We start from the raw sequence: 72,089 nt of genomic DNA on the forward strand, positions 1-72,089 counted from the left end.
TAAAACATCGTATTTCTTTTCTGAAAACATTCGCGAACACATTCTTAGAAACCAGGGTCTTACCGAGCGATATCTCATATCCAGCACCGCCCTGTTTCTGATCACAAACATAACCAATTCCTCTTAAGGCAATTGGTACACAATTCAAACGGATAAAACACCATCTTTATAAACAACTTATTTATAAAACTATATCAGAGTTTATTTTTCCAATACCGTTTGGAATTAAATCATAAATCTTATACTGACACCTATTGACTACTGCAGCTCTATAAAACTCATACTTTGTGTAAGCCAAAAGGCTGCCGACACAAAGGAGATGGTCTGTCTGATCCGACTCCGGTCACCTGAAATAAAACACTGTGAGGGAGTCAGTATTTTGGGAAATACTGAGTGAGTTGACATTTACTAACAGTATTATAAAAATATAACATCGCATCTTAAGAGAACAATATTATAAAACATATAAACATGTATTTGATCCGTACGAAACTAATATCCTAGCATGTGACACATCTCTCGAATAATCATATATCATTCAACCCAATCGTAAATATCAATTGCGAGTCCAACTCGCTGGTGGCCCAGCCACTAGATACGGGGACTTCCAGGCTACACCGTAGCCGAGTTCACTCTGCGTATCTAAATCATAACCCAATCGTAAATATCATATTCATCATCAGCTTCCAGCTGAGTTATATCAATTCATCACTCATATGCAAACATACTAGACCGACTCGGTACTGGTGATCACACAGCCTATTGACACCCAATAGGTAGCTAGTTTCTTCGGATCGCATACTAGTTCTCGTATACAGAAATTAAGTAAACATATAACATTTCAATCAATTATAGGTAATGCGATGCGTATAAACAATATACGTATATATATGAAGATAACTTTTATACTAATAATACGCGAAAGTAAATTGCCACTCACAGTGACCGCTATCCAAAACTGCATTATAATCCCGCAAGCGTAAGCTCCATGCGTTGTCCAATCACGTATCTACTCCCGCTAACTGGCTTGATAGCTTGTCGGTACGTCAGTTACTTAGTCGAGTTACCTATACGTTTAATCCATAAACGTTGACTTAGTATCAAAATCCTAAGTTATAAACTTAGGTTAACATAATCGTATTTCAAATACGATTCTTAACTTTGATAATCTCTTAATCACACTTCTCTTTTAAACGTCCTAGTTTACGTTTTGATATTCAATCGAATCACGATTGATTACACGACTTGAAATTGTTTGAAATCGAGTTTCCGCGTCGCGTCAGGGCCCAGAAAGCCCAAATCAGGAATCCTCACTCGGCGAAGGACTGCACGTTCGTGCAGCAGGGTACTGCACGTTCGTGCAGTACGCTGCACGTTCGTGTGCTCCACGTTCGTGTAGTGTCCTACACGAACGTGTGCTGCACGTTCGTGCAGTCTGCTACACGAACGTGTACTGCACGTTCGTGCAGTCTGCTACACGAACGTGTACTGCACGTTCGTGCAGCAAACGGCTGCCGATGTGCAGCTCCGGGGTTCATTCCCCGGGCCAATTCCGACGTGCTTAAACGTCCAAAATCGATTCTAGCACGATTTCCATTAATAACCATCTCAAATATCATCAAAAACGCCAATAGAAACGCGATTACGATTCGTTTAATTCGTTAAAACGAAATAACCCTTATTTATCAATTCTCATAATAAAAACGTCAAGCTTACCTCGATTTGAAGCTTAGCGATGATAGAGAATCGAATTCTGAACGAATCGATATAAAGAACTCGCGATTTGGACGAGAAACGGCGAAACGGCGACGGATCGTAATCGATCGTCGAAAGCTTCTGTAACTTTCGCTTCCTCTGATCATCACTTCCTTTCCTTACTCTTAAGGAAAGTTATTATATATATTTTGGCTAATTGTCCATTTTGATCCTTCATTTCTTTAACTTAAACCATTTCTCTTTTAAACTTTCTAATTTAACCAAATGGTTAAATTATTCTTTTAACTCGATTGCTTTCGTATTATTTATATTCATATAAATAATACTAACTCAAAATTATTATTTTCCGTCAATAATCTTTTAATTACTATTCTCGAGACTTAATTGGCTAATTTACACTTTAGCCCTTAAATTTCTCAAAAGTGACAATTTAGCCCAAAACGCATCCGCGTCAAAATTTTAAAAGGTCTCCGATTGACCCAAAACTTTTACCACATATTCTATAAAACATTTCGCGGACCTTGGCGAAATAATATCCCTTCGGGTTTTATATGGTTAAATTACCATTTTAGTCCCTCTACTTTGTTTTGCAACTTTCTTAGTATTTTTTTCTTTTCCAATTCTAATTCCAACTTTTAGAACTGAAATATAATATTAAATCTTTCACAATAATCCTTTCGAGTCCGTCCTGCTAAAATTTAATATTTATCCTAATTTCTCGGAAATCTTTCTGATATCGCCATTCTAGCGACTTAACACTGGACACGTGGTCCAATTAAATACTTAAATATTTTGGGGTATTACAGCAATAAAACTTAAAGAAATAGTAATAAAATCACAGAAATTAATTTCCTAAAATGTTATGAGCTGAAAATTAGACTTTGATTTGTTGATTTGTTATTAAAAAAAAATAAACTGAAAAAGATGAAGAAAAAAAGGAGAAAAAAAGAAGAAGAAGAAGACATTGAAAACAAGTAGAGTGAGTTTTAGGTATAAAAACAAATGAACAAAAGGTCAACGTGCCCCCTGAACTTATGACACGGGGTCATCTAACTCAATTTATACTTTTTTGAGCAATTAACCCAAAAATTCTTCATTTTTGGGTCAAATAACACAGTAATTTATATTTTTATTTCAAAAAATAGATTTAGGATAATTATATCATAGCAATTAGGGAAGTATCTAGTTATTTTTTTACATTCCTCACCTCAAATTTGCATTTTACGCGTTTTAAAAATACAATTATCGGGTTATTTGATCCAAAAATGAAGAGTTTTGGGATTAGTTGCTCATAAAAGTATAAATTGGATTAGATGACCACGTATTACAAGTTTAGGGGCGCGTTGAATCTTTGTTCAAAAACATAGAGGACATGATATAAAAATAAGAGGAAATTACACCATTTATCAAAAAAATAAAAATAATTACAAAACTACATGTTGACTTCTTTCATTTACAAATTCCTAAAAATATTTACAAAAATATCAAAAAATGAAAAAGAATTACAAACATACGGTGTATAATATTGATATGATATCAGTATACTAATAAACTAACATTATATCAGCATTATACCAACATTATACTAACATTATACATATTGAGATTTTATTATTATTAAATAAAAATTTATCGAAATTACATGTTCAAGGTCCAATATTTTAAAAATTAAATTCATAATATATCAAAAATATACCAACAGTATATTAAGAGTATACACATCAAAAATTACACCAACACTACACCACATCGTATACTAAAATTATACAAACAATATACAAATTCTCTAGTTTATTACCAACTATAGTGAAAAATACATATAAAAAAATGTATGTTATCAACTAAAAAATATATAAAAAAAATTATTATCAATATATTGAAAATATACTGAAACTATACCAATAATAAACCAAATATTTTAAAGTCTCCCATTTATAGTTTTAATATACCGAAATCATACCATAATTATACCGACATTATACACATCGTACTTTTGTAAATAATTTTTATTTTTTGGTAGTTTTGTAATTAATTTAAAATCATTCGATATTTTTGTAAATATTTTTAAAATTTTAGGTACTTTTATCTTCAGCCCTAAAAATAATTGGCTGACACGGTTAGATAAGTAAGTCAAGTTCAAAAACTGAAGTAGATAATTGTAAATTTTTTTCTTTTTTTTCTGTAAAAATTGACCCAGGTGGCATGGCTATGCGAACACAGATGTCATGGGTTGAGCCACGCATACGTATGAGTACTTTACTGAGTGATGATTTCAAAAGAGAGCTTCTTTTGAGCTCTTTTTATTGTCTCATTGAACCTGCATCTCCTCTCCTTTCACTTCTTTTTATTTGAACTTGAATCAAATTGTGTAATGCTTTATTTAAGAAGGTCAAATGTTGTAAAAAGACTAAATCTTTTACAAAAATTTCACAAAAGTCATGATTATTTAATTTTATCGATTTTCGCCAAAAACTGATTATTTGGTTTCACAAAAGTCCTGACTTTTTAGTTTTGTCGATTTTAGCCAAAAATGAATTATTTGGTTTCACAAAAGTCCTGATCTTTTAATATTTGGCATGTCACATAGGCGCCATATAGGCGTCACGTAGGCAAACTGAAATCAAATTAAGAGTTGGCCACAATTGAAATCAAATAATTTGTTTTTGGTCAAAATCGATAAAATTGAAAGGCCAGAATTTTTGTGAAATTTTCTGAAAGGTTTGACCTTTTTACGATATTTAATGAGTCTTCGATGTTAGTGAGAGATGAGAAAGGTTCTAAGGGCGGTTGGCTTCTGCTCTCTGTTGATTTCATTATCTCAAGGACATATATCTGGAGATTTTTGACACTCTCAGTGGGAATTGAACCCACGACCTCACTCACTGAACATAGCATTTGAGCTATAGTTCCATTTGGTAATAGGTATGCTCGGCTTAATTCCCTCTTAAATGTTTATAATTGTTGCTTTGGTAAACTTTGAGAAATGGTTTTTCATTTGCTAACATTCATCTGCACTTGTTAGAGATTGGACAAGCGTCTTAAGGATCGCTGACTCCCACTCTCTGATTCTGTATATTGGAGAGATTGGCTTTTCTCTTGAGATTGTTATGTCTAACACTTTTTAGACAAGGTAAAGTTACTTGACTGATTTTGAATATAATGCTTCTCATTGTTTTGGCACCGTCCCTCGGTTTATATCTTGAAAGTTGAAACCCGATAAATGTAAAGAGGCTGTGATGATATGTATTCATTTGTTTTCAGAGTGCACAAATCAGATGTTGAAATTAATGCTTTTGCTTTTTTTCGCAGGAGCTTCCTTCTTGAGTGCCTTTTGTGTTCTTTTTATTGTCTGATTGAGCTGCATTTGATTTTATTTCAATTTGTTTGCGGCGAGAGGGAGAGATTTTGATGAAATTGTCTAATGCTTTAAGAATGAGGCTTTGCTCTCAGAGAGACATGGGAAGGGTTCTAAGGGTGGTTGACTTCTTCTCTCTGATAGATAGCGAAGCTGATGATTTCATTTTATGTCATAAGTTTCCAACAACCCTGTCAAACAAAAACAAACAAAAACAAAAATGCTGTAGATGACATTACAAAACTAAATCTCTCCCTTAGCAAGGCTATGATGATCTGCTGTTTGTTGCTTCAAAAGAAATCTATTGTTATTGTAGCTTGCTAATCCATTTCTCGGCCTTCCTCAAAAGTACTGCAGCTGTGATTGCAGTGTTTCTTTTTGAAGTCTCATATGCAAAGCCAAATCTGAGTCTCCTTCCCATTTCATCAAAGTAGCCGAGAAAAAATATTTATGCCTTCATACTAAAGGCACCAATTGATATTTAGGGAAGTTGTATCATTAGTTTAAGTATGAGGCTTTGCTCTTAGTTGGGATCGGTTTCTAGGGGTGGTTGACTCCCAATTTCTGATAGTTAGTGAAGCTGATGATTTCATTTCTCCTATTCATTTTACCAACAACCTTTTTATAGAACAAACAAATAAATAAATAAATTTTAGATTGCATCAGCAGTTAGTGATTTAGCACTCTGTTTGGTAAAACAGAAAGAGGCTTTGCTCTCAGAGAAGGGAATGGGTGTTCTTGTAGAGTGGTTGCCTCCCTTCTCTGCATTGTCGCCGGAGCCGATGATTTCATAACATCCGCTTATCTTTTCAAATAATTAAACCACTCTGTGTTTGTATCTTTATGAGACTGAGGGACTATCTTAAAATCTGAGTTGCATGAGCAATAAGGTATTCAGCACTCTGTTTGGTTAAATAGAAAGAGGTTTTGTTCTTAGAGAAGTTGATGGGTGTTCTTGTAGAGTGGTTTCCTTGCTTCTCTCAACTGTTGCCAGATTTTTTAAAAGAAGAAACCACTCTACTTGTGAAAATGTTCAAAAATGACGTTAATGTTTACGTTGCATTCTTGTAAGACCTTCATGATTTTTAAGTTGTTTATTATGAAGAGGCTGTGATGATATGTATTCGTTGCTTTTTAGGGTGCACAAATCAGATGTTAAAAATAATACTTTTGGTTGTTTTGGCAGGGTAGTCTTGAGCTTCTCTCTTGCAGAGAGCTTTTTGATTGCAGCCACGGCCTTTTGTGTTTTTTTTTTGTTTTCATATCTGATTATTTAAGACGGATTTAATCTGAGCCTCCTTCATTTTCTTTCTTGTTTCTGAGGGTTTACAGTTATCGGTGCTTTATTGGTGGTGGTGGTGGTGGTGATTGTTTGCGGCAAGAGGGAGAGTTTTGGATAAAAATATTGTCATTGATTTAAATATGAGGCTTTGCTCTCAGAGAGATGAGAAGGGTTCTAAGGGTGGTTGACGTCTCCTCTCTGATAGATAGCGAAGCTGTTGATTTCATTATCTCAAGGAGATATCTGACATGTTTCCAACAACCCTTTGAAAGAAGAAAGAAAAGAAGAACAAGAAAATGAAAAATCTTATATATGACATTAATCTCTCCCTCATCAAGGCTATGATGATATGCTGTTTGTTACTTGACGAGAAATCCATTGTTATTATGGCTTGCTAATCTTTTCGTGGCCATGGAGATGGTCGCCTGGCGATCAGTTTCCTGGCCATCGAAAGGATTTCAGCTGTGATAACATAGTTTCTTTTCCAAGTCTCATATGCAAAGGCAAATCTGAGTCTCCTTAATTTTATAAAATAACACACAGACAAAGGTTCCAATTGAGGATGTGATGATTCTATCTCCTTTTTTTTGTTCATTCAATAATAGCAATAATAATAATAATGGCGATGATGATAAGTTGTGTTTGGATATTAGATTTGAAGGAAATAGATTGTCATCATGGCATGGTAATTCTTTTTTCAAAGAATTGCAGCCTGATTATACAGTTTTCCTTCTTCTCTAATATACAAGGCTAAATCTGAGCCTCCTGAATTCTGTCAACAAAAAATTCCTTAAAGTAAAAGAATGAGGCTTTGCTCTCAGGGAAGTGGACGGGTTTTCTGGTAGGGTGATTGTCCACCTTCTCTGAATAGCTGCAGAGCTTATGATTTCAAGATCCTCCTGCTCCTGAGATTTTTGACACTCTCAGTAGGAATTGAACCCACGACCTTACTCAGTAAACATAGCATTTGATAATAGGTATGCTCGACTTAATTCCATCTTAAATGTTTATAACTGTTGCTTTGATAAACAGAGATAAATGCTTTGAAAAATGGTTTTTCATTTGCTAACATTCATGATGCCCTGTGTGCTCCTTTTCATTTATAAATGTACTATCTGCACATGTTAGAATGAAACAACCTGAGGCTACAGTTTTTTTTTCTCTTTTTGGCGAGACTGATCGAATTGGTTGCGTTTCCACTTGATGCTTATTCTTTTTATTTTCTGCTTAATTGTTTCTACAATTTTGGTTCATGTGGATTTTGGATTCTCTATATTGGAGAAACTCCTTAAATTTGGCCATTCATTTGAGACTGGCGCCTCTGAGGCGCTCCTTGGACAATGCATATATGTATGTTTGCTGGTTATATAATTAAGGTGATAATAATAAAGATTCATTATATTTCCATTTTATCAGCTGCTTTACTCTTCCAGAAAGCAAATCAGTGATGGAAGGGATAAATTGGCTAATGTATCTCCTGCCAAATGTGAAAGTGGACCACGTCGCAATACCCTTCCTTAATTTTGGACATAGTTCAAAATACATTTTCAATACATCTTTGTTACCACTTACAGGTGCTCACAATCCAGTGGAACGGGTACTTCAACAGAGAACCACTCTTCATGATCTCTGTGAGGAGGGGTAGAGTCCATGGTAATTACTTGCTGTTTTATGCACAAAAATCTAAGCTGTCTTTTGCTCGGTGGGTGGCGGGCAATAACAGCTGAGGGATTTAAATGAGCTGAAATATACAGGCTGTGGGTGTTTGTGTTTGTTTTAGTTGAAAATGACTTTTTCGATAGTGTGCCAAGTTGAGGGGGTGAATTGATCCTTTGTTCATATATAAAGCATTCCTCAGACTGGGAGATTCTGGCATCTCATTAGTTTAAGTATGAGGCTTTGCTCTCAGAAAGATTGGATAAGGGTCTTAAGGATTGCTGACCCCCACTCTCTGATTGCTAGCGGAGCCTATGATCCAACCCAAAGAAAAAGTAATTTTTTTACTATAATAGGGGCTATGATGATGCATCAAGTGTCTCAAAATCAAGCATGAAAAGGAACTACCGGTATCATGGCGGCAGGGCAATCTGTTAGCGGCAGGTACAGTCAGATGGTTGATTTTTGCTCTTCTGATTTTCTGGCCAGCATCCTTGACGATTTGCAGCTGCCTGATATGGTAATGTTTCTTCTTGCCTGGTTTTCATGACAATATTTCTGAGCCTTCTATGTTCAAATCTATCTATCTATCTATGTTCAAATCCATAATAATAATGGTGATGCGATGACGATGATGATAATACCGGAGCTGCAGTGGGAGAAAGAGAGAGATTAAGAAGTGAGGCTTTGCTCTCAGAGGGAGATGAGAAGGGTTTTAAGGGCGGTTGGCTTCCTTCTCTTTGATTTGCAGCGAAGCTGATGATTTTCATTATCTTCGAAAAAGATAGGTAGGTTAATCAACAGCCCTTTCTGTAGAAAGAAAACATTGAAAGCAAAATTATAAATTTCCATACATAATACTGTCAAAACCTATCTCACTCTCTCTCTTTATCTCTGGTAGGGCTATGATGATGATAAGTTGTGTTTGGATATTAGATTTGAAGGAAATAGATTGTTATCATGGCGTGGTATTCTTTTTCCAAAGGATTGCAGCCTGATTATACAGTTTTCTTTCTAGTCTAATATACAAGACTAAATCTGAGCCTCCTCAATTCAGTCAACAAACAAAAATTTCTCAAAGCAAAAGAATGAGGCTTTGCTCTCAGAGAAGTGGAATGGTTTTCCGGTAGGGTGGTTGCCGATCAACTGAGTTCATTAATATTCGGTATCCTTTACTTACTTCCATCTCCTATTTTCATACTTGTTTCTCTTGAATACAGAGTGATACAAGCAAAAATGGTTTTTCATTTGCTGACATTCATGATGTCCTGTGTGTTCCTTTTCATTCATAAACATATTATCTGGACTTGTTTGAATGAAACAACCTGAGGCTATAGTTGTTTGGTGAAACTAATCAAATTGGTTGTGATTCCACTTGATGGTTATTATTTTCATTTTCTGCTTAATTTTTTCTGCAATTTAGATCATGTGGATTTTGGATTCTCCATTTTGGACTTGAAACTTGGCTTTTCATTTGACACTGTGATGTTTAAATATATCTTTTTTAGGCTTTTTAGACAAGGTAAATTTGTTTGACTGGTGGTTGGTGGTGGTGATAGTCTACTGCACAAGGGAGAAATATTGGAGAAAATTTTGCGAAAATGGAGTAGTTGTGTACAAATGCTGGGTTTGCTTTTGGAGATTTTGATGTTATTTAATCAAAGCAAAGGGTATGAGCTGTATTGATTTCTTTATAATCTCCATTGGTGTATCAGTTATGCTTAGTAGCTAATTGTTCTTGCAATTAAAATACAAGTGTTCTATGCATTTTCTTGCTTGCTCACTTTAACCATTTATCACACATCATGATTCAGGCAGTTAGTATCGATGTTTTGCTCTGCCCACTTTATCCAGTTAATATCGATAACCTTCAAAATATTGCACTGTAATGTTTGGTCTTAGTTTCTTGATTTACTTTTTTCTGGTTGTAATATTCTACAGAAGTTTAGTATGAGCACGACTTGCTGGAAAAACTCTCATCATATATTATTGAAGCTGCCCACGAAGCATTTGCTAGGGCTCTTAGACGAGCAACACAATATATGACCCGTCGTCTTGGGACTGTACCTGGTTGGCAAGGTTTGATATCTTCTTTTGAGCAGCTATGATGCTGATATTTGTTTCTCATTTTATAGACTAGGAATTATTAGTGCCATGTGCTTTGAGTTTGATTAAATTAGGCAATTATAAATTCTTAGTGTTATATGATTAAGACTATAAAAGTGTGCATGGTTTTGATTTGCAGCTCAAAGGGTTAACTTCCAAAAAGGAAGGAGAAAGATACAGATACAGTAACTCTCTGGATGTAAGAAATTAAAATAAAGAAAAGCAAATATGGACTAGCTTTCTTGATTTTAATTTCTTACATCTAGAGAGTTAAAAGGTTATGCAAATATGTTATATCTTCATTTGTGTGCCTTTGTTTTGGAACCAAAATTTGACTTGCAACGGATCTAGAGCTAATTCACGGCTTAGCTCTTTCCTTTGCTTACCATCTGGGTGTGTACACTCTTTCAATAAACTATTACAGAGTAGAAAAACAAGAAGAGAGATTATAATTTTATATATATATATAATTGTCCACAGGTTATATGATTAAGGTGATAAATGATAATAATGAAGATTACTTACATTTTCATTTTATCAGCTGCTTTGTTCTTCTAGATAACAAATCAGTGATAGAAGGGATAAATTTGCTTATCTATTACCTGCCAAATGTGAAGATGAACCAAGCTGTGCCCCGTGATGCCCTTCTTTTATTCTAGACATAGTTCAAAATACATTTTAATACATCTTTGTTACAGGTGCTCACGGTCCAGCGTAAATGGTAGTTCAACAAGGGAACCATTCTTCATGGTCTCTATGAGGAGGGGTAGAGTCCATGCTGATTTCCTGCTGTTTTTATGCACAAAAATGTAAGTTGCCTTTTGCTCGGTGCATGGTGGGCAAATTACAGCTGAGCGATTTAAATTAGCTGAAATATACTCAAGTTGTGGGTGTTTGTGTCTGTTTTCGTTGAAATTTTCCTTGCCAAGTTGAAGGGGTGAATTGGTCATTTGTTCACAAATAAATAGTTACACAGACTGAGATTCTGACATCTCATTAGTTTAAGTACGAGGCTTTGCTCTCAAAGAGATAGGATAAGGGCTTTAAGGATTGCTGACTCCCACTCTCTGATTGCTAACAGAGCCTATGGTTCAACCCAAAGAAAACGTAAAAGGATTTACTATGATAGGGGCTATGATGATGTGTCAAGTCTCTCAAAATCAAGCTTGAAAACGAACTACCGTCATCATGTCGGCGGCGGGGGCAATCTTTTGGTTGCAGGTACAGTGAGATGGATGATTTTTGCTCTTCTGATTTCCTCGCCAGCAGCATTGCAGATTTGCAGCCGCTTGACACGGTATTATGTCCTTTTTTGGTTTTCAGGACAGTAGTATCTCTGAGCCTTCTATGTCCAGATCCATCTACCTATGGAAGAATACTTCTATTTGCTTGACTTTTTTTGGGTGGGGTGGGGTGTGTCAAACCAAAGCTGTAGTTCAACACAATGGAGACTCTTGTAATTGGCTCTCCCCCTCAAAATATTAACTTAATATCTTGTGGATCAATGATCCATATATCGGATATTAAACTGATAAGAACAGATACTATACTTGATCTTAGCCAAAAGGCCGAGAAAGGTATTATTCAACTTCTTTAAATATGATTGAAATTGAGGCTAAACAAAGATGAAGGTTTTGAATGACTTAAATTATGGGGTTTGCTGTCAGATACAGCTGAGAAAAATATTTTTTATCTTCACTACCAAGTTGAGGGGGTGAACTGATAGGGCTATGATGATAAGTTTTGTTTGGATATTTGATATGAAAGAAATATGTGGTTATCATGGCGTGGTATTCTTTTTCGAAAGAATTGCAGCTTGATAACAGAGTTTTCTTTAATATACAAGAATAAATCTGAGCCTCCATTCTGTCGAAATACATTTCCCAAAGTAAAAGACTGAGGCTTTGCGCTCGGAGAAGTTGATGAGTTCTCTTGTAGGGTGGTTAAGTACCATTATATGATTGGCTATGGAGCTGATGACTTCAAAATTGCCCCGTCCTTTCAATGAACCGATTCATCAATAAATGGGTACGCTCGACTTAGTTTCATTTCGTATCTTCATATGTTAATACTTGTTGCTCTGCAAAATTAAGTGATAAACAAAATGGTTTTTCAATCATTAACATTCATGATGCCCTGTTTTTCTTTTTTTCATATTCGAATCTCGTAAACATTCAATGTGCACTTGCTAGCATGAAATAATCAGAGGCTGTAGTTTTATCGTGAAACTGATCGAATTGGCTGGAATTGCACTGGATGCTTGTTCCTTTTATTTTCTACTTAATTGTTTGTGCAGTTTAGATCATGTGGTTTTGGAAAAGTGCTTTAAATTTTGCTTTCCATTTGACATTGTTATATTTAATATCTTAATATAGGCACTTTAGTGATGGATGGTGGTGGTGATGCTGAAGAGAATTTTACCTCATTGTGTTGAGAAAGAGGCTTCGATTTTATAGAGAGTAACTAAAAATCTGGAGAGTCGAGAAATCAGAAAACGCACCTGAGCATTTTAACTAGCTTGAAACCCTCTTAGCATGTGCTTCGGCTTTATAGAGAGATGGAAAGGGTTCTTGCTGGAAAGTTAAAGGGTCAAATTGATATTTAACCCTTCATAAATTTGAAGGCTCTCTCTGTTCTTTAGCCATATTTCTTATTTTTAAGTTTTTTTTATTTATTTATCAAGTCTATTTCTATGAGAAAATGAATTAGTCATCCAAGCTTTTATTTGGGCAAGTATGTTTCTATTTATCATTGTCTAATGACTTAATGTATTAAAAAATCCCGATCTTATAGTCCATTTTTGATCCTACTCTAACGTTGAAAACTTGTCAATTTTACTCTATTTTATATTTTATCGTTTCAATTGACAATAAAGTTATTAGTATTTCTTGTGAATGTTTTGAATTCTAAATTGACAATAAAGTTATTAGTATTTCTTGTGAATGTTCAAATTTAACCATGAAATAACATATTTAATGAAAAAAATAACATACTATATTAAAATTAGTATGATATAGATAATATATTTAACCATGAAATAAAATTTATTAGTTCACAAAAAATAATTTTTAAATATTAAAATAAAATATTTTGAATAGTAAATTTTATGGAGTAGTTGATTTTTTTGATATGGTATAGGTATTTTATTTTTAACGGCTTTTTATAAACGGGCTAATTGCATATAAAACCACTACCTTTACATGTTTTTTCCATTTTAATCACGTTTTTAAAAAAATATCAAATAAAATCACCACCTTTTATTTTTTTGCAAATCTATCATCGATGTAAAATTTGATGTCTTTTTCCTCTCAAATAAATATTTTAATCTGACTAATGCTCTATTAACACATAAAATACATTTTTCTTACTCTTTTCTTGTTAATTTCGGTTGTCGAGTCAATAAAGATACACCGAATTCACATTCGTGATAGATTTGCAAAAAATAAAATAAAAAGTGGTGATTTTATTTGACACTTTTTAAAGAATGTGATTAAAATGAAAACACGTGTAAAGGTCGAAATTTTATATGAAATTAACCCTTTATAAAATTATCCAACATTTTTATTCTAAAAAAACTTGAGTCGTAGAGTGGAAATTTTTTCTTTATATTAATTGGAGTTCTCTTTTTTTTCTTTTTCAAAAAGGTAAATAAGTAATTATTACATCGATTATATTAAGTTTATTCACACTAAGAGACTCGATTGATCTCAAATTAACATAAATACATTAGAAAAGAAAGTCAAAATTAACCTTTCTTGTCGAGGGGAATGCAAGGTTAATTTAATCTATACTATATATAAAAGCACGGAGGGGGGGGGAGACAGACAAATTTACTGAATAATCCTTTTCAGTTTACTACTAAATAAAGGTTTTATAGTCATTAACTAATTAGTTATTTAATTAATTACTATTGTAATTAAAGTCCTAAATAGAATAGGTAGCTTAATTATCTCCAATTTAATTTTTAGTATGTAAACAATAGCTAAATTGTCTCCAAATTAGTAGGAATACCTATCTTTTAGTTTGATTGAACTACAAAATTAAAATACTGTATTTGGTGAATATATTATTATTTAAATTTCTATCTATTATTTTTAAAGATATTATTAATAAAATTAAGTTAATTATTTAATTATGGTTATTATAAAATCAAAAGAAGAATAAATTCAGTATGAAAAAAAAAATTTAATAACTGAATATATTATATTTACTTTTACAAAAATTCTTAACTAATTTAATATTAATTATAAATAAAAAAATTGATATAATTATAATAAATTTACTAATATGTTCATTGAATAGTTACGTTACGAGCCACGTACATAGCACGTAATGCGAAACTAGTTAATTTAAAATTACAAAATAGTAAAAACTTAATTAGAACTATTCTTATAAAAAAAATCAAACGTTTGGAACCATCAACCTAAATCTGAACTCCCAAGTACTTTTAAGATTTTACTCAGTTCAAAATCCCATTCAAGTAAAACGATGAGACAGCAGCACCTTCACATGATAAGGAAACTCCATAACAGAGGCAGTAATAAGTACAAATAGATATACAAGCTTCTTTTCAACGGCTCTCATCACCTACCGGTAAGGACCGAAATCCCTTGCTTCCGATCAACTTTGATGCACACAGCCTACAGTCTCTTTCCCTGTCATCTCATGTTCCTCGCATGAGTTTAAATGGATGTCGATTTGTTAGCACATCAACTCTGAATTAATCCATTCAACATCATCAATTTACCACCATCCTATAGAAAATAACAAATCCGAAATTCTATCTGCACTCCTACGCGAGTACAACCATAGCTAGCGATACTTCTCAACATGTCATTCAACATACGTACACACAGAGATGAAAGATAGGGGTGTGTGTATTCGGTTTAAATCAAATGGAACCAAGTTTGTCAGTTGGATTTGGTTACTCAATTTGGTTCCACCTTTGCACAACCTTAAAGGATAGACAACATCAAGAAAGACTAAGTTTGTCAATCAAGTCATACATCTTCGAGCAACACCAATTTCATGTAATTTGACCAAGCTATCACAACACTAGCAACAGCGCAATCCAAAGGTCTTCACATACATTAAGATAGCCAAAACACCAAAGTGAAACCGAAATGCATTTTTGTTCAGATTTACTGTAGTTCATTGCGGCACTTTGGTTTCGCCTGGTAATCTAGAAATCATTATAAATATATATAGTCAAAGAGCATCCACACCTAAAACCTAAATCCAGTGAGAGAGCCGACTTGAAAGGGTCCATACGTTGCATGGTGCCACATCTGTTTCAAGTGAAGTTTCTCTCTATAATCGAAGCAATTTTGTGTCATGATACAGTCTACACAAATTCAAAGTTCAGCGATCCACTTTATAAAAAGTTATTAAAGTGAAATCACACTCAGCATTGGTGCATTTTACCAGGAAAAGTACAGTATAACTATTGGCTAGGAGCTATGGATCAATAATTCTCAACATTCAACATTCAACAATCAATCTGTGAAGATGAATCCAATGACAAGAAACAAAAATCTCCAAAAACATGAAGTCACACAAGCTGCATTAAAGAATGTGCATACCGTTGGGACAAAGCAGAAAGTTCCGGAAAAAACAGAGAAAAAGGTTTCTGAGTAATATGGACCAGGGCTGCCTGGCAAAGGGAAAAAAATGATCAAGCAGCATCCAATAAATTCTACATATTAGCAAGTTGATGAGGCAATTAGTTTAATTGTGGCTTGAACAATCTTTTGCAACAAATCACCAAAAAGAGAAATATTGGCAGCAGAAAGAATGCAAGTTAACAACTGGTTACAAATCACACAATTGCCAAGAAAAAAATTATATTGAGACACTGAAAATTTTGACAAGGTGCGAGACCAAAAAGAGAAATATTGCCAGCAGAAAGAATGCAAGTTAACAACTGGTTACAAATCACACACAATTGCCAAGAAAAAAATTATATTGAGACACTGAAAAATTTAACAAGGTGCGAGTACGATCCATTCCCCAACAACACAACCCGGTCCTACCACCTAGCCATCCATAATTGATAAGATTGAGTGTAATTGTGCAAGTTACCGCGCACCATGAAGCAGACTGATGTAGATATCTAAAGACAAGAACAATAATAGATGACATGTCAAGCTATAATACAGAGAAACAAACAAACAGCAAGATGATAGTCAATCAACCAATTTTGTTAGCTTTAATAAATAGAATACCATGACTTGGTTGCAGAGTTCAATTATGACAGCCACACACATGCCATACTCGATTGCAGAGTTTCAACTCCAACAGCTCATCAACATGCCTTCTCTTTTTTTCAAATATCAAATAATGATGAATTTTACACATCACTGACCAAACAAAATGAAGATTGTCATGGCATGTTGCTCTGATACAGCAAGGATATCATGCAACGATATCCAGACACATGTGCATGCACTAAAAAGTAGGAACATTGTATTTTAGCATCCTTAATTATATGTTCATATTCAGCCAACTTCAAGTCTCCACCAGACCTGTATCCCTCTCTAATGAAGTTGCTTTTTGGCAAAGAATTTTCATAATAAACACTTGATGATATCATTTTATACATCCATATCATAAAGAATTAAAAGTGTTATGAATATACACATTCACATCATAAAAGAATTAAAAGTGTTGTGAATAAACTTGGAAGAAGAGCAAAAGTAGATAACAAAAGCCACCAGGCACTAATTTTTTTTTTTTTGGATAATTAAGTCACCAGGCACTAATTGATGAAGACTATTATACAAAGCATGTGAAAATAACATCATCCTCCGCCCCTTAACAAGCATAGCACAGATTTTAACTGGTATATACTTTCTCAACACATTCTCGGAAGACAATCAGACAAGATAAGCACCGGAGCATAGAAAAAAATTGGCACAAAATTAGGTGAATGTATATTGAGCCAGCAGGTAGTTGCAAATAATTTTTAATGTTATATTTCATTTATAACACTAGCAAAACACGATCATACAATCTCTGAACAAAAATAGCAATAAGTGCATTATATATACTCTCACCAAAAGTGAAACAAAATTTTAGCTACAACTATCTGCTATTTCACCAGAAAGTTCCATATGCAAAGTTATACACCAACAAGATAGTGGCTTTTCATGCAGACATAAACAACAATGGATATAAATACTTAAACTTATCACTGGAAAATGCAAAAACAAACATCAGAACCACTCACAAGCAATAAGATACAGCATAATGCTAACTCAAATGATAAAACTATATTAATACTAAAATCTCAACTAGAATAGCATGGGTACAAATTTTGGGCTAGCTCGGTCATTTAACAACAGAAATTCAGAAGGGAGCCACACTCTAAAGGTGCAGATGAAGTGAAGTATCCGTAAAAGCAAAGCTAATACATTCATCAAACCAGAGATCATACAGTCTGCAATCACGAAATCACGAGTACCACAACAAGCATCTGCGCCCAACAAGCTGTCATACACCTGAATCAAACATCCATTCACAGCTCAATTCATCATTTTACATCTATCATGCAAAACAAATTTCATGATAAACAAAGTAAAATAAACAACCCAAATGATAATACCATTCATAGCGAACATCAGGAAACACAGCCCAGAAAACACATAACCATGACAGATGTAGTGCAACTGAAGAGAATTTTTTTGAGAAACAAAGTAACACAAGCACACCAACTATGAAGAGTTTGTATAAACATACAAAAACCCTGGAATGATAAGATAACAACATAGAAAAACCAGTGCATGAATATTAAAAGTTATGGAACTACAATCTTTTTTCAAAAACACAGGAATAAAAAAAAAACATGAAAACAGAAGTGAGAATTACAAATATCAAAGAGTTAAACCTCATGCAATTAGAATTATAGCACATAAATATACTGGAACAGACAAATCAAGTCTCATAAAGAGTAGGACAAAGACTACAAGGAGTAAAAGATAAGCAAATAAACAGATAATGAATCTCTATTGCACATCTTAAAAGTAAGGAAGACACGGAAAACCGTTATGGAAGATTTCACAGCAGCACATAAATGACTAGTTAAGGGGAAACTAATATAAGAGATGTTATAAACCAAGAAAATCATTCCACAAATCCATGTGAACACTATTGCAAACACTACTTGGATGCCTGATCCTTATAATAATGAACACAAGAATGGTTCAATATTCTAATCAATTGTCACATTTCCCTTTAAAATGTGTGCTCATAATACCAGCAAGAACAGTAGCATCAAACACCAAGTTAAACTTCAGAGTCAAATTCAAAAGTTAAATCACATTTAGGGCAAAAGCAGTGAAAGGAAGTTGTGGAACAAATAAAGTAACATTTAACAGGAGATAAACACCACACAAGGTGACATATATTTGAACAAATTGACATCTAGCCAGACTTCAGTCACATGTGAGCATCCTTTCACGGCTATGGAAGGTAAAACACAAGAAATTAAAGCATATGAACTAACCACAGAGATTGCTTTAAAAATGAAAGGGCAAACAAACTCTCACAGCAAGTCACACATGATTATGCAATAATAATACTATAATGTATAATAGAAGTTGACAAACAAACATTCATAGGAAAAAGGCCATACAGCTGCATGCACATGAAACACTCAAACAATGCAACATAAAATCAAGCTAGTAAGCTACTCTACCGATCATCATGAAAGAAAATTAGAGCCAAAGAAAAAGATAAACAGATCAAGTATGTAAATCAATGAAGGAAGACTACCTCAGTAGTATGGAGGCAAATTTGAGTACATTCCCCCAGGTGGAACCCTTGGTGCTGGTGAAGTCCCCTGATGCTGGCCTGGAAATGAAGCATTATAATGCCCAGCATCTGGATACCCACCAGAAGGCATACCAACCGAACTAGGTGGCATTCTGTACATTGAAGAAGCATTACCAACACAAGAACCACCGCCAACACCAGTTCCACCACCTAAACCACCATAACCTGTAGACCCTGGTCCCCCATATCCACCATATGGTCCACCGAGTCCAGCACTACCACCACCATATCCACCACTACCAGCGGTCAAAGAACCTGGAGCCTGAGAAGGCATCCCTGGATGATGAGGAGGAACCTGCATCCCACCAGAATATCCGCTATATGAACCAAGGCCACCTGGACCACTCGGACCACCATATGGACCTTGAGAAGCCATACCCATCCCCATACCCATTCCATCTCCGTGCACATTCCCACCCTGTCCCTGTCCTCCTTCCGCCTGACCCGGGCCACCAGGTTTCCCCTTCTTCCCATCATTTGCCAACTTACAATTCAACTGTCTACCCTCAATCATCTTCACTGGTTCACTCAACGCAGACTGCGCTCCCTCAGCAGTCTTATACACAAACAAAGCAAACCCTCTAGACTTCCCAGTCTGCTTATCAAATCCCAACGGCCCCTCCTCAATTTCGCCATACTGCGCAAATTGCGCCAGCAACCTATCCGCGGGCATTTCATAAGGAACATTCGCCACATAAATCTTCCTCATCGCCACATCATTACCACCGCCACCGCCACCACCACTATTACTATTACTATTCCCCCCACCCGAGTTCCCAGCCGCAGCTAACTGAGTCACAGTCACGCGGCCATCGATTTTCTTACTGGGCTCCTTCAAAGCCAATATAGCACCATCAACATGTTTATATATAACAAAACCATACCCTTTAGATTTTCCTGTATTCTTATCAAGAATCACAACAGCTTCTTCTAATTCCCCATAAGAAGAAAACAGATTTCTTAAATTTTCCGTGGAGGTTTCCCAGCCGAGACCTCGGATAAAGAGCTTACGCTGAGTTGGGTCGGAATCTGCGACGGTTCGTACGGCGTCGAGGACATCTGGGTGGCGGGTAATGGCGGCTTGGAGGATGTCAATGAGCTGATCTTGTGAGAATCTTTCGATCATTTTGCGGGCGTCTTGTTGGGTAAGTTTAGAAATGGAATCAGCGGTGTCTATGGATGATATATTGCCGTTTTCTTCGAGCTTTCGTTTCTTTGCTAGATCCATTGAGTTTGATTGATATGATTGAGATAGAGTAGTGATGTTATGAAAAACCCTAACAATGGGGGAGAAAGGGGGCAATGTTATGTTATGTTTATGGAATGAAGATCAATTCACCCCTCAACTTGTCAAAAAAATATCAAAAAAGTTATTTTTTAAGGGCCTAATTACTTAAAAAAAACCCACCTTGAAACAATTTTTCGTTTATATCCTGACCTAGTAAAAAGTCCATTTGTACCCTTTTTTTGATTTTTCGTTTTCAATTGTACCCCAAAATTTTATTTTTTGACAATTTAATTAATTATAGGATGAAAATATTAAAAATAATTAAATAGAAGGGTTATATCATCTTTTTTCTATTTGAAAAAATACAAATAAGTTAAAAAATGAAGGATTATTTTAAGTTTTTTCTAGATAAAAAAAGTTCAATTTAGTGCTTTAGGGTAGAGTTGAAAACAAAAAAATCCAAAAAAGGGTATAAATGAATTTTTTTCTAGGTCATGGTATAAACGAAAAAATATTATAAGGTGGAGGTTTTTTAAGTAATTAAGCCTTTTCTAAGAATCAAAGGCTTAATATATAAACGTGTCCCTGTACTTTTAACTTTTTTCACATAAAGTCTCTGCACTTCATTATCCCTATTATAAAGCCCTACACTTCTTAAATCAGTAGCCCGTAGTCCCTCAGTGCAAGCGAGTGTTAACACCGTTAGAGATTCCATCCAATCTGTTTACACGTCAAATACATCTCCAATGTGGCATTTGATTTGACAGATTTCAGAATAAATATCCATTTGAATTTTAAATTTAACTTCTTCTTCTTCTTGTCAACATTTTCTTGTATGGAGTGCTTATCTTAACTAACAATATTTTTTGTCTAATTATAAGGTCAAGGTAGTAACTTGCAGTGTATAAAATTTGCAGGAAACAATCGACACAAATTGCACCAAGATCAAGTGCTGGTTATTGCTGAAAATTATGCAATACTATATAAGGTTAATGAACGGTGGCCTGGGCATGCTGTGCTGATTCCTCCGGCTCCCGATTCTCAAACCGCTCATAAATTCGGTTCTCAAGGGTTCCTTAATTTCACATCGAGGAGACCACGACACTTGCTGCATCTTTTAGAGCTTGGGTATAATGTCATGTAAAATGATGTCGATATGGTTTGCTTGGGAGCTCCCTTGCAGGGAAAGCATGAAGTGTACTTCACTAATGATATGCCAGCCGTGAAGCCTGTAGATCATTCCCATGATTTGCCGCCTCCTGGAAAAAAGGGGCAAACTTATATCTGTAGCTGTATAATTTTCCTACGCCCTACTGATGGAGCAAAACTAATGAAAAAGTGAATTGAGGAACTTCAAGTTCAGACTGCTTTTAACTGGGCATTAATGAAAACTTTTGGATGGGTGGACCTCTACCTGCTGCCATAAAGCATTATTCCTAACAAGAGGACTATACTTCAAGAACTCGACATGAGTGCAGGAAATAAAAGGAAAACATGTTATCATTCACAACAAATACATCACAGGTTTTGACAAGAAGATAAAGCGCTTTATGGCCTCTGGTTGGTCGATGATTATATATGCTCAACAGTCGCCATTTGGAAATTTATGAGTCGAAGACCTTACAAGTTATTGCTATTGTTAAAATGAGTTTGTACATTTAAAGAATGTGATTTTGTCAATTCTTTTTATGTCTACTGCTAAGTCTTAAATCTATAAAATCAAGGTGGTATTTAACCCTTTCCTTTTCCTACTTGGAGTCTACCTTCCTATGAGAATTCACCACTAGCAGCTGTGGTTATTTTGCAAATCTTCATGGGCCTTTTTTCTAAGATTAAGGTCAAGAATAGTATCGTTTTATGATTAAAATGAACAAAACTGGGACAAATAATAGACCTGATGCATATCCTATGTGGCATATGAGCTACATATTCAAAATTAGAAGGAAATGATTATGACGTATTCATGCACTCTACTGCATGTTAGTGATCTATATTTCCATGCAAATCAAGTTACTACTTTGTTATCATAAATTAGAAATAGTAACAAAAACAATTTGACTTTTGACCAAACACACAAATACTCACATTATAATTGCACTTTGACTGGGCGGTGGCGCTTTCATGTCTAACGGTCCTGGTAATTTTTCCGTCATTGGTAAATTCATTACATAAGGGAGCTGCAAAAGTGTTATTGTTGTTGTTAAAATGAGTTAGATAACTATTATTTTTCTGTTCTAGAGATGAAATTAATGGAATGAGAAGTAGTTTTTTTTTGCAGGAATACAATTTGATGTACTGAATGAACAAAAAAAAAGATTGAAATTTGTCTCTGAAAATCAGTTGAATTATATTGTGAATTACTCTTATAGAAAAGAGCAGGTTTTTATAAAATTTATGTATTTTAACAGTTCTATAGTGTTCTTAGTTGTCTAATTTGTGTTTTTGAATTTTTGATTTGCAGGCGCAAAGAGGGAACCTTTATGTATGGTATTATGTGGCTGTCAAGTGGTCATAGATGCATAAAATATGGTCATATATCCATGATTGAGTGTGCTTGAATTTTAAAAGAGAGCTGTGATGAACCAAATTTGCATGAGAAGTAGTGGAGAAGACGTAGTGTAGAAGAAAAAGATGAGGTGGCGTTTTTATTTGGCAAAAAAATAATGATGTGGACTGAAGCTTAAATTTATTAATCTCACTAATAAAATGTGAATTACACGCGCTAACAGAAGTTAACAGAAGGACATCGGGCTACTGATTTAAGAAGTGTAAGGCTTTATAATAAAGGTAATGAAATGCAGGGACCTTATGTGCAAAAAGTTAAAAGTGCAAAGACACGTCTATATATTAAGCCAGAATCAAACTAGCACAACTTTATTCTTTAACATCAAAAAGACCCTCTCCACTCTTACCCCTCTAGTGAGATACATTCTCTATACAAAAATAGAAAAAAAAATTAAAAAAATACTTCATTTTTTAAAAATTTTGTAAAAATATTTTTTTAGTAGATTATTGTTAATTTATTGGTAGATTAGAGGTATAAAGAGTATTTTTGCAAATCCAAAAAAGGAGGTATAAAAGATAATTTTTCAAATAGAAAAAAGTTTGGGAAAAGCCTATTTTAAGGTCTCTACACTTGGCGAGTTCTTTTATTTGCGTTCCTTATTGATGGATACCGAATCCTACACTAATTATAATGGAGCCGAGTCACAGGAGATCCATTCTCAAGCGATACCGAACTCCTAACGAGAGAACAAAATATATGATGAAGACGGTCGAATCCATAGGATCCGCCAACGTATCATTCAACAAGACGAAGACCAAATCCCTTAGGATCCGCCCAAAGAACGTCGATCTTGGGATCCGGATAGATCGCCAAATCTACTATAATATCTCGAAGTACTTTCCTATTTGGACACAATCTCCAACTTAAGAAGATAAGCTCTATCTTAGGAAGACGAGACTATTTAGGAAGACGTTCCTAAACAGGACTCATGTCTGAATAAGGTAGATCACGCCAAATCAGGGTCAATCCCTACAAAGTAGGATTCACTTACCTACTTCGACTCTTCAAGGTATGCAATCATCTACTATAAAAGAAGCATGAGGTATACCTGAAAACACAATTACATTGATATACTCAAAACGCTGCTCAAAGCTCTAAACTGACTTTAGCATCGGAGAGTTAATCGGACAACCACCGTCCAGTTAGCTTCTACCTTGTTTTGCAGGTCTCATTCACTGGTTCAGAAGGCAGACTCCATCAATTGGCGCCGTTTGTGGGAAAAGCTTAACTCAACTTCAAACTCGAAGGAGCTTTTCTGAACTCAAACAAATTTCATTGAAGAAGATGACTTCTGAAAGAATGCACCTGAAAGACAATACAAGGAACGTATCGCAGGGGAGAAAAAGAAAATCAACAGAATCCTTCATTCCACCGCCGGTGACTTTCGACGAGTAGGACTTCGGGAGAATAGCAGAAGAACATAACGGGGCCCTAGTAGTGGCCATGATCATCGAACATTGGAATGTAGAAAGAATCTTAGTTGATGAAGGAAGCGCAATAAATTTAATAACAAGAAAGGCTTACGAGAGCCTAGGAAGGGATCTCGCAGAATTAAAGGAATGCTACGCCCGTAATGGGATTTGGGGGCTCCCCCATTAAGCCCAACGGAACGATTACACTTGACGTAAAGCTGGGAAGAACAAGGAAAAGCGAGGAATTGCCTACACAGTTTAGTGTCGTGGAAATCGATCTGCCGTATAACGTGATACTGGGAAGACCTTTCCTCCACGACTCGGTGGCTGTGACTAGTGTAAAAGCACTAACTATGAAGATACCAACAAAGCAAGGAATCATTACGGTACAAGGAAACCGAACCGTAGCAAAAGAATGCTATGATAAGTCAATAAAAGAGTCGTGCAAAGCAATGCCAATTCAAGAAATTCTCAACCACGATATTGAAGAAAAAGAAAGTACACCCGAAGGCGAAACGAAGAAATTAGAGCTCAGCGCGGAGAAAAAAGTAAACCTAGGAGCAAACATGAACCCTAAAGTGGAAGAAGACATCACAACGATATTGAAAAACAACATCGGAACGTTCGCCGCCAAGGCCTCGGAGATCGTCGTAATAGACCCTCAAGTCATTACTCATGACCTAAATGTAGCAGAAATGGCGAACCCGGTCAGACAAAAAAAGAGAAAGTTTTCCGAAGAAAAACAAAAGATAATAGCAGAGGAAGTGGAAAAACTTGAAAAAGCCGGATTCATCCGAGAAGTCCATTACCCCAAGTGGGTAGCCAATGTCGTGATCGTGAAGAAAGCTAACGGGAAAAACAGGATGTGCGTAGACTACACCGATCTAAACAAGGCGTGTCCCAAAGATAGTTACCCACTCCCTGATATCGACCAACTCGCGGACTCTACCGCCGGACAGGCAATGTATAGCCTAGCAGGCGCTGCCCAAGGCTATCACCAGATACAAATGAAAGAACAAGATCAGGAGAAAACATCATTCATCACCGAGGGAGGAACCTACTGCTATACGGCGATGCCCTTCGGATTGAAAAACGCTGGAGCAACATATCAAAGACTCATGAATTTCATGTTCAAAGACGAAATAGGAAAGCGAGTCCAAGTATACATGGACGACTTGATCATTAAAAGCAAGAACGAAGAAACTCACGCAAAAGACCCGGAGGAGACATTCAAAATACTAAACGAATTTGGGATGAAGCTAAACCCAGACAAATGCACGTTTGGAGTACAAGGAGGAAAGTTCTTGGGATTCATGATATCCCAAAGAGGAATAGAAGCAAATCCAGAAAGATCAAAGCAATCATGGACATGAAGGCACCTCGAAACATAAACGAGGTTCAAAAAATCAATGGGCGAATCACAACACTCGGTAGATTTATGTCCTGCTCAGCAAAAAGATGCTTTCCATTCTTCAAAGCCCTTAAAGGAACACACAAATTCGAATGGAACAAAGACGGCGAGGAAGTATTTAAAGAACTGAAAAAATTCCCGGTCACCCCTCCATTACTCAGCAGACCGCTGTGGGGGGAAACACTCTACTTATACATCTGCACTAGGAAAGAAACCATTGGAACGGTACTGGTGAGAGAGGAAGACGGTGAGATGCAGCCAATTTACTACATCAGCCGAGTACTAAAAGGTGTGGAGACGAGATACCCCGAGATCGAGAAGATGGCACTCGCAGTAGTGACCACAGCCAAAAAGTTAAAATACTACTTCCAGAGCCACAATGTGGTAGTTATAACGAATCAACCATTACGAAAGGCGATCCAAAGACCCGAAACCTCCGGAAGACTTGTCCATTGGTCCATCCAACTCAACGAACATGATATCAGATACGAACCCCGTCCAACTCTCAAAGCGCAAGCCCTGGTGGACTTCGTAGCAGAAATAACCCCTGGAAAATCCGAACAGCCTAAACCAGAGTTAATATGGAAACTCCATGTAGATGGAGCTTCGAACGAGAAAGGAGCTGGAGCGGGAGTTATTCTCAAAGGACCCGGGAAAGTTAAAATCGAGTACGGAGTGAACATTCAATTCGCTGCCAGCAACAACGTGGCCGAATACAAAGCCTTGATCACTGGTCTCGGCCTAGCACTGGAGATAAGAACGAAGATTCTAAAAATCTAAAGAGACTCTCAACTAGTAGTAAATCAAGTTAAAGGAGAATATCAAGCCAAAGAAACTGGAATGATCGAATATCTGGAAAAATTCATAAAGCTACTTCGACAACTTGAAGCGCAAGGAGGACAGTGGGAGATCATTCAAATCCCAAGAGAAAAAAACACCGACGCTAACGCCATCGCCAAATCAGCGTCCGAACTAGGGGATATATTCATGAGGATGCGGCTAAAGGAAACCCTCGAGTCACCAAGCACCAAGGAAGAAGAAATCATGGCGATTAATGAAACTGACTCCTGGATGACCCCGCTAATCAAATACTTGGACCAAGGAGAACTAGCAATCGACAATGTCGAAGCCATCCGAATCATCCAAAAATCCGCCAATTACTCATATCATAACAGAGTTCTTTACCGAACCTCCTTAACTCATCCGTGGTCAAGATGTGTCTCGCCTAAAACTGGAGGCTCAATCCTGAAAGAAATCCACGAGGGAATATGCGGGGCAGACAAAGGAGCGATCACCATTGCAAGAAAAACAATGCTTCAGGGCAACCATCAAAGAGGACGCGAAAGTTCTAGTGAAGAAATGCGACAAATGCCAAAGATATGACAATGTTAACAGTAGGCCAACAGTACCGCAGGGATCGCTGGAAAGCCCCTGACCATTCACCACATGGGGAATCGACATAGTAGGGCCATTCGAAACAGGAAAAAATCAGATGAAATTGCTAATCGTCGCAGTCGGACACTTCACTAAATGGGTTGAGGTAGCGCCAGTCGTAACCATAACTGCAGCTAGAGTAGAGGAATTCTTCAAGAACGAAGTGATATGTCGGTTCGGCATACCTCACACAATAGTAGCGGATAATGGAAAACAATTCGACTGCAAACGATTCAAGAAATTCTGTGAAGACCTAATGATAAGCTTAAAGTTCACATCAGTGGCGCACCCCCCAAACAAATGGAATGACTGAAGTTACTAATCGAACTATAGCATAAGGAATAAAGAAGAGGTTAGCCCAGTATAAAGAAAACTGGGTCGACGAGCTTTACAGCGTTCTGTGGGCATACAGAACAACCGCAAGGAAAGGAACAGGCGAGACACCCTTCAGGCTCGCCTACAGAACTGAAGTTGTAATCCCTGTGGAAATTGGTGTACCCAGCATCAGAGTGAATTATCTAGAAGAGGAGACGAACGAATCAAGAATAAGGTTGTGTCTAGATCTACTAGAGGAAAGAAGAAATGAAGCAATAATCCGAGTTACAGCTTATAAAAAACAAGCTGCAGGATACCACAACAAGAGAGTAAGCTCACGAGAATTCTAAATCGGCGATCTAGTCCTACAAAACACAGAAATTGGTAGAGGAAACGTCGGAGTAAAGAAAATGCAAGCAAATTGGGAAGGTCCCTACATAGTAGAGGAAGCTACTGGCAAAGGCGCGTACAGGCTAAAAACAATGACCAGATTTATGGTCCCAAAATACTGGAATGTAGAACATTTAAGAAAGTATTATCAATAGACTAGCTCGTGGCATGTACAAATTTCCATTATGAAATAAAGACTGTCCGACATTAAAACATATATAAAATTTTGCAAGACTCGTTTGAGTCTAACCAACATACACGATTTAACAGGATTCGTTTGAGTCTTAGTTAAAATAATCAGAACTCGTTTGAGTCAAAATAAAAATAAAACAGGATCTGATCAGACCTACAAATAAAATACATAGAGCCGAATCCTAGTTGGTTTCGCGACTATACATTCAGGAGGTTTAAATTAACATGTGAACAATAAAAAAACAAGCATGAGTTTAGATTAACTCTGAAAATAAATAAAGAAGAACGACTACTGGAAAAAGATTGTATATATTAATTCAAGCGGAAATTACAACGGATTCGCCTTGATCCGGTACAAAAATATATAAACAAAAAAGATAAAAGCTAAACTTTTGGCAAAGCATCGTGCTCTTGCTTGACCAGCTTCGCCTTCACCTCTTTCACCGGGAAGCAGGGTCCAGTTGGTTAACTCCATAAAGATTGATCCCATGGTTCTGTTCCCGCAACTTCGCCCCGATCGCCAATCGGTACTGGGTCATAACCTGAGAATAAAAAACTCCGGACTCGCCCAGACGCCGGCGAAGACGCTCTTCCTTGTTCTTCAGACCATCCCTTTCTTTAATAAGGGCATCCGAAGAAGACTTTAGAGACTGGATCTCCTCGGACAAAGTCCGAACCCGAGCCTCTAAAGAAGAGATCTCCCGCTCTTTGGCAGCAACGGACGAGTGCAGCTGCTGGTTCCGACCCGCTAGCTCACCAGCTTCTGTCTCCATCTTCTGTTTCTCCGATTGCCAGGACTCGGAGTCTTTCTGAAGTTTCTTCAGCTGTTTCACCGCATCCCTACGATGTTCCAAAACAGCAATGGACTGAACCACCTACAAAATATAAACGAAAGCAATAAGCAAGCGAAGAAAATAAGAAACAACAACAAAGGAAAGGAAATAAAACTCACCAAAAAACCGCCAAGACATGCAAACTCAACAAGACCATCACCATGGTTTCGATCTACGGACTCGATGTCCTCTTTAATCATAATATTCTCCATGCAAGCATGAAGAATAGCAGCATTTGAAAGCCGAGGCGGATTCTGAGCGTCCGCCCACGCAGTAAACCGAGGCACTTCATCAATCAAAGTCTCTTTAGAAGATTTCTTCTTCTTAAGACGCTTGGAAGAAGCACTAGCTTGATCTTCAACAGATCTTTTTTTGCCAACTGTAGGCAACTCCTTCAGAGAAGAGTCTGAACCCTTCGTTGGAAGAGAAGCAGACTCATGACTGATAGAAGGCACCTGATCGGCAGTAGCAGGTGCGACATCCGTTGAGCTCAGATTCAGGCTTGGGATAGCAGCAGAGGTGGGGACGACTCCATTGGTTACTTCGCCCATATCTACACTCATATCGACATTAAAGTTATCAAGCAGGTGATCTAGAGAAGTTGACATCCTACAAAAAACAGGATATAGAAAAAGTTAGAAAAATACCTTCTAAAGGAAGATCCGCCAAAAGTATTTCGCGACGACTTAAATATCGCTCTAAAAGAACGCTGTGCTTGGGCTTATCGACTCGACAATCCGACAACAAAGATAAGGCGAAATCTTTCTCTCCATCGGATAGATCGGGAACAACAGTAAGCGAAACTTTACTCTGCGTGAAGTTTCGCGAAAAGGAAGAAAAAGAAGGATGTTGGACCAAGAAAAATTTAGGAGTCCAACCTTTTAAAGATGACGGAAGAACAAAAAGCGATCGGTTCGGTCGACCACCAGCAAAGATAAATTCCTCGCCCTTTCGGCGAGAGAAAACATAAAAATAATTAAACAGACCAAGAGTAGGCTCTTGACTGCGGGATCCGCAAGACTCCATGAAAGAACAAATAATGCGAATCGCATTCGGATGAAGTTGACCAAGAGGAATGTTCAGGTTACGACAAACCTCTACAATCAGAGACTCAAGGGGAAAACGAAGACCTGCTACAAATTGCTCATGGAAAACAACAATTTTCGAAGGCGACTCTGTACTATGATTCGCCCGATACGTCTTTCCAGGTCTTAAAATTAAATATAACTCGGGAAAATTGAACTCTTTAGCAAACTGTGTTATTTGCTGAACAAAACAGGAACTTCGGGTATGCTCCACTTCATCACGAGCACCCCGAACCCCATCTGCTACCTCTGACATTTTAGAATTAAAATGGGGGAAAACAAGGAATGAAGATGAAATTTAAATATTAAAAGATCAAAAGAAGAAAAAAGAAGAAGAACACGAAGAACAAAAAGGAAAAAAGCAAACCTAGAAACCAAAATCAGAAAACCAAACGAAAAAGAATATAAATACCTTGAAATCAAATACGCCGGATCAAAAGAAAGATATGGAGCAACTCAAAAACAAGGAATCTTGAAGGTAAAGGAGGAAATTGGCTAAATTGATAAGAGTGGCAAAAATTGCTATGGATTTGCTGAGTAATTCTTTGGCAGAAAGGTGAAAGTAAAGAAGAAAATGATAAATGAACACTTATATGCCCCAAAAAATGTTAAGAAGTCGAAGAGACGAAACCCTAAGGATCTAATTGGATGAATGACAAATGGCGCACAAACTCGACACTTGTTCTCCATCCAGAAATTTCCACTCGCCGATGAACGACACTTGGCCAGAAAGAGAAAAAGGAAAACTTACTAGATAAGTAAAACGACTCGACAGAATACGAAACGACTCGCCCAGAATATAAAACACTCGACTCCAAAAGAACCAAAATTTACTAAGGCATGAATACCAAATACTTCAGCTCACTTGCGGGGGGGCTAATGATGGATACCGAATCCTACACTAATTATAATGGAGCCGAGTCACAGAAGATCCATTATGAAGCGATACCGGACTCCTAACGAGAGAACAAAGTATATGATGAAGACGGCCAGATCCATAGGATTCGCCGATGTATCATTCAACAAGACGAAGACCAAATCCCTTAGGATCCGCCTAAAGAACGTCGATCCTAGGATCCGAATAGATCGTCTGATCTACTATAATATCTCGAAGTACTTTCCTATTTGGACACAATCTCCAACTTAGGAAGATAAGCTCTATCTTAGGAAGACGAGACTATTTAGGAAGACGTTCCTAAATAGGACTCATGTCTGAATAAGGTAGATCACACCAAATTAGGGTCAATCCCTACAAAGTAGGATTCTCTTACCTACTTCCACTCTACAAGATATGCAATCATCTACTATAAAAGGAGCATGAGGTATGCCTGAAAACACAATTACATTGATATACTCAAAACGCTGCTCAAAGCTCTAAACTGACTTTAGCATCGGAGAGTTAATCGGACAACCACCGTCCAGTTAGCTTCTACCCTGTTTTGCAGGTCTCATTCACCGGTTCAGAAGGCAGACTCCATCACTTATATAACAAGTATGATACTCAAGATTTATGCACTTGGAATTCTCACCTCCCGAGGTCCTTTCTATTACTGTGTATTCTACTCTGCGTTAATGAGAGTTTGTTTATATCAATTAGGTCCGTATACTTCTATTTTTATAAAACTAAAATCCCTGTATTTTAGTTTTTATCATTATTGAGTCCTTATATTTTTTTACTTTAAAAACATTTGTTAAATTATAAAAAATTTATTATTCAATATTTTTAAATGACGATGCAATTTAATTAATGCCTTCTTATAGTCTATTTTTAAGCAATTAAACATTATTGGTACAAATGTTATGTTTAGAATTTTATTTGCATCCGTTGTAAATCACATCAGATTTTTTGTATTTTTGTAATCTTCTCTAAAATTTATGATTTTCTAATTTAAATTAATTGAATTAATTTTTTTAAACTTTTTGTATTTTTAAGATATAATAATATAAAAATTCTTTTATATCTCGTAATTAAATTTTTTTAATCTTTATAATCTTATTTTTCAAAAACGTAATGTTTAAATTCTTAAATTATATATTAGTTAAATATAATTACAAAATATAATTTATTTCTATTTAAAAAATTAAATTATTAAAACTATTAATAATAATTAAATCTATATTTATTAAAAAGCGTATAAAATAATAATTTATTAAATAAATTTTACATAAACTCTTCGTATAAAATAACTTATAAATTGCTATATTATTATATTAAAATTTAAAAATATTATAATCATAATTAGTTTAAGTTGTTATTGATTAAATTTTTAAAATCTCCTTATATTAAATTTCTTATAAACATTAACTATTCAACTAAAGATGTTTTATTAATACATTCTTAAAAAAATTAATGATTAATTACTTATTCATTAAACAATTTCAGTTTTTAAAAATCAGACTTTAAAAATTCTATAAATGTTAACCTTTCATATTTAATAACTTATAAAATATTAGTATTAATTAATAAGAACAACATTAAACAATAAACAAAATTTATATTAAAAATTGCCGCTTGGCAATTTGTAATTAATACAAATGTCAAAATATGCTTAATCATAGTTTGGAAATCAAGATTATAGTAAGTATATATATATATATATATATATATATATATATATATATATATATATTTAAGATGTTATTGATTGAATTTTTAAAATCTCTTTATATTCTATTACTTATAAACATTAATTATTCACTAAATCTTTTTTATTGGTACATTTTTTTTGAAATATTATTAATTAAATTACCTATAAACATTACTTATTTATTAAAAAACTTCAATTTCATAACAATTAAATTTTAAAAATTCTATAAGTTTTGACCTTCCACATTTCATAACTTATAAACTATTATTATTAATTAATAAGAAATACATTAAATAATAAACCAAAATTATATTGAAAATTGCCACTTGGCAATTTATAATTAACCCAAATGTCAAAATATGCTTAATATTAATTTGGAGCTCAAAATTATCGTAGATAGATATAGATTAAACAATTTCAATTTATAACTTTTAGACTTTTTAAATTATATAAGTTTTAACCTTTCACATTTCATGACTTATTGATGGATTCCGGCATCTCGACGGCGCTAATCCTGCAAAACAGTGTAGATGGCTAATCGGACGCCTTGTCCGATTAGCTCTCCGATGCTTAAGTCAGTTAAGACTTAAGAGAGAATAATTGTATTTGTTATAAGTTGTGTTTTTAGGCATACCTCAAACTCCTTTTATACTAGTCGAATGTATACCTTGCAGAGTTGTAGTACGAAAGTGAATCCTACTTTGTAGTGTTTGACCCTGATTAGGAGTGATATTCCTTATTCAGACAAGAGTTCTATTCAGGAATGTCTTCCTAAATAGTCTCGTCTTCCTAAGTTGGAGGTTATCTCCCTAAGTTGGAGTTTGTATCCAAATAGGAAAGATACTCTGAATATGCGTAGATCTAGTGATCCGTCCGAATCCTAGGGTCGACGCGCTTTGTCCGAGTCCTCAGAGATTCCGGTCTTTATCTTGTCGGATGATGTTATATTCTAGTCGAGGCAGATCCTATGGATTCGACTGTTGGTTTCTTTTGATTCTGCCCTTCGAGGGGAGTCTGGAGTCGTCTGAGAATGGATCTCCTGCGACTCGGCTCCATTGTATGTAAAATAGGATTCGGTATCCATCATTAGCCCTCCCACAAGTGAGCTGAAGTCATGGTATTTATGCCTTGTAATATTTTAGCTCTTCTTGAGGCGAGTAGTTTTGTATTCCGGCGTTCCCTGTTGCTTCTCTAGCAAGATTCCAATTTTTCTTCCTTTTTTCCATGTGTCGATCATCAATTCCTCGTTGCTTTTGAACTTTAAGCTAAGTTTCCGTTCGTATTTTCCTTATATTTAACCTGTTGTATGACTTGTTTCATTTTTGAGTTTCGCCTTGGCGAGTCATCTTCTTTTGGCGAGACCTTTGTTGAATCTCTTTGATTTATTCAGATACCTTTGTGATTTGATCCATCGGTGTTTTAATTTTTGTTTTACTCTCTTTTTCTTCTTTGTTGAGATCCTCTTTGGCGAGACTTATTGTTTTCTTTTTATTATTTTTATAGGCAAAATTTACGTGTCGACTCCTCATCGTTTATTGAATATTTTATATTAGATGAATCTTCATCAGTGGGCGAATACCGGGCGAGCCCTTATCTTTGGGTTTCCCCTTATCTTGGGAGAACCTTTATTCTTCTTTCATGTGGAACCGTTTTATAGGGCGAACCTTCTTTGTTTAGGACTCGGTCGAGTCTTTTCTTTTTTCTTCTGGATTTTGAACTTTTCTTGTTTAGGACTCGGTTAAGTTTTTTTCCTATTTACTGCATTGCTCCTTATTTTTCATTTGATTTGTTGTTTTTGTCTTCAAGTACTTGATCTCCGTTGATTGTGATTTTAAGTTTTCTTGTTTATTCCTCTTTATTCTTGATGTTCATTCTTCTTTTCTTGGTTTTTATATTTCAACATTCCTGTGCTCTTTGTGCTTGTCTTTATCTTTATCAATCGAAATCTTTTATTCCAGCTTTCTTTTATTTAGGCGATGCCATTATATTTGGAAAACTAACATTTTAGGTGTGAAACCTTTATCTTGGTGTTATCTTTAAATGTCTGTTGATGTTTACTCTTTTAATGAGTAATTGTTTCTTCGAAGTGACTCTTCTTGTTTTCCTTTATGCAATTCTTTTTTCATTTTGAGAGTTTTGTTTTCTTATTTGGAAAGATATGAGTTCTTTGGCCCCCTCCATAAATACACTGATCTCAAAGGGTATTTATGCCCGTTTTTGAGATCATGGCTTCAATTTATTTCGCCAATTTTCCTTGATTTTAATTCTTTTCGGGCGAACTGCCTTCCTTTTTAAGATTTGTTCCTCTGATTTGGGCGAGTTGCCTGTGATTCGTTGATTTGGGCATGTAGCCTTATTTCTTTTGATTTGAGCGAGTCTCCTTATTTTGGCACCTGGCCTTATTTTTACCCAAATCATTTTAGACTCGGTCTTCTGTTTTGAGATCTTTCGCATTCCTTTTGATTGGCGTTTGCCTTTCTTTCACAGTTCTCTTATTTTTCGGCGTTTCTCATTCCTCTATTTCTTGGCGTTTCGTCTTTCGCTTTATTTTGCTTCGAGTTGATTTTGATCTTTGATATTTCGCCTTTAGAGTTAATCTAAACTCTATTTTTGGCATTCTTCTTTTATTTTTAGAGTAAATCTATACTATGATTTTTGGGCGTTTCGCCTTTATTTTAGAGTAAATCTATACTCTGATTTTTTGGGCGTTTCACCTTTATTTTAGAGAATCTATACTCTGAGTTTTTGGCATTTCGCCTTTATTTATTCGAATTCCTTTCTACTTTGCTGCGTTGTATGAATTAAAGATAGTTCGCACAATTGGGTATGACAAACGTCTATACTTGACAATGGGCGATTGGCACTGTCGGGTATGACAAAAAGTCTATTCTTGACGACGGGTGATTGGCACCATCGGGTATGACAAAAGTCTATACTTGATGATGGGTCATTTGACTTGTACTTCATTCTTCATTCTTTCCCTCTTGGGGTTTTCTTCAGAGTTCGGACGGACCTATCTCTTCTTTCCCTCTTTTGGTTTTCTTCGGGATTCGGCCAGACCTATCTCTTCTTTCTCTCTTAGGGTTTTCTTCGGGATTCGGCCGGATCTATCTCTTCTTTTCCTCTTGGGGTTTTCTTCGGGATTCAGCCGGACCTATCTCTTCTTTCCCTCTTGGGGTTTTCTTCAGGATTCAGCCGAATCTATCTCTTCTTTCCCTCTTGGGGTTTTTTTTGGGATTCGGCCAGACCTATCTCTTCTTTCCCTCTTGGGGTTTTCTTCAGGATGGCCGAGTCTATCTCTTTAGGATGGCCAGACCTATCTCTTCTTTGTCCCTCTTGGGGTTTTCCTTTGGATGAGTCTTCTTTGGATGAGTCTTCTTTGGATGAGTCTTATTTTCTTTTTTGTTGTTTTCTTTGTTTATTCTTTTTGACCGAGCCTTATTAAGGCAAGTATCTTCTTGGTTAAACCTTGGCTTATTCTTCTTTGGCGGAGCCTTCTTGGTTTATTCATTCGTATTTCCCGAGGTCTTTTCCTTCATTTTTACATCGCTTCGTTCTCCATTATCTCAGGTGGTGCTTTTTATTGATTTCTTTCTCCATATTCATTATTGTTCTGGGTAAAATTCATTTGATTTCTTGTTTCTTTTCTTCTTTCAGCCTTTATATTTATTTCTTCTTTTCTTGCCACCGATTTTTGTTATGCTTTCTATTTTCTTTTACTCCTTGTAGGAATTATGTTGCCACCATCTCTCGCTTTATTTTCTTTTTCTGGATTTTTTCTTGTTTTAATTTGTAATTATTAGATTTGAGTTATTTGCTTCCGCTAATTGTTTGTCTTTTTTTTCCTTAATCGTATTCTTCGTGGAATTTGTATCTCTTCCTTCAAGCTCCCCCACAAATACACCATTCTCAAAGGGTATTTATGCCCGTTTTTTAGATCATGTCTTCGTTTTTCGCCTCTTGGGCCGTTTTCGTTCTTCCTTTCCCTGCTGCATCAATACACAACCCAACCCATTCTTGGAAGTATCACTGTATACAACATACCCCAAATCTGTAACTGGAAGTGTTAAAACTGAAGCTGAAGTTAAACAATCCTTCAAAGCATCAAAGCTATCCTGACATTGTTGACTCCACACAAATTTCACATCTTTTCTTAGTAGCTTTGTTAATGGTGAGGCAATAATAGAAAAGTCTTTCACAAACCGTCTGTAATAACCAGCCAAACCTAGAAAACTGCGTACCCCATGTACATTACTCGGAGAATTCCAGTTAATTATAGCTTCCACCTTTTTAGGATCAACGTAAATTCCCTCTGCTGAGATGACATGGCCAAGAAACACAACTTTCTCTAACCAGAACTCACACTTGCTAAACTTGGCGTAGAACTGTTTTTCTCTTAAAGTCTGCAAAACAAGTCTTAAGTGTTCTGCATGCTCCTCCTTAGATCTAGAGTACACTAAGATATCATCGATGAATACAATCACAAAGCTATCTAAATAAGGCTTGAAAACTCTGTTCATCAAATCCATGAAAGCAGCTGGAGCATTAGTTAACCCGAATGGCATAACAAGGAATTCATAGTGACCATATCGAGTCCTAAATGCAGTCTTAGGAATATCTGGATTCTTGATCTTTAATTGATGATAACCAGATCTCAAGTCAATCTTGGAGAATACTCTAGCTCCTTGTAGTTGATCAAATAAGTCATCTATTCGAGGCAATGGATACTTGTTGCGAATTGTAACCTTGTTTAGTTGTCTGTAATCAATACACAATCTCATAGTTCCATCTTTCTTTTTCACAAATAACACTGGAGCTCCCCAAGGTGAAAACTAGGTCTAATGTAACCTTTATCAAGCAATTCTTGCAACTGCACCTTTAGTTCTTTCAATTCAGCCGGTGCCATTCTATACGGAGCTTGAGAAATAGGGTTAGTGCCTGGTTGCAAATCAACACTAAATTCAATCTCTCTATCTGGTGGTAAGCCTAGTAGATCATCAGGAAATACATCAGCAAATTCATTCACAACAGGAATATTTTCAAGTTTTACCCCTTCTTTTTTTGTATCTATAACATATGCCAAGTATGCTTCACGACCCTTCTTCAACATTCTTCTAGCAGTTAAAGATGATACCATTCCATAGTGTTCTGAACTTTTCTCACCTTTGAATACAACTTCACCATGTTCTGGTAATTGAAAATGCACCCTCTTTCTATAACAGTCAACAATTGCTTTGTATTTGGATAAAACATCCATACCAAGTATAACATCAAACATCTGAAGTGCTAAAGGAACTAAATCTACCTCAAACTTATGATCCTTAATCTGTATCTCACAATCTTTATAAACATGCTGACAAACTACTGACTGACCCACTGGCAAATCTACCACTAAAGCATGGTTCATCACACTCTTATCTCGAGGTATGCATGATATGAATGATGACACAATGAAAGAATGTGTTGCACCAGGGTCAATTAAAACATAAGCATCCCTACCAAAGATAGTTAACCTACCAGAAATAACATCTGGAGAAGCCGCTGCCTCCTGTTGAGTCAAAGCAAACACTCTAGGTTGTATAGCAGGTTTATTAGTTTGGGTACCTTGCATAGGTTGTGCTGAAGTTGAGGCTCCGCCTTCCTTATTCGCATTAAAGCCAGAACCTCGACCTGAACCTCTATCAAAGCCTGACGTTCGACCACCTCTATTTGCAGTACCTTGGAAACCTCTGCCACGACCTGAGCTAAACTGTGCCATACTAGGACAATCCCTCCTAATATGTCCCATGCCACCACATTCAAAGCAAGTTATAGATCTCTTCTTGCTAGCCACACTGCCAACACTAGATGCTAGTTGTCTCGCTGAGAAATTGCTATCATGTGACTGAGGTCTCTGTGAACCAGACCAAGACCAGGGTATTCTGTTACCTCTAGATCCTCCAATGTCTGATTTTCTTTGTTGAAATGAGCTAGTTCCCTTGTTAAATCCCCCTTGTTTTCCAGTCCAAACAGAAGCTTTTTGTTTACTCTCTTGTTCAAGCTCTTCTCTCAGCTTTTCTTTTTCTATCGCCTTCTCTACCCAGCCTCTAAACTGTGTTCCCTCATACAATGATAGTTCATTCTTCAAAACAGTTTGCAGCCCCTCTTTGAATCTGTAACATTTTTGAGCTTCTGTAGGAAAGATTTCTGATGCAAACTTGTAAAGTTCTTCAAATTTATCGATGTATTCCCGCACTGTCATTGAACCCTGCTTTAGAGCAATAAACTCATTCTGCCTTTCTGCATTGTATGCGTCAGTTAAATACTCCCTGCGAAACTCAGTCTTGAATATCTCCCAGGTCAACTGATCTCCTAATAGCAATCTGATCCTAGCAAACCATGCATCTGTTGTATCATGTAGCAAGCCATAAACATTACTGACCTTCTGCACATCTGTCAACTCTAAAGTATTAAATGACTTATCTGTAGCTCTAAGCCATCTATCTGCTTCTTTGGAATCAATGGAGCCATGAAAATCAAATGCTCCACACTTTTTAGCATGTTCAATGATATCCCCAGGTTTTCTTCTTGTGCCTTGAGCTTGTAGAGTAGCAATGATGGTTTGTGCTAAGATAGCAGGATCTAGCTGTAGGATAGGTACAACTGGGGGTACAGGAGGTACTGGTTGATTAACTACATGAGCCCTAGCCTCAGACTCTAATTCATGATCAGTACTACCCCTAGAATCTGCTTCATCCTCTACATTCCTACCCTGTTGGCCAACATTCTCACGTTGAGAAACCCTATCTCCATGACCTTGAGCTTCCATGGTCCTATAATCAAAATTAAATTAAATAAAATAAAATATCAAAAACCAAAGTGAAGAGTTTACAGGACCATCAAACCGAAGCTCTGATACCAAAATTGTCATACCTCGCCTTACTTAGCACGAGATTGACGGTTATTTAAAATAAATTTATTTCCAAATCAACATTTTAAAACATGTTCTATAAATAATTAAGCACAAATACATAAAAACCTATTATACAGCATTTTAATTAAACCACTGCATGAAAACTAAGTATTGTTACAAACTTTTATACATATAATTAAAAATATATATTTAGGTACAAATAAGTTTATTCTCAAACAAAAACATCAAGGCATCTCTAAACTCGGAGATGTGGCCAACCTCTATGTCTCAAGCCCAAACTCTAAGCCCAACTCCCTCTCTAGTCAACTGTATTGTAGATTGTCTTGCTAACTGAAAAGGTTTTAAAACAACTAAAATGAGCGAAAGCTCAGTGAATAGACATAACAAGCATAAAACATTTATATACTTAAAGTAAGTATATCATATAATAACGAATAATAGAAAACAGTTCAATACAACACAAAATACTTGTAATGTTCATCACGAAAGCATTTACAAATATAAACGATATCAAAACAATTTCACTTCAAATATAAAATGTAGTTCGTATCAATCATCAATTATAACATTGATATATTACCCTGTAACAATAATATAAACCATAGACCTGTAATCAGGAACACAACACTGATCTACAGTCTAACCAACATATCTAGGAACACTTGATGGCTAACCCTTCTCCATCATTAGCACGGCTCAGCCCTTCTCCCTTCACTGACCATCAATCAAGTGGCCTGTGTCAAATGCGCATAGACACTCACAATATCTCACATGTGCATATAACTATCTCAGCACATAACCAGGTGCATATCACAACTCAGCACCTCCCAAATATATTGTTACAGAGTAGCCATATCACATAAAAGAAATCTCAATTCATTTCATCAAAACTCAATACAATTCAATAATAAAACCATGTCAAATTCTCATTCAAAGTTAGCCGAATCAAACGACTATTGAATTTCCGAAGGTATTACACATTCATAAACAAATACTCATTATATCAAAAGCATCAAAGCTTTACTAAAATCAAACAATTATATAGATTCAATTCAAAACTTCTTTCATTTTATACAACATTTGCCAAAGGTAGTATTTGAAATATTTAAACAAGGCATTTCATCGAACACCTTTCGTGCATTCCAAAACAACCATTTAAAACACAATAAACCTTGACATTTTGAATATCAAAATAGCATATTGATTTCAGTAGCAAGGGCTAGTATATCTACTCACCACACAACAACCAAACTAGTCCAAAATATCGTCAAAAGCTGCCTTACTTTCTACTTGCACCGTCGTTGCCAAAACGAGCACCTAAATGAGTCATGTAAATCATAAAACACCATCACAATCACATATACATACTTATACATATATCTAATAGTTATTTGACCTAAATTTAGATCCTAAAAATGTATTTCTATATGATTTATGCATGATTATAAACTTAGTACCAAATCTGCCTTAGTAGGCAGAACATTAATCCTCTATTCAAACATGTCCTGTGAATAGTATAGACAGAATTTTAACAAACCCTTCGGTGAAATTTTAGCCCCTTGAGTCTAGAATCCAAATCAAAAAGAATTTCATTATTTCAAAATATAAGCAATGAGTTATTCCAGTTTTAGTGAGGTGTACTCAGACTTTCTTCACAGCTGAAACAATAAAATGTCGCGGTCGTTTTAGATATTACTATTACAGAATCAGATCAAACTCAAAGAACAAACGTTGTAGTAGACACTCTAAAGTTTCTGTGAAATCAAGAATTACTCGATTTGGAGTTATAGAACTCGACTTATGTGCAAAATACAGAAGCTAAAATTTCTGTCACAAAACAGAACAAGATAAAAAGTGATATACTTCAACTCAAAGACACAAATGGATAAAGAAACTTACCAATTCGATTTTCCACTCTTCCTAAAGCCTTAAAACATGGAGAATTGAAGTTTATATTCTGAAATGAAGTTAGGTCTTGGAGGAATTCGAATTTATCTCTTAGGTTTTTAGGTTATATGATAAATATCAATAAAGAGGTTCCTTTTAACTTATACATAAGACTTGTTTTATGTAAGACAAAATGGATAATTGTAACATATGGTGTAATAAGAATAAATAATGTTCCCTTTGGTCCTTTATTAATTCTATAAGTTCCATTTAACCCTCAAAGTTTCAATTCATTTCAATAAACGAAATCAGCTTAGTTTACCGACGAGCTTAAATTTCAATCGAGTCCTATAAATTCTCAAACCAATGAATTGACATTCTAAATAGACTCTGGCATTATAATGCATGATGATGAATGTTTAATTAATGCATAATGTAAGGTTAGAGTACGGGTGTGACAGTTCTCCCCACCTTAGGAAATTTCGTCCTCGAAATTAATCTAGAATAGTTGAGGGTATCGACTTCTCATATCCTCCTCTCGTTCCCAAGTTGCTTCCTCATTTCCATGATGTTTCCACAATACTTTTACTAGAGGAATAACCTTATTTCTTAACTCTTTATCTTCCTTTGCTAAAATAGCAACTGGTTCTTCTTCATATGATAAATCATCCTTTAACTCTATTGGCTGGACCTGTAAGACGTGACTAGGATCACTCCTGTATCTCCGCAACATTAAAACATGAAAGACATTATGAATCTGCGATAACTCTGGAGGTAAGGCTAACCTATAAGCTACTGGATCAATCTTTTCAATTACTTCATATGGACCAATGAACCTTGGACTTAGTTTCCCTCGCTTGCCAAATCTTAATATCCCTTTCCATGGCGAGATCTTGAGAAACACTTTATCACCCACACTATACTCAATCGACTTCCTCTTCAAATCAGCATAGCTCTTTTGTCTATCTTGGGATTCCTTGAGGCGATCTCTGATTAATTGTACTTTTTCGGTAGTGATTTGAACAATTTCTGGGCCTATTAACTGTTTTTCCCCAATTTCATCCCAACACACTGGTGTTCTGCACTTTCTACCATATAATGCTTCATAAGGAGCCATTCCCAAACTAGAATGATAGCTATTGTTGTATGCAAACTCCATGAGTGGCACATATTTATCCCAACTACCCTGAAATTCAATCATGCATGCACGCAACATATCCTCTAAAGTTTGAATAGTCCGTTCTGATTGCCCATCTGTCTGAGGGTGAAACGCTGTACTGAATTTCAGTTTAGTACCCAAAGCTAATTGTAAGCTTTGCCAAAACCTCGATGTAAATCTCGGATCCCTATCAGACACAATAGAATATGGAACACCATGCAGTCTAACTATCTCCCTATTGTAAATTTCAGCAAGTTTATCAAGAGGATAGTTTACCTTTATAGGAAGAAAATGTGCTGATTTTGTTAGTCTATCAACAATAATCCATATCGCATCATGTCCCTGTTGAGTCCTAGGTAACCCAACAACAAAATCCATAGTCACATGTTCCCATTTCCATTCAGGAATAGAAAGTGGTTGTAGCAAACCCGCTGGATGCTGGTGCTCTGCTTTAACTTGCTGGCATGTTAAACATTTAGACACAAATTCTGCAATTTCTTTCTTCATTCCCGACCACCAGTAGTTTTCTTTCAATGTATGATACATTTTTGTACTCCCCGGATGCATAGCATATGCTGAATTGTGTGCTTCCTCCATTATTTCTCTTTTCAATATATCAATATTAGGAACACATAATCTACCCTTGTATAGTAGAGTGCCATCATCAGAAACTTTGAAATCATTTATGTTATCTTGTTGAACTTCACCCTTTATTTTCACTAATTTGTCATCTTCATTCTGAGCATCCCTAATTCTTTCAATCAAAATAGGACGAACCTTCAAAGTAGCTAATAAAGCTCCATTTTCACTTTCACTTAATTCTACATTAAGTCTTCTCAGTTCAAGCAATAATGGAATCCTTACGGTGTTGATATAAAACAAATTACCTGAAGATTTCCTGCTAAGGGCATCAGCTACTATGTTAGCTTTTCCAGGGTGATACTCAATAGTAAGATCATAATCTTTCAGAAGTTCTATCCATCTTCTTTGTCTCAGATTCAGTTCTTTCTGACTCAGTATGTACTTCAAACTTTTATGATCAGTGTAGATAAGACATTTCTCGCCATATAGGTAATGTCTCCATATCTTCAAAGCAAATATCACTGCTGCAAGTTCTAAATCATGTGTAGGATAATTCAATTCATGTGGTCTTAACTGCCTTGAAGCATAAGCAATTACCTTTCCCTGCTGCATCAATACACAACCCAACCCATTCTTGGAAGTATCACTGTATACAACATACCCCAAATCTGTAACTGGAAGTGTTAAAACTGAAGCTGAAGTTAAACAATCCTTCAAAGCATCAAAGCTATCCTGACATTGTTGACTCCACACAAATTTCACATCTTTTCTTAGTAGCTTTGTTAATGGTGAGGCAATAATAGAAAAGTCTTTCACAAACCGTCTGTAATAACCAGCCAAACCTAGAAAACTGCGTACCCCATGTACATTACTCGGAGAATTCCAGTTAATTATAGCTTCCACCTTTTTAGGATCAACGTAAATTCCCTCTGCTGAGATGACATGGCCAAGAAACACAACTTTCTCTAACCAGAACTCACACTTGCTAAACTTGGCGTAGAACTGTTTTTCTCTTAAAGTCTGCAAAACAAGTCTTAAGTGTTCTGCATGCTCCTCCTCAGATCTAGAGTACACTAAGATATCATCGATGAATACAATCACAAAGCTATCTAAATAAGGCTTGAAAACTCTGTTCATCAAATCCATGAAAGCAGCTGGAGCATTAGTTAACCCGAATGGCATAACAAGGAATTCATAGTGACCATATCGAGTCCTAAATGCAGTCTTAGGAATATCTGGATTCTTGATCTTTAATTGATGATAACCAGATCTCAAGTCAATCTTGGAGAATACTCTAGCTCCTTGTAGTTGATCAAATAAGTCATCTATTCGAGGCAATGGATACTTGTTGCGAATTGTAACCTTGTTTAGTTGTCTGTAATCAATACACAATCTCATAGTTCCATCTTTCTTTTTCACAAATAACACTGGAGCTCCCCAAGGTGAAAAACTAGGTCTAATGTAACCTTTATCAAGCAATTCTTGCAACTGCACCTTTAGTTCTTTCAATTCAGCCGGTGCCATTCTATACGGAGCTTGAGAAATAGGGTTAGTGCCTGGTTGCAAATCAACACTAAATTCAATCTCTCTATCTGGTGGTAAGCCTAGTAGATCATCAGGAAATACATCAGCAAATTCATTCACAACAGGAATATTTTCAAGTTTTACCCCTTCTTTTTTTGTATCTATAACATATGCCAAGTATGCTTCACGACCCTTCTTCAACATTCTTCTAGCAGTTAAAGATGATACCATTCCATAGTGTTCTGAACTTTTCTCACCTTTGAATACAACTTCACCATGTTCTGGTAATTGAAAATGCACCCTCTTTCTATAACAGTCAACAATTGCTTTGTATTTGGATAAAACATCCATACCAAGTATAACATCAAACATCTGAAGTGCTAAAGGAACTAAATCTACCTCAAACTTATGATCCTTAATCTGTATCTCACAATCTTTATAAACATGCTGACAAACTACTGACTGACCCACTGGCAAATCTACCACTAAAGCATGGTTCATCACACTCTTGTCTCGAGGTATGCATGATATGAATGATGACACAATGAAAGAATGTGTTGCACCAGGGTCAATTAAAACATAAGCATCCCTACCAAAGATAGTTAACCTACCAGAAATAACATCTGGAGAAGCCGCTGCCTCTTGTTGAGTCAAAGCAAATACTCTAGGTTGTATAGCAGGTTTATTAGTTTGGGTACCTTGCATAGGTTGTGCTGAAGTTGAGGCTCCGCCTTCCTTATTCGCATTAAAGCCAGAACCTCGACCTGAACCTCTATCAAAGCCTGACGTTCGACCACCTCTATTTGCAGTACCTTGAAAACCTCTGCCACGACCTGAGCTAAACTGTGCCATACTAGGACAATCCCTCCTAATATGTCCCATGCCACCACATTCAAAGCAAGTTATAGATCTCTTCTTGCTAGCCACACTACCGACACTAGATGCTAGTTGTCTTGCTGAGAAAGTGCTATCATGTGACTGAGGTCTCTGTGAACCAGACCAAGACCAGGGTATTCTGTTACCTCTAGATCCTCCAATGTCTGATTTTCTTTGTTGAAATGAGCTAGTTCCCTTGTTAAATCCCCCTTGTTTTCCAGTCCAAACAGAAGCTTTTTGTTTACTCTCTTGTTCAAGCTCTTCTCTCAGCTTTTCTTTTTCTATCGCCTTCTCTACCCAGCCTCTAAACTGTGTTCCCTCATACAATGATAGTTCATTCTTCAAAACAGTTTGCAGCCCCTCTTTGAATCTGTAACATTTTTGAGCTTCTGTAGGAAAGATTTCTGATGCAAACTTGTAAAGTTCTTCAAATTTATCGATGTATTCCCGCACTGTCATTGAACCCTGCTTTAGAGCAATAAACTCATTCTGCCTTTCTGCATTGTATGCGTCAGTTAAATACTCCCTGCGAAACGCAGTCTTGAATATCTCCCAGGTCAACTGATCTCCTAATAGCAATCTGATCCTAGCAAACCATGCATCTGCTGTATCATGTAGCAAGCCATAAACATTACTGACCTTCTGCACATCTGTCAACTCTAAAGTATTAAATGACTTATCTGTAGCTCTAAGCCATCTATCTGCTTCTTTGGAATCAATGGAGCCATGAAAATCAAATGCTCCACACTTTTTAGCATGTTCAATGATATCCCCAGGTTTTCTTCTTGTGCCTTGAGCTTGTAGAGTAGCAATGATGGTTTGTGCTAAGATAGCAGGATCTAGCTGTAGGATAGGTACAACTGGGGGTACAGGAGGTACTGGTTGATTAACTACATGAGCCCTAGCCTCAGACTCTAATTCATGATCAGTACTACCCCTAGAATCTGCTTCATCCTCTACATTCCTACCCTGTTGGCCAACATTCTCACGTTGAGAAACCCTATCTCCATGACCTTGAGCTTCCATGGTCCTATAATCAAAATTAAATAAAATAAAATAAAATATCAAAAACCAAAGTGAAGAGTTTACAGGACCATCAAACCGAAGCTCTGATACCAAAATTGTCATACCTCGCCTTACTTAGCACGAGATTGACGGTTATTTAAAATAAATTTATTTCCAAATCAACATTTTAAAACATGTTCTATAAATAATTAAGCACAAATACATAAAAACCTATTATACAGCATTTTAATTAAACCACTGCATGAAAACTAAGTATTGTTACAAACTTTTATACATATAATTAAAAATATATATTTAGGTACAAATAAGTTTATTCTCAAACAAAAACATCAAGGCATCTCTAAACTCGGAGATGTGGCCAACCTCTATGTCTCAAGCCCAAACTCTAAGCCCAACTCCCTCTCTAGTCAACTGTATTGTAGATTGTCTTGCTAACTGAAAAGGTTTTAAAACAACTAAAATGAGCGAAAGCTCAGTGAATAGACATAACAAGCATAAAACATTTATATACTTAAAGTAAGTATATCATATAATAACGAATAATAGAAAACAGTTCAATACAACACAAAATACTTGTAATGTTCATCACGAAAGCATTTACAAATATAAACGATATCAAAACAATTTCACTTCAAATATAAAATGTAGTTCGTATCAATCATCAATTATAACATTGATATATTACCCTGTAACAATAATATAAACCATAGACCTGTAATCAGGAACACAACACTGATCTACAGTCTAACCAACATATCTAGGAACACTTGATGACTAACCCTTCTCCATCATTAGCACGGCTCAGCCCTTCTCCCTTCACTGACCATCAATCAAGTGGCCTGTGTCAAATGCGCATAGACACTCACAATATCTCACATGTGCATATAACTATCTCAGCACATAACCAGGTGCATATCACAACTCAGCACCTCCCAAATATATTGTTACAGAGTAGCCATATCACATAAAAGAAATCTCAATTCATTTCATCAAAACTCAATACAATTCAATAATAAAACCATGTCAAATTCTCATTCAAAGTTAACCGAATCAAACGACTATTGAATTTCCGAAGGTATTACACATTCATAAACAAATACTCATTATATCAAAAGCATCAAAGCTTTACTAAAATCAAACAATTATATAGATTCAATTCAAAACTTCTTTCATTTTATACAACATTTGCCAAAGGTAGTATTTGAAATATTTAAACAAGGCATTTCATCGAACACCTTTCGTGCATTCCAAAACAACCATTTAAAACACAATAAACCTTGACATTTTGAATATCAAAATAGCATATTGATTTCAGTAGCAAGGGCTAGTATATCTACTCACCACACAACAACCAAACTAGTCCAAAATATCGTCAAAAGCTGCCTTACTTTCTACTTGCACCGTCGTTGCCAAAACGAGCACCTAAATGAGTCATGTAAATCAGAAAACACCATCACAATCACATATACATACTTATACATATATCTAATAGTTATTTGACCTAAATTTAGATCCTAAAAATGTATTTCTATATGATTTATGCATGATTATAAACTTAGTACCAAATCTGCCTTAGTAGGCAGAACATTAAGCCTCTATTCAAACATGTCCTGTGAATATTATAGACAGAATTTTAACAAACCCTTCGGTGAACTTTTAGCCCCTTGAGTCTAGAATCCAAATCAAAAAGAATTTCATTATTTCAAAATATAAGCAATGAGTTATTCCAGTTTTAGTGAGGTGTGCTCAGACTTTCTTCACAGCTGAAACAATAAAATGTCGCGGTCGTTTTAGATATTACTATTACAGAATCAGATCAAACTCAAAGAACAAAAGTTGTAGTAGACACTCTAAAGTTTCTGTGAAATCAAGAATTACTCGATTTGGAGTTATAGAACTCGACTTATGTGCAAAATACAGAAGCTAGAATTTCTGTCACAAAACAGAACAAGATAAAAAGTGATATACTTCAACTCAAAGACACAAATGGATAAAGAAACTTACCAATTCGATTTTCCACTCTTCCTAAAGCCTTAAAACATGGATAATTGAAGTTTATATTCTGAAATGAAGTTAGGTCTTGGAGGAATTCGAATTTATCTCTTAGGTTTTTAGGTTATATGATAAATATCAATAAAGAGGTTCCTTTTAACTTATACATAAGACTTGTTTTATGTAAGACAAAATGGATAATTGTAACATATGGTGTAATAAGAATAAATAATGTTCCCTTTGGTCCTTTATTAATTCTATAAGTTCCATTTAACCCTCAAAGTTTCAATTCATTTCAATAAACGAAATCAGCTTAGTTTACCGACGAGCTTAAATTTCAATCGAGTCCTATAAATTCTCAAACCAATGAATTGACATTCTAAATAGACTCTGGCATTATAATGCATGATGATGAATGTTTAATTAATGCATAATGTAAGGTTAGAGTACGGGTGTGACAGTTCTCCCCACCTTAGGAAATTTCGTCCTCGAAATTAATCTAGAATAGTTGAGGGTATCGACTTCTCATATCCTCCTCTCGTTCCCAAGTTGCTTCCTCATTTCCATGATGTTTCCACAATACTTTTACTAGAGGAATAACCTTATTTCTTAACTCTTTATCTTCCTTTGCTAAAATAGCAACTGGTTCTTCTTCATATGATAAATCATCCTTTAACTCTATTGGCTGAACCTGTAAGACGTGACTAGGATCACTCCTGTATCTCCGCAACATTAAAACATGAAAGACATTATGAATCTGCGATAACTCTGGAGGTAAGGCTAACCTATAAGCTACTGGACCAATCTTTTCAATTACTTCATATGGACCAATGAACCTTGGACTTAGTTTCCCTCGCTTGCCAAATCTTAATATCCCTTTCCATGGCGAGATCTTGAGAAACACTTTATCACCCACACTATACTCAATCGACTTCCTCTTCAAATCAGCATAGCTCTTTTGTCTATCTTGGGATTCCTTGAGGCGATCTCTGATTAATTGTACTTTTTCGGTAGTGATTTGAACAATTTCTGGGCCTATTAACTGTTTTTCCCCAATTTCATCCCAACACACTGGTGTTCTGCACTTTCTACCATATAATGCTTCATAAGGAGCCATTCCCAAACTAGAATGATAGCTATTGTTGTATGCAAACTCCATGAGTGGCACATATTTATCCCAACTACCCTGAAATTCAATCATGCATGCACGCAACATATCCTCTAAAGTTTGAATAGTCCGTTCTGATTGCCCATCTGTCTGAGGGTGAAACGCTGTACTGAATTTCAGTTTAGTACCCAAAGCTAATTGTAAGCTTTGCCAAAACCTCGATGTAAATCTCGGATCCCTATCAGACACAATAGAATATGGAACACCATGCAGTCTAACTATCTCCCTATTGTAAATTTCAGCAAGTTTATCAAGAGGATAGTTTACCTTTATAGGAAGAAAATGTGCTGATTTTGTTAGTCTATCAACAATAATCCATATCGCATCATGTCCCTGTTGAGTCCTAGGTAACCCAACAACAAAATCCATAGTCACATGTTCCCATTTCCATTCAGGAATAGAAAGTGGTTGTAGCAAACCCGCTGGATGCTGGTGCTCTGCTTTAACTTGCTGGCATGTTAAACATTTAGACACAAATTCTGCAATTTCTTTCTTCATTCCCGACCACCAGTAGTTTTCTTTCAATGTATGATACATTTTTGTACTCCCCGGATGCATAGCATATGCTGAATTGTGTGCTTCCTCCATTATTTCTCTTTTCAATATATCAATATTAGGAACACATAATCTACTCTTGTATAGTAGAGTGCCATCATCAGAAACTTTGAAATCATTTATGTTATCTTGTTGAACTTCACCCTTTATTTTCACTAATTTGTCATCTTCATTCTGAGCATCCCTAATTCTTTCAATCAAAATAGGACGAACCTTCAAAGTAGCTAATAAAGCTCCATTTTCACTTTCACTTAATTCTACATTAAGTCTTCTCAGTTCAAGCAATAATGGAATCCTTACGGTGTTGATATAAAACAAATTACCTGAAGATTTCCTGCTAAGGGCATCAGCTACTATGTTAGCTTTTCCAGGGTGATACTCAATAGTAAGATCATAATCTTTCAGAAGTTCTATCCATCTTCTTTGTCTCAGATTCAGTTCTTTCTGACTTAGTATGTACTTCAAACTTTTATGATCAGTGTAGATAAGACATTTCTCGCCATATAGGTAATGTCTCCATATCTTCAAAGCAAATATCACTGCTGCAAGTTCTAAATCATGTGTAGGATAATTCAATTCATGTGGTCTTAACTGCCTTGAAGCATAAGCAATTACCTTTCCCTGCTGCATCAATACACAACCCAACCCATTCTTGGAAGTATCACTGTATACAACATACCCCAAATCTGTAACTGGAAGTGTTAAAACTGAAGCTGAAGTTAAACAATCCTTCAAAGCATCAAAGCTATCCTGACATTGTTGACTCCACACAAATTTCACATCTTTTCTTAGTAGCTTTGTTAATGGTGAGGCAATAATAGAAAAGTCTTTCACAAACCGTCTGTAATAACCAGCCAAACCTAGAAAACTGCGTACCCCATGTACATTACTCGGAGAATTCCAGTTAATTATAGCTTCCACCTTTTTAGGATCAACGTAAATTCCCTCTGCTGAGATGACATGGCCAAGAAACACAACTTTCTCTAACCAGAACTCACACTTGCTAAACTTGGCGTAGAACTGTTTTTCTCTTAAAGTCTGCAAAACAAGTCTTAAGTGTTCTGCATGCTCCTCCTCAGATCTAGAGTACACTAAGATATCATCGATGAATACAATCACAAAGCTATCTAAATAAGGCTTGAAAACTCTGTTCATCAAATCCATGAAAGCAGCTGGAGCATTAGTTAACCCGAATGGCATAACAAGGAATTCATAGTGACCATATCGAGTCCTAAATGCAGTCTTAGGAATATCTGGATTCTTGATCTTTAATTGATGATAACCAGATCTCAAGTCAATCTTGGAGAATACTCTAGCTCCTTGTAGTTGATCAAATAAGTCATCTATTCGAGGCAATGGATACTTGTTGCGAATTGTAACCTTGTTTAGTTGTCTGTAATCAATACACAATCTCATAGTTCCATCTTTCTTTTTCAAAAATAACACTGGAGCTCCCCAAGGTGAAAAACTAGGTCTAATGTAACCTTTATCAAGCAATTCTTGCAACTGCACCTTTAGTTCTTTCAATTCAGCCGGTGCCATTCTATATGGAGCTTGAGAAATAGGGTTAGTGCCTGGTTGCAAATCAACACTAAATTCAATCTCTCAATCTGGTGGTAAGCCTAGTAGATCATCAGGAAATACATCAGCAAATTCATTCACAACAGGAATATTTTCAAGTTTTACCCCTTCTTTTTTTGTATCTATAACATATGCCAAGTATGCTTCACGACCCTTCTTCAACATTCTTCTAGCAGTTAAAGATGATACCATTCCATAGTGTTCTGAACTTTTCTCACCTTTGAATACAACTTCACCATGTTCTGGTAATTGAAAATGCACCCTCTTTCTATAACAGTCAACAATTGCTTTGTATTTGGATAAAACATCCATACCAAGTATAACATCAAACATCTGAAGTGCTAAAGGAACTAAATCTACCTCAAACTTATGATCCTTAATCTGTATCTCACAATCTTTATAAACATGCTGACAAACTACTGACTGACCCACTGGCAAATCTACCACTAAAGCATGGTTCATCACACTCTTGTCTCGAGGTATGCATGATATGAATGATGACACAATGAAAGAATGTGTTGCACCAGGGTCAATTAAAACATAAGCATCCCTACCAAAGATAGTTAACCTACCAGAAATAACATCTGGAGAAGCCGCTGCCTCTTGTTGAGTCAAAGCAAATACTCTAGGTTGTATAGCAGGTTTATTAGTTTGGGTACCTTGCATAGGTTGTGCTGAAGTTGAGGCTCCGCCTTCCTTATTCGCATTAAAGCCAGAACCTCGACCTGAACCTCTATCAAAGCCTGACGTTCGACCACCTCTATTTGCAGTACCTTGAAAACCTCTGCCACGACCTGAGCTAAACTGTGCCATACTAGGACAATCCCTCCTAATATGTCCCATGCCACCACATTCAAAGCAAGTTATAGATCTCTTCTTGCTAGCCACACTACCGACACTAGATGCTAGTTGTCTCGCTGAGAAATTGCTATCATGTGACTGAGGTCTCTGTGAACCAGACCAAGACCAGGGTATTCTGTTACCTCTAGATCCTCCAATGTCTGATTTTCTTTGTTGAAATGAGCTAGTTCCCTTGTTAAATCCCCCTTGTTTTCCAGTCCAAACAGAAGCTTTTTGTTTACTCTCTTGTTCAAGCTCTTCTCTCAGCTTTTCTTTTTCTATCGCCTTCTCTACCCAGCCTCTAAACTGTGTTCCCTCATACAATGATAGTTCATTCTTCAAAACAGTTTGCAGCCCCTCTTTGAATCTGTAACATTTTTGAGCTTCTGTAGGAAAGATTTCTGATGCAAACTTGTAAAGTTCTTCAAATTTATCGATGTATTCCCGCACTGTCATTAAACCCTGCTTTAGAGCAATAAACTCATTCTGCCTTTCTGCATTGTATGCGTCAGTTAAATACTCCCTGCGAAACTCAGTCTTGAATATCTCCCAGGTCAACTGATCTCCTAATAGCAATCTGATCCTAGCAAACCATGCATCTGCTGTATCATGTAGCAAGCCATAAACATTACTGACCTTCTGCACATCTGTCAACTCTAAAGTATTAAATGACTTATCTGTAGCTCTAAGCCATCTATCTGCTTCTTTGGAATCAATGGAGCCATGAAAATCAAATGCTCCACACTTTTTAGCATGTTCAATGATATCCCCAGGTTTTCTTCTTGTGCCTTGAGCTTGTAGAGTAGCAATGATAGTTTGTGCTAAGATAGCAGGATCTAGCTGTAGGATAGGTACAACTGGGGGTACAGGAGGTACTGGTTGATTAACTACATGAGCCCTAGCCTCAGACTCTAATTCATGATCAGTACTACCCCTAGAATCTGCTTCATCCTCTACATTCCTACCCTGTTGGCCAACATTCTCACGTTGAGAAACCCTATCTCCATGACCTTGAGCTTCCATGGTCCTATAATCAAAATTAAATAAAATAAAATAAAATATCAAAAACCAAAGTGAAGAGTTTACAGGACCATCAAACCGAAGCTCTGATACCAAAATTGTCATACCTCGCCTTACTTAGCACGAGATTGACGGTTATTTAAAATAAATTTATTTCCAAATCAACATTTTAAAACATGTTCTATAAATAATTAAGCACAAATACATAAAAACCTATTATACAGCATTTTAATTAAACCACTGCATGAAAACTAAGTATTGTTACAAACTTTTATACATATAATTAAAAATATATATTTAGGTACAAATAAGTTTATTCTCAAACAAAAACATCAAGGCATCTCTAAACTCGGAGATGTGGCCAACCTCTATGTCTCAAGCCCAAACTCTAAGCCCAACTCCCTCTCTAGTCAACTGTATTGTAGATTGTCTTGCTAACTGAAAAGGTTTTAAAACAACTAAAATGAGCGAAAGCTCAGTGAATAGACATAACAAGCATAAAACATTTATATACTTAAAGTAAGTATATCATATAATAACGAATAATAGAAAACAGTTCAATACAACACAAAATACTTGTAATGTTCATCACGAAAGCATTTACAAATATAAACGATATCAAAACAATTTCACTTCAAATATAAAATGTAGTTCGTATCAATCATCAATTATAACATTGATATATTACCCTGTAACAATAATATAAACCATAGACCTGTAATCAGGAACACAACACTGATCTACAGTCTAACCAACATATCTAGGAACACTTGATGGCTAACCCTTCTCCATCATTAGCACGGCTCAGCCCTTCTCCCTTCACTGACCATCAATCAAGTGGCCTGTGTCAAATGCGCATAGACACTCACAATATCTCACATGTGCATATAACTATCTCAGCACATAACCAGGTGCATATCACAACTCAGCACCTCCCAAATATATTGTTACAGAGTAGCCATATCACATAAAAGAAATCTCAATTCATTTCATCAAAACTCAATACAATTCAATAATAAAACCATGTCAAATTCTCATTCAAAGTTAACCGAATCAAACGACTATTGAATTTCCGAAGGTATTACACATTCATAAACAAATAATCATTATATCAAAAGCATCAAAGCTTTACTAAAATCAAACAATTATATAGATTCAATTCAAAACTTCTTTCATTTTATACAACATTTGCCAAAGGTAGTATTTGAAATATTTAAACAAGGCATTTCATCGAACACCTTTCGTGCATTCCAAAACAACCATTTAAAACACAATAAACCTTGACATTTTGAATATCAAAATAGCATATTGATTTCAGTAGCAAGGGCTAGTATATCTACTCACCACACAACAACCAAACTAGTCCAAAATATCGTCAAAAGCTGCCTTACTTTCTACTTGCACCGTCGTTGCCAAAACGAGCACCTAAATGAGTCATGTAAATCAGAAAACACCATCACAATCACATATACATACTTATACATATATCTAATAGTTATTTGACCTAAATTTAGATCCTAAAAATGTATTTCTATATGATTTATGCATGATTATAAACTTAGTACCAAATCTGCCTTAGTAGGCAGAACATTAAGCCTCTATTCAAACATGTCCTGTGAATATTATAGACAGAATTTTAACAAACCCTTCGGTGAACTTTTAGCCCCTTGAGTCTAGAATCCAAATCAAAAAGAATTTCATTATTTCAAAATATAAGCAATGAGTTATTCCAGTTTTAGTGAGGTGTGCTCAGACTTTCTTCACAGCTGAAACAATAAAATGTCGCGGTCGTTTTAGATATTACTATTACAGAATCAGATCAAACTCAAAGAACAAAAGTTGTAGTAGACACTCTAAAGTTTCTGTGAAATCAAGAATTACTCGATTTGGAGTTATAGAACTCGACCTATGTGCAAAATACAGAAGCTAAAATTTCTGTCACAAAACAGAACAAGATAAAAAGTGATATACTTCAACTCAAAGACACAAATGGATAAAGAAACTTACCAATTCGATTTTCCACTCTTCCTAAAGCCTTAAAACATGGAGAATTGAAGTTTATATTCTGAAATGAAGTTAGGTCTTGGAGGAATTCGAATTTATCTCTTAGGTTTTTAGGTTATATGATAAATATCAATAAAGAGGTTCCTTTTAACTTATACATAAGACTTGTTTTATGTAAGACAAAATGGATAATTGTAACATATGGTGTAATAAGAATAAATAATGTTCCCTTTGGTCCTTTATTAATTCTATAAGTTCCATTTAACCCTCAAAGTTTCAATTCATTTCAATAAACGAAATCAGCTTAGTTTACCGACGAGCTTAAATTTCAATCGAGTCCTATAAATTCTCAAACCAATGAATTGACATTCTAAATAGACTCTGGCATTATAATGCATGATGATGAATGTTTAATTAATGCATAATGTAAGGTTAGAGTACGGGTGTGACACCATACCTGAGTCTTAGCAGTGGAAAAAGAGATATTGAAATCAAGAGATACTTTAATTTATCATGTCCATGTCACCAATAAAGGTAGCCATAGCTTTCCACTTTGCAATTTCCGTAATAATTTTTCAGCATATAAAGTCGAGACAAGCCTCTAGACAACTTAATGGTAATTTCTTTGATATTTTTCCTCTCCCAGTTTCCATTGAAATTTATTTTATATTATGCAGCTTTTTTATTGTCCAAATCTTGCAGCTTCCTTTTGTTTTTTAACTTTGTATCTCCTCGCTTTTTCTTGCTTAATTTTCTTATTACTACTATTATTTGCTCGCTTCTCCTTTTATAATTCTTGATGACAATCGTTTTTTTTCTTGACTCTTCAAATTTAGGAGATCCGTCAGATCTATTTATTGTTCTTTTGAATTAGTCCCGTCGGATGCCATTCTTCAATAAGAATTTATTTTGAGTTCAAAAAAGCTCTTTCCAGTTTGAAATTTTCAAGCTTTTCCCACAGACGGCGCCAATTGATTTATTCCGGCATCTCGACGGCGCTAATCCTGCAAAACAGTGTAGATCCGTCCGGTTAGCTCTCTGATGCTTAAGTCAGTTTAGACTTAAGGGAGAATAATTGTATTTGTTATAAGTTGTGTTTTTAGGCATACCTCAAACTTCTTTTATACTAGTCGAATGTATACCTTGCAGAGTTGTAGTAGGAAAGTGAATCCTACTTTGTAGTGTTTAACCCTGATTAGGTGATATTCCTTATTCAGACAAGAGTTTTATTCAGGAATGTCTTCCTAAATAGTCTCGTATTTCTAAGTTGGAGGTTATCTTCCTAAGTTGGAGTTTGTATCCAAATAGGAAAGATACTACGAATATGCATATATCTAGTGATCTGTCCGAATCCTAGGGTCGACGCGCTTTATCCGAGTCCTCAGAGATTCGGTCTTTATCTTGTCGGATGATGTTATATTCTAGTCGAGGCGGATCCTATGGATTCGACTGCTGGTTTCGTTTGATTCTGCCCTTCGGGGGGGGGGGCAGTCTGGAGTCGTCTAAGAATGGATCTCCTTCAACTCGGCTCCATTATATGTAAAATAGGATTCAGTATCCATCACTTATAATATACTAATATTAATTTATAAGAAAAACATGAAATAAACTAATAAATCAAATTTATATTGGAAATAGCCACTTGGAAATTTATAGTTAACAACTGTTAAAAATATACTTAATCTTAATTTGAAATTCAAAATTATAAATTTTAGGTTTAAATGCATTAAAAATTACCAACTTTCGCGTGTTTTGCATATTTAACATAAATTTTTAATTTTGGCAAAACAGTACAAGAACTTTCATTTTTTTGCAATTAAGATTATGTTTGTGTTTCCTTTAAAAATGATGCCGTTTTACATTTAAAACGGTGACGTTTTATATCCAAAACGAAGTTTGTGTCTTAATTGTAAAAATTGAAAAGTTCGTATACTTTTTTGCTAAAGATAAAAGTTTATGTTAAATATGCAAAACACGTGAAAGTTAATGATATTTGGTGCATTTAGGCCTATTTTTTAAAATGTTGTTTGAATAAATTTTTAAAATCTCTGTAAATACTTATAAACATTAACTATCTATTAAAACATTTTTATTAATATATTTTTTTAAGATATTATTGATAAATTACTTATAAACATTAATTATTCATTAAAAAACTTCAATTTTTAACTGTTACACTTAGAGCTGGCCATGGGCCGGGTGTAATATCCCGTATTTTTTTTAAATTATTTTTTAAAATTTTTAATTTTAATTTTTTCATTCCGTCAAGTTTTAAGTAATTAATTATTATTATTATTATTATTATTATTATTATTATTATATATTTTTACTTAATTTTATTTGAGTCGCTTATTGTTTCGGTCGTGGTTTGATTCGTGTTGGATTTATATTATTATTTTGACCTATGTATATTTTTATTTAAAAATTATATATTTTGGCATGCATGCAAAAAAAAAATCCATTTTTTTATAAATTTGTGTCTTCCACGTGCTGTGGCCCTTTTTTTATTAATTGGACTATTTTCTTGTTTAATCTTGGCCTTTGTCAAATTGTGTTGTATTAGAATTGTCATCAACCTTTACTCTTTCAATTCCATATTTGCAGCAGCACGCAACTAGCTATTTTCATATTTTAGTTTTTTTAACACCAATTCAGAGCCTATTTACAAAATAAACCCTAGCCGTCACACTCTCAAAAACGCTATGAAATCCTTTGCTCTCACAATTCCTTCCTACCGCTTTAATTCTTGGTAAGTTCTCACGTTGATTTCCTCATTCCTTTCGATATCGTTAACATCGTTCTTGATACGTATCTCGTGTACATGTTTTAGCTTTAATCTGAAATTTTCTTCAATCATTCATCATTATCCTTCGATCCCTTTAATCCTAACGCTTTGAAATCGAAATTGGTACGTATAAATTCCCTGTTCTTATTCCGTTCCGTTTCGTCGTTAAAGTATATATTATTGCTGCCGTTTCTTCGTGTTTGCGTGATATTGATGGTTTTGTTTGGTGTTTAAGTTTCTTCCGTTGGTCACTTTTCTAATGGATTATGATTTTGGTGTTTTAATGATTATAATATCTTGGTTTGTTAGTTGTGTTTCCTGTTAACTCTTAGCTATTGAATTGTTCATGAATTATTGAAGTGTTGGTTTTCGTTGAAATGGTTACTGATGGATACCGAATCCTACGATAGTTACAATGGAGCCGAGTCACAGGAGATCCACTCTCAGGTGATACCGGACTCCCGATAGAAGACCCGAATATATTAGGAAAGCGGCCGAATCCCTTGAGATCCGCCGATATACCAATGAAGACCGAATCCCTTAGGATCCGCCCAAAGCGCGTTAATCCGGGATTCGGATAGATCGCCATGATCTACTATAATATCTCGAAGTATCTTTCCATTGGGACATAATCTCCAACATGGAAAGATAAGTTCTATCTTAGGAAGACGAGACTATTTAGGAAGACGTTCCTAAATAGGACTCATGTCTGAATAAGGTAGATCACGCTAAATCAGGGTGAATCCCTACAAAGTAGCCCGATCCCTGCAAAGTAGGATTCACTTACCTACTATGACTCTACAAGGTATGCATTCATCTACTATAAAAGGAGCATGAGGTATGCCTAGAATCACAATTACATTCATATACTCAAAACGCTGCTCAAAACTCTAAACTGACTTTAGCATCGAAGAGTTAATCGGACCACCACCGTCCTGTTAGCTTCTACCCTGTTTTGCAAGTCTCATTCACCGGTTGAGAAGGCAAACTCCATCAATTGGCGCCGTCTGTGGGAAAAGATTAACTTAACTTCAATTCGAAGGAGCTTTTCTGAACTCAAAACAAATTTCATTGAAGAAGATGACTTCTGAAGGAATGAACCTGAAAGACAAAGCAAGGAACATATCGCAAGGAAGAAAAAGAAAATCAATAGAATCCTCAATTTCACCGCCGGTGACTTTCGACGGGGAAGATTTCGGGAGAATAGCCGAAGAGCATAATGAAGCTCTTGTAGTGGCCATGATCATCGAACACTGGAATGTTGAAAGGATCTTGGTCGATGAAGGGAGCGCAATAAACTTAATAACAAGAAAGGCTTACGAAAGCCTAGGAAGGGATCTAGCAGAATTAAAGAGGAATGCCACGCCTGTAATGGGATTTGGGGGCTCCCTAATCAAGCCCAATGGAACAATTACACTTGATGTCAAGCTGGGGAGGACAAGGAAAAGCGAGGAATTACCTACACGGTTTAGTGTCGTGGAGATCGATTTGCCATACAACGCGATATTAGGAAGACCTTTCCTCCACGACTCTGCAGCTGTGACTAGTGTAAAAACACTAACCATGAAGATACCGACAAAGCAAGGAATTATTACAGTACAAGGAAACCGAGCCACAGCAAAAGAGTGATGCGATAAGTCAATAAAAGAATCATGCGAAGCAATGCCGATCAAACAAATTCTCAACCATGATATCGAAGAGAAAGAAACCACACCCGAAGGCGAAACGAAGAAATTAGAACTTGGCACGGAGAAAAGAGTAACCTCGGAGCGAATATGAATCCCAAAATCGAAGAAGACATCACAGCGATATTAAAAAACAACATCGGAACTTTCGCCGCCAAGGCCTCAGAGATCGTCGGGATGGACCCTCAAGTCATCACACATGACCTAAACGTAGCAGAAACGACGAATCCCGTTAAACAAAAGAAGAGGAAGTTCTCCGAAGAAAAGCAAAAAATAATAGCGGAAGAAGTAGAAAAACTTGAAAAAGCCGGATTCATCCGAGAAGTCCATTACCCCGAATGGGTGGCGAACGTAGTGATCGTGAAGAAAGCTAACAGAAAAAACAGAATGTGCGTGGACTACACCGATTTAAACAAGGCGTGCCCCAAAGATAGTTATCCACTGCCTGACATCGATCAACTCGTGGATTCTACTGCCGGACATGCAATGTATAGCCTAGCAGATGCAGCCCAAGGCTATCACCAAATCCAAATGAAAGAACAAGATCAGGAGAAAACATCGTTTATCACGGAGAGAGGAACCTACTGCTATACGGCGATGCCCTTCGGATTGAAATACGCAGGAGCAACATATCAAAGGCTCATGAACTTCATGTTCAAAGACGAAATAGGGAAGCGAGTCCACGTGTACGTGGATGATTTAATCATCAAGAGCGAGAACGAAGAAACTCACACGAAAGACTTGGAGGAGACATTTAACATACTAAACAAATTCGGGATGAAACTGAACCCAGACAAATGCACATTCAGAGTACAAGGAGGAAAATTCCTGGGATTCATCATATCCCAAAGAGGAATAGAAGCAAACCTAGAAAAGATCAAAGCAATCATGGACATGAAGGCACCGCGGAACATAAATGAAGTTCAAAAACTCAATGGGCGAATCACAACACTCGGTAGATTTATGTCCTGTTCAGTAAAAAGATGTTTTCCCTTCTTCAAAGCCCTTAAAGGATCACAAAAATTCGAATGGAACAAAGACCGCGAAGAAGCATTTGAAGAACTGAAGAAGTTCCTGGTCACCCCCCCATTACTCAGCAGATCGCTGAGGGGAGAAACGCTATACTTATACATCTGCACTACGAAAGAAACCATCGGAACGGTGCTAGTAAGGGAGGAAGATGGCGAGCTGAAGCCAATCTACTACATCAGCCGAGTCCTAAAAGGCGCGGAAATAAATTACCCCGAGATCGAAAAAATAGCACTTGCTGTAGTATCCACGGCTAAAAAGCTAAAATACTACTTCCAGAGCTATAACGTGGTAGTTAGAACGAATCAACCATTGAGAAAGGCAATCCAAAGACCAGAAACCTCCGGAAGACTGGTCCATTGGTCCATCCAGCTCAGCGAACATGACATAAGATACGAACCCCGCCCAACTCTTAAAGCGCAAGCCTTGGCAGACTTTGTAGCGGAAATAACTCCTGGTGAAGCCGAGTAGCCTAAACCAGAGCTAATATGGGAACTCCACGTAGATGGAGCCTCAAACGAAAAAGGAGCCGGAGCAGGAGCTATCCTCAAAGGACCCGGAAAAATCAAAATCGAGTACGGAGTGAACAGTCAATTCGCTGCCAGCAATAATGTGGCCGAATATGAAGCCTTGATTATTGTCCTTGGCCTAGCACTGGAGATAAGAACAGAGATTATAAAAATCTATAGCGACTCTCAGCTAGTAGTAAATCAAGTCAAATGAGAATATCAAGCCAATGAGGCTGGAATGATCGAATATCTAGAAAAAGTCATGAAGCAACTTCGACAACTTGAAACGCAAGGAGGACAGTGGGAGATCATTCAAATCCCAAGAGAAAAGAATACTGATGCTAACGCCATCGCCAAATCAACATCCGAATTAGGGGACCTATTCACAAAAATGCAGTTAAAGGAAACCCTCGAATCACCAAGCACCAAAGAAACAGAAGTCATGGCGATCGAGGAAGCTGATTCTTGGATGACCCCGCTGATCAAATACTTAGAACACGGCGAATTACCAACTGATAATGTCGAAGCCATCCGAGTCATCCGAAAATCCGCCAATTACTCATATCATAACGGAGTTCTCTACCGAACCTCCTTAACTCATCCTTGGTCAAGATGTGTCTCGCCCCAAACAGGAGGCTCCATCCTAAAATAAATCCATAAAGGAATATGCGTGGCGCATGAAGGAGCAATCACCATAGCAAGAAAAACAATGCTCCAGGGTTATTACTGGCCAACCATCAAGGAAGATGCAAAAGCGCTAGTAAATAAATGTGACAAATGCTAGAGACATGACAATGTCAGCCGTAAGCCAGCATTACCCCAATGATCATTGGAGAGCCCCTGGCCGTTCGCCACATGGGGAATCGATATAGTAGGACCATTCGAAACGGGAAAACATCAAATGAAATTCCTGATCGTCGCAATCGAACACTTCACAAAATGGGTTGAAGTGGCACCGGTCGCAACAATAACTGCAGCCAAAGTTGAAGAGTTCTTCAAGAATGAAGTGATATGTCGATTCGCCATACGTCACACAGTAATAGCGGACAATTGAAAACAATTCAACTGTAAGTGATTCAAAGAATTTTGCAAAGGGCTAATGATAAACTTAAAATTCACATCGGTGGCGCATCCTCAAACAAATGGAATGACTGAAGTTACCAATCGAACTATAACACAAGGAATAAAAAAAAGGTTAGCTCAGTATAAAGAGAACTGGGCCGAAGAACTTTACAGTGTTCTGTGGGCATACAGAACGACTCCAAGGAAAGGAACATGCGAGACACCCTTCAGGCTCGCCTATGGCACTGAAGCAATGATCCCCGTGGAAATTGGCGTACCCAGCATCAGAGTGAACTACCTAGAAGAGGAGACCAACGAGGCAAGAATAAGGCTATGTCTAGACCTACTGGAGGAAAGAAGAAATGAAGCAACAATCTGAGCCGCGGCTTACAAGAAACAAGCTGCAGGATACCACAATAAGAGAATAAATTCGAGAGAATTCCAAATAGGCGATCTAGTCCTACAAAACGCGGAAATTGGCAGAGGGAACGCATGAGTAAAGAAAATGCAAGCAAACTGGGAAGACCCTTACATAGTAGAAGAAGCTATTGGCAAAGGCGCCTACAAACTGAAAACAATGACCGGATCCATGGTACCAAGATATTGGAATGTAGAGCATCTAAGAAAGTATTACCAATAGACTAGTTCGTGGCATGTACTCATTTTTGTTTTGAAATAAAAGCAGATTCGACAGTTAAGATATAAAATTTTAAAGGCTCGTTTGAGTCCCAAATTGATATATACAATTTAACAAGAGTCGTTTGAATCTTAGTTAACAACAATCTAGACTTGTCTAAGTCGGAATAAAATTAAAGGATCCAATCGGACCAACAAAAAAATCACACATCCAAACCGATCTGGTTTCGCGATCATACATCAAAGAAGTTTAAATTAACTTCTAAAAATAAAGCGTGAGTTTAGATTAACTCTGGAAATAAATAAAGAAAGAAGACCAATGGTAAAAAAAAGATCATTTATATATTAATTATAAAAGCTTACAAAGGATCCGCCTCGACCCAATACAAAAATCAAAATAAAGAAAATAAAAGCTAAACCTTTTGCAAAGCATCTTGCTTCTGCTTATCAAGTTTCGCCTTCACTTCCTTCGCCAAGGAGGCAGGATCCAGTTGATTAACCCCAGAAAGATCGATGCCAGGATTCTGCTCCCGCAACTTAGCCCCAGTCGCCAACCGGTACTGGGTCATGACTTGGGAATAAAAGCTCCCAGAGTCGCCCAGACGCCGGCGGAGACGCTCCTCTTCTTTCTTCAGATCATCCCTCTCTTTCGTTAGAACATCTGAAGAAGACTTTAGAGACTCGATCTCATCAGACAAAGTCCAAACCCGAGCCTCTAAAGTAGAGATCTCTCGACCCTTGGCAGCAACGGATGAGCGCAGCTGCTGGATCAGGCCCGTCGCTTCGCCAACTTCCTTCGCCAACTTCCTCCTCCATCTTCCGTTTCTCGGACAGCCAAGATTCGGAGTCTTTCTGAAGCTTCTTCAGTTGATCCACCGCATCTCTACGGCGACGCTCCAGAACAACGATGGATTGAACCACCTACAAATTAAAATAACAAAGAATCAATGAATACAAGGTAGCAAATGGCTATATAAAATAAAAAGAGAAGAAAAACGCACCGAAAAACCACCAAGACAGGCGAACTCAGCAAGACCATCGCCATGGTCACGATCTATGGACTCTATGTCCTCCTTAATCATAATATTCTCCATGCAAGCATGAAGAATAACAACATTGGAAAGGCGAGGCAAATTTTGAGCATCCGCCCAAGTGGCGAACCGAGGCGCCTCATCAACAAAAGCCTCCTTAGAAGATTTCTTCTTCTTGGGACGCTTGGAAGAAGCACCAGCTTGATCCTCAGCATGACGTTTCTTACCAGCGGAAGGCAACTCCTTCAGAGAAGGATCCGAACCCTTTGCAGGAAGTGAAGAAGACTCGGGACTCACAGAAGGCACCTGATCAACAGCAACAGGCGCGAGATCCACCGAGGTAAGGGTCGGATTCGGAACGGCAGTAGGAGTGGGAACGCCACTAGTAACCTCGCCCATATCTACACTCATATCGACATGAAAATTGTCAAGCAAATGGTCAAGAGAAGTTGACATCCTACAAAACAACAAACATAATAAAAAAGTTAGAAAAATACCTTCTAAAGGAAGACCAGCCAAAAGTATTTCACGGCGATTTAAATATTGCCCTAAAAGGACGCTGTGCTTGGGCTTATTGAAGCGACAATGCGACAACAACGACAAGGCGAAATCCTTCTCCCCATTGGTCAACTCAGGAATAGCAGTAAGTGAAATTTTACTTGCAGTAAATCTCCGCGAAAAAGAAGAAAAGGAAGGATTTTGAACCAAGAAAAAATTAGGGGTCCAACCTTTTAAAGAAGACGGAAGACTAAAAAGAGTCGGTTCGGTCGACTGCCGGCAAAAATAAACTCCTCGCCCTTTCGGCGAGAGAAAACATAAAAATAATTAAAAAGACCAAGTGTAGGCTCTTGCCCCCGAGCCCTACAAGACTCCATAAAAGAACAGAGAAGGCGAACCGCGTTGGGATGAAGTTGACCTAAAGGAATGCTTAAATTGCGACAAACCTCTATGATCAAAGATTCAAGAGGAAACCTAAGACCCGCTAACAGTTTTTCGTGAAAAATCACTATCTTAGAAGACGAATATGTACTATGATTCGCCCGATATGATTTTCCAGGTCTCAAAATAGTATATGACCCTGGAAAACCAAATTCTTCAGCATAACCAATTATCAGTTCAACAGACAGGGAACTTCGGCTATACTCCAATTCATCACGAGCACCCCGAACCCCCTCAGTTACTTCTGACATTTGAAAATTTAAAATGGGGGAGGGGGGGGAACAAGGAATGATAACAAAATTAAGATTTTAAAAGATCAAAGGAAGGAGAAGATGAAGAACAGGAAGAACAAGAAGAACAGGAAGAATAGGAACAACAAAAAAATCCAGAAACTCAAAAACAGGAAATTAAACCAAGGGAAAGGCAAATACCTTACAATCAAATACGCCGGATCAAAGGAGAGATAGAGAGCAACTTAAAAACGAGGAATCTTGAAGGTAAAAAAGAAAGCCAACCAAATTTACTGAGAATTTGCTGAGAAATGATAGAGTAACTGCAGAGAAAAATGAAAGTAAAAGTGAAGAAAAAAGAGGAAAATGAACATTTATATAACCCAAGTAGACGAAGAAGTTGAAAAGACAAAACCCTATAAATCGAAACAGATGATTGACAAATGGCGTACAAAGACACTTGCTCTTCATCCAGAAGCTGCCTTTCACTGATAAACAACACGTGGCAAGAAAGAGAATCTTACTAGATAAGAAAAGAAACTCGCCGATATATGAAACGACTCGCCCAGAATACAAAAAGACTCAACTCCAAAAGAGCCTAAATCTACAAAGGCATGAATACCAATCACTTCAGCTCACTTGCGGGGGGGGGGGGGGGGGGGGGGGGGGCTAATGATGGATACCGAATCTTACGATAGTTACAATGGAGTCGAGTCACAGGAGATCCACTCTCAGGTGATACCGGACTCCCGATAGAAGACCCGAATATATTAGGAAAGCGGCCGAATCCCTTGAGATCCGCCGATATACCAATGAAGACCGAATCCCTTAGAATTCGCCCAAAGCGCGTTAATCCGGGATTCGGATAGACAGCCATGATCTACTATAATATCTCGAAGTATCTTCCCATTGGGACATAATCTCCAACATGGAAAGATAAGTTCTATCTTAGGAAGACGAGACTATTTAGGAAGACGTTCCTAAATAGAACTCATGTCTGAATAAGGTAGATCACACTAAATCAGGGTGAATCCCTACAAAGTAGCCCGATCCCTGCAAAGTAGGATTCACTTACCTACTATGACTCTACAAGGTATGCATTCATCTACTATAAAAGGAGCATGAGGTATGCCTAGAATCACAATTACATTCATATACTCAAAACGCTGCTCAAAGCTCTAAACTGACTTTAGCATCGAAGAGTTAATCGGACCACCACCGTCCGGTTAGCTTCTACCGTGTTTTGCAGGTCTCATTCACCAGTTCAGAAGGCAGACTCCATCAGTTACTACAATTTGATAATTCATGTTTGATGATGATGGGTCATGGGGTCTTGGCGGGAAGTCCTATTTTTGGGCTTATTATCTTAATGGAAGCGGTGGCTAAATGGCCATCTAAGTTACTTTATGTTTTGTTTCTAATCAATTGATTCCTTAAGTTTATTTTTAGCTATTCACATTTGGTCCAAGGTTAATAAATTTTAATTCTAACTTTCGAATTTCATTTCAATTTAAGATGTTAGCAATTTGATAGCATTATTTTAAAACTAAAAATGATGTTAGTTTTATTTATTATTTAATTTATTTTAATATTTATAAACGGAAAGTGATAATTATATTTTAACCAATAATTTATAATTACTCGGGTAATTATTAAATTTTGGAATTGACTAGGCGTGTCAATTTAACGTTTTGGATTTTAAACGTTTTCTTAATTTATTTTAATTAAATAAATTGTTAGTAATTATTGGTTACTTGAGTTTTAAATTAATTAGTTACGTTTTAAATAATTGATTCATTTTTTTTATCAAATTGTTATTTTGGGAATTATAAACTATGGTTTATAATTTTGATAAAATATTTGGGTTAGGTTAGACTTGGGTCGCCCGACATGTAAGGTAGTTTGTTAGTTATCGATAACTCGGCTAACCCACTATTTGAAAATTGATTTATTTTATTATTTAAATAATAACAGATTTTAAAGCGGGAATTCAATAGACGTGATTGTTTATGGCTTTATTATTATTTGAGTTTTATAATTACTCTGACTTGACTTTACATTGACTTGTCGTTTGTGCTGGTCCTATGTGGTGTCTAGTACTCTCTAGAGTTAGGGTCTATTTTTAATTATGATTTTATACCTTGTCTAAACTCGTCGACTGTTCGTACTTCAGAGGCGAACTAGAGCTAGATTTCTTGTCAGGTTCACGTGGAATAGCAAGCAGTGAGTTTATATCTCTATTTACCTCTTTATTAAGCAAATATTATATTTTGTATATGTATATGTATAAACAGGTTTTTGAACTATTTTTTTGCATTGTGGATTTGATTTGGAACGTGCTACCCGATGGGCATCATAGGGACTGCGTGCGCACCGGTAATGATTATTATGGTATTGTCACGACCCAGTTTCCACCCCGAAATTCGAGCCGAGACCGGCGCTAGGGAATGATAATGGTTGTTCCGAAACCCGTAGAAAGCCTAAAACCTCTATAAATGTTTCGCAAATATAAATCTAGATCGTACCTCGCGTACGATGCGGTTTCATAAAATACCGTTAAAACATTTTTTCCGTTTAATTTAAAAACAGTTCTGAAAATATTCATATAAGCAAAATCACGTTTTCGGAAATGCTGGTTGAATTACCCTAGTTATTCTGACCCACGCGCATTTCTGAAAACCAGTGCGGTGGTACATGGACTTAGCTCACATACCTTGCCTCACAGGCAGCCTGTTTCAAACCACGCATCCGAACAATATGTTTAATAAAATATATCGAACACTTTTTCTTTCAAAGCGTTATATCAAACCTATTTAAAACATGCACAACAGGCACACAAACGCAAGGCCAGCTAAACTACACACAGTGTCCTTGCAGACTAAAGACACGAAACTTGGCTCATCCGTAAGGGACACCATAAAACACCATATGCCTATTAAGTAGCCACCTAGTAGAGTTAAAAAAAGTCAGGTTCCTATTAGAGTATATAGACTGAGGAATCATGACGTGGCCACAGGCATATCAAATCTATATACACTATTGCAGCATATAAGAGTTTAAAGTGTTATTTACATAACAACAAGATAAGCTTCCCTGATGGAAAAGGATGGAAGCTCGACCAGACCCGGTAGCTAAGTACCTGAAAATGATAAACAACAACGGGGTCAGAAATATAAATATTTCTGAGTGTGTAGATAGGTTTACAGTCAAATACCGAAATCGCATATAGACAAAATATCGATATATAAAAATATTACCAGTTCTCGATCCAAATGAAACCCTAGACCTGTTACGTTATAATGCTTTTCATATATAATGCATATGCTCGACTCTTGTTTAATATAGGATGAGCTGCATACCTAAGTATTACAGCCATCTTAACTCTGTATAGGGTTACTGGGCCGAAACTTAAGTCACTGCCACCTCAGGACTACCCAATAGGTTTAAGCCGCTTTACAAGCATCTGGCTTAAAACCTAATCTCAATATGTATGCTTATAATATTTACTTCTCATCTAGTTCATTATCACCGGTGATCACACAGTCCTATTGTTGCCCTATATATAGCTCGTTTCAGTGGATCTTCTTTGGCTAAGTTTCATACTTAGTGCAATTTATGGATTTAAAAACAATTGAATACTAATATTCAAAAGTAAACAAATGAAATCACAAACACCGCTAGATCTGGAACTTAATCCTGTGGTTGTGGTCAGACTGCTGGCTAGCTGGTCGGACTAAACACACAAAACAAACAGGATAAAACACCCTATAAAATTTCTAGATCCATAAACCCAGTTCTAGGTCAATCATATAATCATTTAAACACATAGCACTTATGGTCTCTTTTCTTTTAAAACCATATTATAAATTCTCGTTTTGAGAAAACGTTTAAACTTATCTCTATAAGTTATTTTAGGTATATCAATACCTAAAGAAAACCATTTATAGTATAGACTTATTTGTTAAAACAATTCTTAGTCATATACTAGGTATTTAGCAAAACCGATTGCTAAATCTTTAAAACCGTTTAAACGTTAACTTTAACTCTTTTAAAGTCCGTTATAAACGTTTAACTTTACTTTTAAAATCTCATTTTAAAAGTCTTTAGGTTTAGGTTATAGAACCTTTTCACTTTCTTCCAAAACAAGTTATCGTTTTAAAATATCTAAATTTGGTTTAAAAATATTTATTCAAAATGTTTTAGGTTCGGTCGGAAAACACTTCGGGTTACTAGGCGAAAGCACGTCGGAATTGCCCCTGGAAAGTCCCGCTAAATTCGAAGAAAAACGACCCCCGATTGCCCGTCGGGGCAGCTGTGCGCCCACACAGAAGCACTGTGCGGTCGCTCAGTTGCATTTGTGCGGTCGTACAGCTTGGCTGTGCGTTCGCACATCATTTCAATGTTGTGCGCCCGCACAGCAGGCTGCGCATATCAAAAATCGACTTTCTTGAATCAAGCGAATCGACTGGCGAAGTCAGAAGGAATAGGCACAGGCGCCGACGAGGACTCGCTTGGTAAGGAAAGACTAATACTACCGATACGTATCAATACGTACCGAGCCGGGTTTGATGAAAGATTCCAAAACGCTATTCTAACGTCCAAAAATGACGTATACATAATTCAAAATCAATTCGGACGTTTAAAACGATTATTCGATACGGTAACCGTTTATAAACGAGTTTATGTTCAAAATAAATCGAAATAAACGTTTAATACGGATATAATACCTTGATTACGTGAGTAATCATTGAAGAAACAGAGTTAGAATCGAGAAACGACAAAATCGGTCGAAACCCTAGGTTTTGCTTTGTTTCAGAGCTTAAGCAGTTCAATTTCTTTCTCTGTGAAGAAATAATGAAGGCTTGACCTTCTATTTCATGCATTTGTTATATATATATATGATTGGAAAAAGTATTTTTTAGTACTAGCTCAATCATGCACTTTAAACTAACTTCTAAACTAGTCGTCCGTAAACTAAACGGAAACGACTTCCAAACTTCGTGAAAAGTTTACCAAAAATCAAATAAAATATAACAAGAATAAAAATATAATTTTTATTCCCATCTGACTTATATTTTATTATTAATAAATTATTTTCAATTTATTAAGTCTGCATTAACTGCGCATGATAAAATTTCTGTTTCCAAATTTTATCAAATTTCCACGATAACCTTTTTAAAATATTTCGCAAATATTAGCACCAAAAATATTCGCTAGGGACTTATGAATTATTCTGCATCCAATTCATAAATTCATATTGTCTCCGCTAACTATATAACTAATCAAATTTAACTAAAAATTTAAATTTGTAATCCTATAGCCATATTAAAAATTTAGGGACACTTGTAAATTAAATTTATTTTTAAATTTAATTTACCTATTCCCGTCTATTAAAATATTAAACACGTGGCTATATTTTATCCCTTAAATTTCCGGATTATTACAGGTATTGAGGTAGGTTTTAGATACGTCTGATCTTAGTGAGGGCACCGGTGGAAGATACGTCTCCTAGGCTCACTATTTATTAAGTGGTAGTCGGGGATCGGTTATTGAGATACGTCTCACCGACATGACAATGGATTTAGAATTGTGGTTTAGGGTTTCGTTGATAATCTATAATGAACTAATGTTTTATTAAACGTTTTAAAGGTTTTCAACTTAATAAATGTAAATGGTTATATAAACTCTACTCAGTAAATCTGACCCCGTTGTTTTCCCAATTTTTCCAGGATTATGATTTGAGCGAATCAGCTAGTCTCCGATTCTTTATTTCCTCGGAGGTTTACTTTATTTTATTAAAACTATTAAACTGATTTTATGCTTAGACCGCATTAGTAATTAGAAGTCATATTTGTTTAATACTTGTCATCATAATTATTCTATTGATTTAAGTGTTGTTTTGGCATTAATATAATAACTTGGGTTATTAAATATTTATGCTATGTTGGAGACTCGAAATTGATCGAGCATTTATTATGTAAATGTTGTATTTTATGAACTGCTGGAACTAGACTGAAGTCTTGGTTGCCCCCGAGCATTGGTTTCTTGCATTTATGTAATTATAAGGTTATATGTAAGGCTAGCTACGGACTTAAACCGGCCCGGAACCGTAAAAATGGCAGATCGGTTTAAAATTTGTTGAACCGTGAACCAACGGTTTCGGGTCGGAACCGGCGATATAAGAGTTGAACCCATTAATAATAAATATATATTATATATTTAAAATATATAATATATCTTTATCATATAGTATATTTATTTTTGAGAAAATTACAAGATAATTCCCAAAGCGGGAAAACTTTTCACTAATGCTAAGTAGGGCTGTACAGAAAAAATTCAAACCAACCATGGTAAACCAATTCAACCAAATTAAAGCAAATATTACGGTTTAGAAGATTGCTAATTTGATTTTGGTTTGAAAAATAGAAAAAAAAAGTAATAATTGATGTGATTTGCGGTTTGAAAAATTATACACCGACATATACCAAAACAAACCAATATATACACATACATATATATTTTTATTAAAATTATAAATATTATAACTTAAAAATAAAATTTCACTCACTATTTTTTAAAATTGTACTTGATAAAATAATATATTTAAATATCATCTAATGAAATAACTATTTGTATATTTATTATCGATCAATAA

The 72,089-nt window shown here is 36.2% G+C and overlaps 3 protein-coding genes, 1 long non-coding RNA gene and 2 pseudogenes across 21 annotated transcripts; 2 read left to right on the forward strand and 4 right to left on the reverse strand.

Moving 5' to 3' along the window:
- Positions 1-4,340: 4,340 nt before the first annotated feature.
- LOC126669131 (uncharacterized) lies at positions 4,341-12,930 on the forward strand. Of its 14 annotated transcripts, XR_008790127.1 has the most exons (9): positions 4,361-4,638; positions 4,739-4,846; positions 5,026-7,330; positions 7,928-8,006; positions 8,156-9,174; positions 9,951-10,088; positions 10,814-11,336; positions 11,439-12,143; positions 12,491-12,930. XR_008790127.1 is itself a non-coding variant. In XM_050362484.1 (5 exons), exons 1-4 carry the CDS (start codon positions 10,396-10,398, stop codon positions 12,121-12,123), a joined length of 510 nt encoding a protein of 169 aa, XP_050218441.1. In that variant the 5' UTR covers positions 10,095-10,395; the 3' UTR covers positions 12,124-12,143; positions 12,491-12,930. The 14 variants fall into 14 exon arrangements, 1 of the variants encoding a protein (XP_050218441.1); XR_008790129.1 differs by having other exon boundaries at positions 4,353-4,638; positions 5,026-8,006; positions 8,665-9,174; XR_007638426.2 differs by adding an exon at positions 9,518-9,679 and having other exon boundaries at positions 4,355-4,638; positions 5,026-9,174.
- Positions 11,524-11,696, reverse strand: LOC126670874 (U2 spliceosomal RNA; annotated as a pseudogene).
- A 1,609-nt stretch (positions 12,931-14,539) lies between the features above and the next one.
- LOC126670780 (UBP1-associated protein 2C-like) lies at positions 14,540-20,283 on the reverse strand. 3 transcript variants are annotated; one of them, XM_050364606.2, is made up of 2 exons: positions 18,888-20,283; positions 14,540-15,768 (listed from the first exon to the last, which is right to left on the reverse strand). In XM_050364606.2, the coding sequence occupies exon 1, from the start codon at positions 20,173-20,175 to the stop codon at positions 18,889-18,891; it is 1,287 nt and encodes a 428-aa protein (XP_050220563.1). In that variant the 5' UTR covers positions 20,176-20,283; the 3' UTR covers positions 14,540-15,768; position 18,888. The 3 variants fall into 3 exon arrangements, with proteins under 3 accessions (XP_050220563.1, XP_050220562.1, XP_050220561.1); XM_050364605.2 differs by having other exon boundaries at positions 14,540-16,227; XM_050364604.2 differs by having other exon boundaries at positions 14,540-17,614.
- Positions 20,231-21,785, forward strand: LOC126668282 (UDP-D-xylose:L-fucose alpha-1,3-D-xylosyltransferase MGP4-like; annotated as a pseudogene).
- Positions 21,786-37,239: 15,454 nt separating this feature from the next.
- On the reverse strand, positions 37,240-41,387 carry LOC126668283 (uncharacterized). The gene is made up of 5 exons (XM_050361486.2): positions 41,214-41,387; positions 40,551-40,631; positions 39,573-39,644; positions 37,315-39,213; positions 37,240-37,249 (listed from the first exon to the last, which is right to left on the reverse strand). Exons 4-5 carry the CDS (start codon positions 39,207-39,209, stop codon positions 37,240-37,242), a joined length of 1,905 nt encoding a protein of 634 aa, XP_050217443.1. The 5' UTR covers positions 39,210-39,213; positions 39,573-39,644; positions 40,551-40,631; positions 41,214-41,387.
- A 12,384-nt stretch (positions 41,388-53,771) lies between these two features.
- On the reverse strand, positions 53,772-55,648 carry LOC130015045 (uncharacterized). 3 transcript variants are annotated; one of them, XR_008790051.1, is made up of 3 exons: positions 55,532-55,648; positions 54,869-54,949; positions 53,772-53,962 (listed from the first exon to the last, which is right to left on the reverse strand). It is a non-coding gene; the product is annotated as an uncharacterized LOC130015045 (long non-coding RNA). The 3 variants fall into 3 exon arrangements; XR_008790053.1 differs by lacking the exon at positions 53,772-53,962 and adding an exon at positions 54,008-54,366; XR_008790052.1 differs by lacking the exon at positions 53,772-53,962 and adding an exon at positions 54,011-54,346.
- Positions 55,649-72,089: the final 16,441 nt, after the last annotated feature.

This window comes from Mercurialis annua, linkage group LG2, assembly GCF_937616625.2.
Source record: "Mercurialis annua linkage group LG2, ddMerAnnu1.2, whole genome shotgun sequence".
NCBI classification, from domain to species: domain Eukaryota; kingdom Viridiplantae; phylum Streptophyta; class Magnoliopsida; order Malpighiales; family Euphorbiaceae; genus Mercurialis; species Mercurialis annua.

Coding starts and splice junctions, on each gene's coding strand:
- LOC126668283 (XM_050361486.2), bottom strand. CDS start 39,209: ATGGAAGCTCAAGGTCATGGAGATAGGGTTTCTCAACGTGAGAATGTT.
- LOC126669131 (XM_050362484.1), top strand. CDS start 10,396: ATGCAAATATGTTATATCTTCATTTGTGTGCCTTTGTTTTGGAACCAA. Junction 10,509..10,813: donor TTCCTTTGCTTACCATCTGG/GTGTGTACACTC, acceptor TCTTTGTTACAG/GTGCTCACGGTCCAGCGTAA. Junction 11,413..12,053: donor ATTTGCAGCCGCTTGACACG/GTATTATGTCCT, acceptor GTTCTCTTGTAG/GGTGGTTAAGTACCATTATA.
- LOC126670780 (XM_050364606.2), bottom strand. CDS start 20,175: ATGGATCTAGCAAAGAAACGAAAGCTCGAAGAAAACGGCAATATATCA.